This window comes from Bufo bufo, chromosome 5 (assembly GCF_905171765.1).
Source record: "Bufo bufo chromosome 5, aBufBuf1.1, whole genome shotgun sequence".
Taxonomy (NCBI): domain Eukaryota; kingdom Metazoa; phylum Chordata; class Amphibia; order Anura; family Bufonidae; genus Bufo; species Bufo bufo.
The window spans coordinates 560,458,095-560,530,183 of NC_053393.1; positions in this window are offsets into that span (position 1 = coordinate 560,458,095).

Consider the following 72,089-nt stretch of genomic DNA (forward strand, 5'->3'; position numbering starts at 1 on the left):
CGCTCTTACAGTAAAGAGTCCATAGTCTCACTGCTCTTACAATAGAGAGTCCATAGTCTCACTGCTCTTACAGTAAAGAGTCCATAGTCTCACTGCTCTTACAGTAAAGAGTCCATAGTCTCACTGCTCTTACAGTAAAGAGTTCCATAGTCTCACTGCTCTTACAGTAGAGAGTCCATAGTCTCACCGCTCTTACAGTAAAGAGTCCATAGTCTCACTGCTCTTACAGTAAAGAGTTCCATAGTCTCACTGCTCTTACAGTAGAGAGTCCATAGTCTCACTGCTCTTACAGTAAAGAGACCATAGTCTCACTGCTCTTACAGTAAAGAGTCCATAGTCTCACTGCTCTTACAGTAGAGAGTCCATAGTCTCACCGCTCTTACAGTAAAGAGTCCATAGTCTCACTGCTCTTACAGTAAAGAGTTCCATAGTCTCACTGCTCTTACAGTAGAGAGTCCATAGTCTCACTGCTCTTACAGTAAAGAGTCCATAGTCTCACTGCTCTTACAGTAAAGAGTCCATAGTCTCACTGCTCTTACCGTAAATAGTCCATAGTCTCACTGCTCTTACAGTAAAGAGTTCCATAGTCTCACTGCTCTTACAGTAGAGAGTCCATAGTCTCACTGCTCTTACAGTAAAGAGTCCATAGTCTCACTGCTCTTACAGAAAAGAGTCCATAGTCTCACTGCTCTTACAGTAAAGAGTCCATAGTCTCACTGCTCTTACCGTAAATAGTCCATAGTCTCACTGCTCTTACAGTAAAGAGTCCATAGTCTCACTGCTCTTACAGTAAAGAGTCCATAGTCTCACTGCTCTTACAGTAAAGAGTCCATAGTCTCACTGCTCTTACAGTAAAGAGTTCCATAGTCTCACTGCTCTTACAGTAGAGAGTCCATAGTCTCACTGCTCTTACAGTAAAGAGTCCATAGTCTCACTGCTCTTACAGTAAAGAGTCCATAGTCTCACTGCTCTTACAGTAAAGAGTCCATAGTCTCACTGCTCTTACAGTAGAGAGTCCATAGTCTCACTGCTCTTGCAGTAAAGAGTCCATAGTCTCACTGCTCTTACAGTAAAGAGTCCATAGTCTCACTGCTCTTACAGTAAAGAGTCCATAGTCTCACTGCTCTTACTGTAAAGAGTCCATAGTCTCACTGCTCTTTCAGTAAAGAGTCCATAGTCTCACTGCTCTTACAGTAAAGAGTCCATAGTCTCACTGCTCTTACAGTAAAGAGCTCCATAGTCTAACTGCTATTACAGTAAAGAGCTCCATAGTCTCACTGCTCCTACAGTAAAGAGTTCCATAGTCTCACTGCTCTTACAGTAAAGAGACCATAGTCTCACTGCTCCTAAAGTAAAGAGTCCATATTCTCACTGCTCTTACAGTAAAGAGTCCATAGTCTCACTGCTCTTACAGTAAAGAGTCCATAGTCTCACTGCTCTTACCGTAAATAGTCCATAGTCTCACTGCTCTTACAGTAAAGAGTTCCATAGTCTCACTGCTCTTACAGTAGAGAGTCCATAGTCTCACTGCTCTTACAGTAAAGAGTCCATAGTCTCACTGCTCTTACAGAAAAGAGTCCATAGTCTCACTGCTCTTACAGTAAAGAGTCCATAGTCTCACTGCTCTTACCGTAAATAGTCCATAGTCTCACTGCTCTTACAGTAAAGAGTCCATAGTCTCACTGCTCTTACAGTAAAGAGTCCATAGTCTCACTGCTCTTACAGTAAAGAGTCCATAGTCTCACTGCTCTTACAGTAAAGAGTTCCATAGTCTCACTGCTCTTACAGTAGAGAGTCCATAGTCTCACTGCTCTTACAGTAAAGAGTCCATAGTCTCACTGCTCTTACAGTAAAGAGTCCATAGTCTCACTGCTCTTACAGTAAAGAGTCCATAGTCTCACTGCTCTTACAGTAGAGAGTCCATAGTCTCACTGCTCTTGCAGTAAAGAGTCCATAGTCTCACTGCTCTTACAGTAAAGAGTCCATAGTCTCACTGCTCTTACAGTAAAGAGTCCATAGTCTCACTGCTCTTACTGTAAAGAGTCCATAGTCTCACTGCTCTTTCAGTAAAGAGTCCATAGTCTCACTGCTCTTACAGTAAAGAGTCCATAGTCTCACTGCTCTTACAGTAAAGAGCTCCATAGTCTAACTGCTATTACAGTAAAGAGCTCCATAGTCTCACTGCTCCTACAGTAAAGAGTTCCATAGTCTCACTGCTCTTACAGTAAAGAGACCATAGTCTCACTGCTCCTAAAGTAAAGAGTCCATATTCTCACTGCTCTTACAGTAAAGAGTCCATAGTCTCACTGCTCTTACAGTATATAGTCCATAGTCTCACTGCTCTTACAGTAAAGAGTCCATAGTCTCACTGCTCCTACAGTAAAGAGTTCCATAGTCTCACTGCTCTTACAGTAAAGAGTCCATAGTCTCATTGCTCTTACAGTAAAGAGTCCATAGTCTCACTGCTCTTACAGTATAGAGTCCATAGTCTCACCACTCTTACAGTAAAGAGTCCATAGTCTCACTGCTCTTACAGTAAAGAGTCCATAGTCTCACTGCTCTTACAGTAAAGAGTCCATAGTCTCACTGCTCTTACAGTAAAGAGTCCATAGTCTCACTGATCTTACAGTAAAGAGTCCATAGTCTCACTGCTCTTACAGTATAGAGTCCATAGTCTCACTGCTCTTACAGTAAAGAGTCTATAGTCTCACTGCTCTTACAGTAAAGAGTCCATAGTCTCACTGCTCTTACAGTAAAGAGTCCATAGTCTCACTGCTCTTACAGTATAGAGTCCATAGTCTCACTGCTCTTACAGTAAAGAGTCCATAGTCTCACTGCTCTTACAGTAAAGAGTCCATAGTCTCACTGCTCTTACAGTAAAGAGTCCATAGTCTCACTGCTCTTACAGTATAGAGTCCATATTCTCAGTCCTCTTACAGTAAAGAGTCCATAGTCTCACTGCTCTTACAGTAAAGAGTCCATAGTCACACTGCTCTTACAGTAAAGAGTCCATAGTCTCACTGCTCTTACAGTAAAGAGTCCATAGTCTCACTGCTCTTACAGTAAAGAGTCCATAGTCTCACTGCTCTTACAGTACAGAGTCCATAGTCTCACTGCTCTTACAGTAAAGAGTCCATAGTCTCACTGTTCTTACAGTAGAGTCCATAGTCTCACTGCTCTTACAGTATAGAGTCCATAGTCTCACTGCTCTTGCAGTAAAGAGTCCATAGTCTCACTGCTCTTACAGTACAGAATCCATAGTCTCACTGCTCTTACAGTAAAGAGTCCATATTCTCACTGCTCTTACAGTATAGAGTCCATAGTCTCACTGCTCTTACAGTATAGAGTCCATAGTCTCACTGCTCTTACAGTAAAGAGTCCATAGTCTCACTGCTCTTACAGTATAGAGTCCATATTCTCAGTCCTCTTACAGTAAAGAGTCCATAGTCTCACTGCTCTTACAGTAAAGAGTCCATAGTCTCACTGCTCTTACAGTAAAGAGTCCATAGTCTCACTGCTCTTACAGTAAAGAGTCCATAGTCTCACTGCTATTACAGTAAAGAGTCCATAGTCTCACTGCTCTTACAGTAAAGAGTCCATAGTCTCACTGATCTTACAGTAAAGAGTCCATAGTCTCACTGCTCTTACAGTAAAGAGTCCATAGTCTCACTGCTCTTACAGTAAAGAGTCCATAGTCTCACTGCTCTTACAGTATAGAGTCCATAGTCTCACTGCTCTTACAGTATAGAGTCCATAGTCTCACTGCACTTACAGTAAAGAGTCCATAGTCTCACTGCTCTTACAGTAAAGAGACCATAGTCTCACTGCTCCTACAGTAAAGAGTCCATAGTCTCACTGCTCTTACAGTAAAGAGTCCATAGTCTCACTGCTCTTACAGTATAGAGTCCATAGTCTCACTGCTCTTACAGTAAAGAGTCCATAGTCTCACCGCTCTTACAGTATAGAGTCCATAGTCTCAGTGCTCTTACAGTAAAGAGTCCATAGTCTCACTGCTCTTACAGTAAAGAGTCCATAGTCTCACTGCTCTTACAGTAAAGAGTCCATAGTCTCACTGCTCTTACAGTATAGAGTCCATAGTCTCACCGCTCTTACAGTATAGAGTCCATAGTCTCACTGCTCCTACAGTAAAGAGTCCATAGTCTCACTGCTCTTACAGTAAAGAGTCCATAGTCTCACTGCTCTTACAGTATAGAGTCCATAGTCTCACTGCTCTTACAGTAAAGAGTCCATAGTCTCACTGCTCTTACAGTAAAGAGTCCATAGTCTCACTGCTCTTACCGTAAAGAGTCCATAGTCTCACTGCTCTTACAGTAAAGAGTCCATAGTCTCACCGCTCTTACAGTAAAGAGTCCCATAGTCTCACTGCTCTTACAGTATAGAGTCCATATTCTCAGTCCTCTTACAGTAAAGAGTCCATAGTCTCACTGCTCTTACAGTAAAGAGTCCATAGTCTCACTGCTCTTACAGTATAGAGTCCATAGTCTCACTGCTCTTACAGTATAGAGTCCATAGTCTCACTGCTCTTACAGTAAAGAGTCCATAGTCTCACTGCTCTTACAGTAAAGAGTCCAGAGTCTCACTGCCCTTACCGTAAAGAGTCCATAGTCTCACTGCTCTTACAGTGAAGAGCCCATAGTCTCACTGCTCTTACAGTAAAGAGTCCATAGTCTCACTGCTCTTACAGTAAAGAGTCCATAGTCTCACTGCTCTTACAGTATAGAGTCCATAGTCTCACTGCTCTTACAGTAAAGAGTCCATAGTCTCACTGCTCTTACAGTATAAAGTCCATAGTCTCACCGCTCTTACAGTAAAGAGTCCCATAGTCTCACTGCTCTTACAGTAAAGAGTCCATAGTCTCACTGCTCTTACAGTAAAGAGTCCATAGTCTCACTGATCTTACAGTATAGAGTCCGTAGTCTCACTGCTCTTACAGTAAAGAGTCCATAGTCTCACTGCTCTTACAGTAAAAAGACCATAGTCTCACTGCTCTTACAGTAAAGAGTCCATAGTCTCACTGCTCTTACAGTAAAGAGTCCATAGTCTCACTGCTCTTACAGTAAAGAGTCCATAGTCTCACTGATCTTACAGTAAAGAGTCCATAGTCTCACTGCTCTTACAGTAAAGAGTCCATAGTCTCACTGCTCTTACAGTAAAGAGTCCATAGTCTCACTGCTCTTACAGTAAAGAGTCCATAGTCTCACTGCTCTTACAGTATAGAGTCCATAGTCTCACTGCTCTTACAGTATAGAGTCCATAGTCTCACTGCACTTACAGTAAAGAGTCCATAGTCTCACTGCTCTTACAGTAAAGAGACCATAGTCTCACTGCTCCTACAGTAAAGAGTCCATAGTCTCACTGCTCTTACAGTAAAGAGTCCATAGTCTCACTGCTCTTACAGTATAGAGTCCATAGTCTCACTGCTCTTACAGTAAAGAGTCCATAGTCTCACTGCTCTTACAGTATAGAGTCCATAGTCTCACCGCTCTTACAGTAAAGAGTCCATAGTCTCAGTGCTCTTACAGTAAAGAGTCCATAGTCTCACTGCTCTTACAGTAAAGAGTCCATAGTCTCACTGCTCTTACAGTAAAGAGTCCATAGTCTCACTGCTCTTACAGTATAGAGTCCATAGTCTCACCGCTCTTACAGTATAGAGTCCATAGTCTCACTGCTCCTACAGTAAAGAGTCCATAGTCTCACTGCTCTTACAGTAAAGAGTCCATAGTCTCACTGCTCTTACAGTATAGAGTCCATAGTCTCACTGCTCTTACCGTAAAGAGTCCATAGTCTCACTGCTCTTACAGTAAAGAGTCCATAGTCTCACCGCTCTTACAGTAAAGAGTCCCATAGTCTCACTGCTCTTACAGTATAGAGTCCATATTCTCAGTCCTCTTACAGTAAAGAGTCCATAGTCTCACTGCTCTTACAGTAAAGAGTCCATAGTCTCACTGCTCTTACAGTATAGAGTCCATAGTCTCACTGCTCTTACAGTATAGAGTCCATAGTCTCACTGCTCTTACAGTAAAGAGTCCATAGTCTCACTGCTCTTACAGTAAAGAGTCCAGAGTCTCACTGCCCTTACCGTAAAGAGTCCATAGTCTCACTGCTCTTACAGTAAAGAGCCCATAGTCTCACTGCTCTTACAGTAAAGAGTCCATAGTCTCACTGCTCTTACAGTAAAGAGTCCATAGTCTCACTGCTCTTACAGTATAGAGTCCATAGTCTCACTGCTCTTACAGTAAAGAGTCCATAGTCTCACTGCTCTTACAGTATAGAGTCCATAGTCTCACCGCTCTTACAGTAAAGAGTCCCATAGTCTCACTGCTCTTACAGTAAAGAGTCCATAGTCTCACTGCTCTTACAGTAAAGAGTCCATAGTCTCACTGATCTTACAGTAAAGAGTCCATAGTCTCACTGCTCTTACAGTACAGAGTCCATAGTCTCACTGCTCTTACAGTATAGAGTCCATAGTCTCACTGCTCTTACCGTAAAGAGTCCATAGTCTCACTGCTCTTACAGTAAAGAGTCCATAGTCTCACTGCTCTTACAGTAAAGAGTCCATAGTCTCACTGCTCTTACAGTATAGAGTCCGTAGTCTCACTGCTCTTACAGTAAAGAGTCCATAGTCTCACTGCTCTTACAGTAAAGAGCCCATAGTCTCACTGCTCTTACAGTAAAGAGTCCATAGTCTCACTGCTCTTACAGTAAAGAGTCCATAGTCTCACTGCTCTTACAGTAAAGAGTCCATAGTCTCACTGCTCTTACAGTAAAGAGTCCATAGTCTCACTGCTCTTACAGTAAAGAGTCCATAGTCTCACTGCTCTTACAGTAAAGACTCCATAGTCTCACTGCTCTTACAGTAAAGAGTCCATAGTCTCACTGCTCTTACAGTATAGAGTCCATAGTCTCACTGCTCTTACAGTATAGAGCCCATAGTCTCACTGCTCTTACAGTAAAGAGTCCATAGTCTCACTGCTCTTACAGTATAGAGTCCATAGTCTCACTGCTCTTACAGTAAAGAGTCCATAGTCTCACTGCTCTTACAGTATAGAGTCCATAGTCTCACTGCTCTTACAGTATAGAGTCCATAGTCTCACTGCTCTTACAGTATAGAGTCCATAGTCTCACTGCTCTTACAGTAAAGAGTCCATAGTCTCACCGCTCTTACAGTAAAAAGACCATAGTCTCACTGCTCTTACAGTAAAGAGTCCATAGTATTCCGGATTCCGCTTTGAATGCTTCACTTCGCTCAACACTAATGGTAACAGCATACAGAATATACTAGCAGAGGGAGAAGATAACAGCAGGGACATAAGATAACAGCAGAGACAGAAGATAACAGCAGGGACAAAAAATAACAGCAGAAGATACCAGCAGAGGGAGAAGATAACAGCAGGGACAGAAGATAACAGCAGAGACAGAAGATAACAGCAGAGACAGAAGATAACAGCAGAGGCAGATTATAACAGCAGAGACAGAAGATAACAGCAGAGACAGAAGATAACAGCAGAGACAGAAGATAACTACTGAGACAGAAGGTAACAGCAGAGACAGAAGATAACAGCAGAGGCAGATGATAACAGCAGAGACAGAAGATAACAGCAGAGGCAGATGATAACAGCAGAGACAGAGGATAACAGCAGAGACAGAGGATAACAGCAAGGGACAGAAGGTAACAGCAGAGACAGAAGATAACAGCAGAGGCAGATGATAACAGCGGAGACAGAAGATAACAGCGGAGACAGAAGATAACAGCAGAGACAGAAGATAACAGCGGAGACAGAAGATAACAGCAGAGACAGAATATAGCAGCAGAGACAGAAGATAACAGCGGAGACAGAAGATAACAGAAGAGACAGAAGATAACAGAAGAGACAGAAGATAACAGCGGAGACAGAAGATAATAGCATAAGTAGAAGATAACAGTAGAGGCAGGTGACAGTCTCGTTATTTATGGGGTTGGTGGTCGGCAGAGGATCGGTGACAGTCTCGTTATTTATGGGGTTGGTGGTCGGCAGAGGATCGGTGACAGTCTCGTTATTTATGGGGTTGGTGGTCGGCAGAGGATCGGTGACAGTCTCGTTATTTATGGGGTTGGTGGTCGGCAGAGGATCGGTGACAGTCTCGTTATTTATGGGGTTGGTGGTCGGCAGAGGATCGGTGACAGTGGACTATTATAATCTTTCAGTTGTCAGTAAATCCTCTGCTAAGAGATATATCAGCCGCTGACACCCGTATGAGCGGAGCCCCCATATTTATACTATGGAGCCGAGGCCTCTGGACAGGATTTGGGGTCGTCTGCTCCATCACTCTGCCCTGAACCCCCAACACTCCAACCCCCAAGAGTCTGCCCTTCATCTGTGGGGAATCCCCCTATAAATACATTACAGCAGGCGCCCACATATTTCAGTTTTTCTTTGGGGGGGGGGGGGGGGGGGGGGGGGTGATACATTGTTTCTCTTTTCTTTGCCTGTTACCATCTAGAACAGGGACCATTAACCTCTGATACTCCAGCTGTTCTGAAACTACAACTCCCAGAATCCTCCTTTCACCTCTATGGGAGTTATAAGAACAGCCAAGTACGTGTGCATGCTGGGAGTTGTAGTTTCACAGCAGCTGGAGGGCCAAAGGTTGCTGATCCCTGATCTACAACATGGACTCTCCTCCCAGTGATTGCTTCAAGATGTTCTGGCTGAAAAGCAGCACCTCTGCTCCCTGGAGGCTCCGGGGCGCGGTGAGGAGGATGATGAGGACAATGGTTTTGTCTTGTTGGGGGGTGTTGATGCGGATGGTGCTGTGTACCTCTTGTTGTCACCCAGTTCTCCCACAGCCCTGAGGGGACGACCATTACTCCCACCATCTATCTCCACATTTCCAGGATATTTTACGGCTCATCCGTCAGAAGAACGCGGATTTCTGTTATTTATATTGTATTTGCCCCATCCTCACATGACAACCAGGGATCGGCTGTCGTCACATCTGGTCGCTCATGTCCTCTGCTGGACACATGTGGTAGTGCAGGCTCCCCTCTCACTTACTAGGGCTCTGTTCACATGTGCGTCTGAGCCTCCCACGTACACCTACGATATTTCACTGAAGACCTCGGCCCTACCAGACGGACACCGTTATCAGTCAGCGGGATCCATTCTGCGCTGGGCGGGGTCCATGATTGTCCGCTGGTTCTCACCGCCTTATAAATGAAGCCCCCTGTGCCTTCTTCTCCAGGACCCGGTCTCGTCTCCCTCCACGGACTCCAGCGGGCGCTTTCCTCTGGCGGGCCCTCCTGGCAGTCATCTGGCGCGCACAATTTATAGGCTTCTGACTTAATGCAATTCCATGAAAGTGAACATAAATCTCAGTCCCACCCAGGTATCAAAGCGGGGGCCGGGGCCAGGTGAGAGATGGCAGCGATTAAGGGAGGTCATAAAAGAGAAGCCATCCCCGGGATGTGTGAAGCATCAGTCACACCGCTCCATGTGTCCGGCCCTGGAATGCCGCGCTGTAATGCGCCCCCCGTAAGATAAGGCTTATTGGCCCCCCGCTCACCAGTATATTGCATTTCCAGGGAAGTGATTCATGCGAACGCCAGCCTCGGCTCCGGGGAAGGGGAGTATTGACTTTGGCCCAAAACGCTTAAAAAGAAATGAACTTCTCTGCCTCGTGGTGGGAGCCGAGCAGCCAGCCCCCAGTGCATCAGATTATATCTGTCTGCGGGAAAGCTGGGTGCCCGTCAGGATGGCCGCCGTTACAGACCATCCTGACGATGAACCAGGGCGCAGGGATGAATTTATTTCCGTGAGGAAGACCACCGACATCTACAGTTACCACTGCTCCTTCAAGGGGCTGTCCAAAAATATAAAACCAGCTCTGCCTCATTCACTTCAATGAAGCTGGGCTGCAATACCTGACACAACCTATGGACAGGAGTGGCGCTGTTCCTTCGAGTGCTTTGTGCTGATCCTGAATCATGCGTTCTACTCCAGTCACATACAAAGCTGCACCCATAATTCTTTCGATTTCCAGCTGGCGTACACCTCCTATCTCCCTGCTGGCTATGCCGTGGTGCATTGCGGGAGGTCCGGTGCTCGTTCTAGGCACTGGAGGCAATGTGATGTAGTACCAGGGAGGACGGAAGGTGAGCAGGCGGGAATATAAAGCATCAGCTTTGGGCGGAGTCGCCCTTTACCCTCCAGCACCATGGAGTTATATATATATATACATGTAGAAGGGGCCAGCAATACAATGTGGGTGCAGAGAGCGCTGCCCCCCCCCCCACCTGCGGGCTCCCCATCCCCCTCCACTGTGAGTGGTCAGTCGTAGATCCAGTAATCTGGCAGTAAATTCATTTTTATTTTCTGTCCTTCGAGGAATAAAATTTCATTCAACATCTTTTGGTTAAATTGAGAAACGTTGGATTGTGCGAGGTGCGGAAATGATGAGTCAGGGTCGGAGCGGCTTCTGCTGGGGGCTCGTCCGGGACCACATTGCTTTTCTCTGCGCTGAGGTCCGGGCTCCAGTCCATTACTCACCATTTTATGGAGGTGAATTAATCCGTGCGCTGGACAAGCCCCCCTGTGCCTCGGAGATGGGGGGAGGGGGCTGTTTGTTGACCTTACGCTCGGCAGGAATGTCATGTGAAAGGTTTCCACCTGGTTACCGCAACTCTGTGCACAAACAGTTACGATGTTGACTTCTCCCATCAGGACGCTTCCGAAACCTACACGAAGGAAAGAGGCCACGAGCGGCGGAGGCCACCCTTGTGATTTCTAAATAAACTGCCCCCCCCCGCACCACCTGTGTCCAGGTGAGCAAGTGCAAGCAATGGCGACAGGATCCATCAACAGCAGAGATCACCGAGGTCCGGGCAGTCAGAACGTTATCCAATTTGTCACAGAAAATCGAAATTCTATAAATTGGAAAAAAAAAGGTTTCAAGCAGAATAATATGTTTCTATAGGTTATAAACCAGAGTGGCACCATGCAACCTCAGCACATGCGTGGGGGTCCGGCCGCTGGATAGGTCCTTATGGTGGGACAACCCCTTTGAGGACCTGTTCTATTTTGGAGTCCCGTTGGCCTGCTTTTTGCAGGATGACTTGTATGTTACTTGGGCACCATTTTGGAAAGCATAGAAACGATTACCCTTTTTATGCACAGCGGTATCTCCCAGGGAAAGAGAACCATCTCGCCAGCGCCACCTTGTGGACGTGGCTCCCTGTGGGTTCAAATCGGACTTCTTAACAAGCCTTGGGACATAACAAGGGAAACAAGCCCAGCCAGATATCTATCCATAGACAGCTGTTTCAGGTGCCCCGTGCGGGGTGCGATGCCTTGGACGCCGTGCTGGCTCTGCTGTATGGAGACTTACCGGAAGAGCTATCTCCCAAGAAAACAGCACCGTCTCACCACCTGGACTCTCTATGGAGAGCTACTCCCTTACCTAAGATGCATCTAAGGCATCGCACCCAGCAGAATCCTACTCCGTACTGACGAGGGGAAAGCCCCTCGAAACTGCTGTCCGCTATTTTTGCAATGTCCCAAGGTTTGTTGAAAAGTTGGATTTTGATTCATAATGAACCACTTCCACAAGGTGGTGCTAGTGAGATGGTTTTCTTTCCTTGGGAGATACATCTTGGGGCTCATGCACACGAATGTATTTTCTTTCCATGTCCGTTCCGTTTTTTTTGCGGACTGTATGTGGAACTATTCATTTCAATGGGTCCGCAAAAAAAAACGGAAGTTGCTCTGTGTGCATTCCGTTTCCGTATGTCCGTATTTCTGTTTTGCCAAAAAATTAAACGTGTCCCATTATAGTCCGCATTAGGGGCCAGCTGTTCTGTTCTGCAAAATACGGAATGCACACAGACGTCATCCGTATTTTTTGCAGATCGATTTTTTTGCACACGGTAAAATACATACGGTCATGGGCATGAGCCCGTAGCATATTGTTTTCCCATGGAGTATTGCCAATGAGTCTCCATCCAGGGCTGGTCTCTTTAAGGAGAGCCGATATCCAGACTAAGCATTACCTTTTTAGCAGTTTATTTTGTGTTGGAGGAGAACAAAAAACAGCATTTTACAGCCTGATAGACCTATAGCTATTGCGGGTCTGGTGAAGCCCCATTGTCACATCATGGTCACATTTAGGGGGTGCAGGCTTATGGAGGGACCCCATTTATGGATACAGTAGAAATAGAATGGTTTGTTTTTAACAATGGATGATAAAGTTTTTCATCTTTTTTTGCTCCTAAAAGCTCTGGTTTGGGACATTTTCTGTCTCCAGAATTCTGGCTCATTGTGCATCCAAAAACCACGTCCAAACCTTGCACCGGATTTTAGACACTTTTTGCAAATAAAAAAGAGGTTTGGGCTTAGCATGTCTGAGCCCGAGCACCGCACCGAGCTGAACTCAAAGATCTGAAACATTTTCTACAGACACAGAAGACCCGTTACTCCCAAATACTGTTCACAGATCTGTCTAAATCTGTGTCAGTGAGCACTTCTCCTCTGCCGAGATAATCCACCCCACCTCACAGGTGTGGCATATCGAGGTGCTGATTAGACAGCTTGAATATTGCACAGCTGTGCCTTAGACTGCCCACAATAAAAGGCCACTCTGAAATGTGCAGTTTGATCACACAGCACAATGCCACAGATGTCGCAACGTTTGGGGAGCGTGCAGTTGGCATGCTGACTGCAGGACTGTCTACCAGAGCTGTTACCCGTGCAATGAATGTTCATTTCTCTACCATAAGCCGTCTCCAAAGGCGTTTCAGAGAATTTGGCAGCACATCCAACCGGCCGCACAACCACAGACCACGTGTAACCAGCCCAGGACCTCCACATCCAGCATGTTCACCTCCATGATCGTCTGAGACCAGCCACCCGGACGGCTGCAGCAACAATCGGTTTGTATAACCAAAGAAATTCTGCACAAACTGTCAGAAACCGTCTCGGGGAAGCTCATCTGCATGCTTGGCGTTCTCATCGGGGTCTGGACCTGACTGCAGTTCGTCGTCGTAACCGACTTGAGTGGACAAATGCTCACATTCGATGGCGTCTGGCACATTGGAGAGGCGTCCTGTTCACGGATGAGTCCCGGTTTTCACTGTTCAGGGCAGATGGCAGACAGCGTCGTGTGGGTAAGTGGTTTGCTGACGTCAACGTTGTGGATGGAGTGGCCCATGGCGGCGGTGGGGTATGTTATGGACAACGAACAGAGGTGCATTTTATTGATGGCATTTTGAATGCACAGAGACACCGTGACCAGATCCTGAGGCCCATTGTTGTGCCGTTTATCCACGACCATCGCCTCATGTTGCAGCCTGATAATGCACGGCCCCATATTGCAAGGATCTGTACACAATTCCTGGAAGCTGAAAACATCCCAGTTCTTGCATGGTCAGCATCCTCACCGGACATGTCACCCATTGAGCATGTTTGGGACGCTCTGGATCGGCGTATACAAAAGCGTGTTACAGTTCCTGCCAATATTCTGCAACTTCGCACAGAAGAGGAGCGGACCACCATTCCACAGGCCACAATCAGCAACCTGATACAACTCTATGCCACGGAGATGTGTTGCACTGCGTGAGGCAAATGGTGGCCACACCAGATACTGACTGGTTTTCTGACCCTTCCCCCAGTAAGGCAAAACTGTGCACATTTCAGAGTGGACTTTTATTGTGGGCAGTCTAATATTCCTGCTGTCTAATCAGCACCTTGATATGCCACACCTGTGAGGTGGGATGGATTATCTCGGCAGAGGAGAAGTGCTCACTACACAGATCTAGACAGATTTGTGAACAATATTTGGCAGTAATGGGTCTTCTGTGTCTGTAGAAAATGTTTCAGATCTTTCAGTTCAGCTCATGCAGAATGGGAGCAAAACCAAAAGTGTTGGGTTTATATTTTTGTTCAGTTAACTAAATAAAAAACATAACTAAAATAGCAAAAACAATGTCAATTACCACTGATTTAGTTTTAAATATTACTACTACTAAGGCCTCATGCACACAGCCACGGGCCGCAAACAGTGGGTCCGCAATCCGGAGCTGTGGTGCCGCACGGAAGCACAGACCCCCACGGACACACTACAGAGTGCTTCCGTGGTTTTTCTGTCCGTGCCACCAAACACGTTATATTTTTTTGCGGTGCAGACGGATCATGGATTTATTCAAGTTGAATGGGTCTGGATCCGTTGCGGCAGCCACGCGGATGGTGCCCGTGCAAATTGCGATCCCCAATGCACGGAAAGGCCGAACAACGGCCGCGTGCAAGAGACCTAATACTAAAATTACTACTAACAAAAACACTACTACCACTACAGCTACAGCAATTCAAATATTACTACTACTAATTCCTTTACATCTGGTACTACTGCTACTACTGCTAATATTATCACTATTACTCCTAATTTCTATAACAATCCCACTAATGCTTGTAGTACTACTAGTTCTTTTAGTCCACTGCAACTAATACTTCTAAAATGATGGTGCTTCTGGTACTATTACTGCTATTACTTCTAGTTCTGGTACTGATTTAGTTTTGGTACTTATTGCACTTCTGGTACTATTACTACTACTTATGATAATTCTGCTATTACCATTAATGAAATCAATAATTCCACTATTACTTCTATTAATACTACTTATGGCACATCTGGTTATATTATTACTACTGCTGGTATTATCATTACTGCTATTATTTGAACTATTACTTCTACTAACAATAATACGTCTGATACAGTTACAACTATTATTCCTAATAAAAATAACAATTGAAATAATACTACTGCTAATTCTATTACTTCTGGCAGTAGTACTCCTATTGCTGCTGCTATTTGCGGTATTGTGCGGCCTGTGCAGCAGATGTCTTCTGGGTGACACGTCTTCCATATGTGACTGGTTGCTGACAGCAGACCCCACACCATCGACATCTGTGCACTATGGCGGACGACGTGTTCTCCGGGCCGCGCTCTGCAGCAGAACCTCCAGGCCGCTCGAGCTCATGTCATCATGTAGCAGCGTGGAGACCCTCAGGGGGGAATAAATCTCCATGAGGACGAGCTCCTGGTGCGCAGAGACGTTCTTCAGCCTCTTCCGCTGTAGTTTTGAATCATTTGGGCGCATTCTGCACATTTATGGCCGTCATGGCTCAGTGTTCACTCATGTACATGCAGCAGGGATGTGGCGGCGCTTGGCCGGTGGAGGGCCACAGGGACCACTGCAGTTTGAGCTTCCAATATCCCAGAAACAATATGAACAGGATGGATTCGAACTGTGAAGTTTATACGTTTGAATGTCTGCGTAAGGAGATGTGTATTGACGAAAAACCATTACTCCGTCCATGGACCCATCCTGACCATCAGTCACCAGATCTACAGTGCAGGAAAATGGAGACCTCTAGGTGACCTCTACAAGACGGTCCTGGAAAATTCTGCTTGGCTCCCTATAGGACTCCCAGGCCTTTCAGTTCTGGCATGGATTCCCCCAGCAGAAGGAGGACATTCCTAATAAAAACCTCAATATACAGTTAATAATATCAATTACTACAGCAGGGCCACTCTCAGGAGAAAGGGTGGAACCAGCGCTTCATAAAATGTGGAGTATGAGGGCAAGTCCAGGAAGTGGGGTGGGCCACAAAGTAATCATCTCTGCTGATGACCACGGACAAGTCAGAAACTGTTATTATAACATACAAACACCACCAATAAAGCCTGAAGAAAGAGGAAACCATGGCAGGTGGAATCAGCGAGAGGATTGTCAGCTTCATTCATAATGTCTACTGTGAGGGGAAAAAAGAGGAGGAAAAGCAGAAGCAGAATAGAAAAGCAAAAAGGAAAACATCACGTAATTTTCCAAGATTCTGCGCAAAATACTCCCATAAAATATCTTTACAGTGATTACTACATACAGATATATACAGCCACCACTAGAGGGAGCTCAGGAGATTACTGTATACAGATATATACAGCCACCACTAGAGGGAGCTCAGGAGAATACTACATACAGATATATACAGCCACCACTAGAGGGAGCTCAGAAGATTACTACATACAGATATATACAGCCACCACTAGGGGGAGCTCAGGAGATTACTACAGATATATACAGCTACTACTAGAAGGAGCTCAGGAGATTACTACATACAGATATATACAGCCACCACTAGAGGGAGCTCAGGAGATTACTACATACAGATATATACAGCCACCACTAGAGGGAGCTCAGGAGATTACTACATACAGATATATACAGCCACCACTAGAGGGAGCTGAGGAGAGTACTACATACAGATATATACAGCCAACACTAGAGGGAGCTCAGAAGATTACTACATACAGATATATACAGTCACCACTAGAGGGAGCTAAGGAGATTACTACATACAGATATATACAGCCACCACTAGAGGGAGCTCAGGAGATTACTACATACAGATATATACAGCCACCACTAGAGGGAGCTAAGGAGATTACTACATACAGATATATACAGCCACCACTAGAGGGAGCTCAGGAGATTACTACATATAGATATATACAGCCACCACTAGAGGGAGCTCAGGAGATTACTATATACAGGTATATAGAGCCACCACTAGCGGGAGCTCAGGAGATTACTACATACAGATATATACAGTCATCACTAGAGGGAGCTCACGAGATTACTGCATACAGATATATACAGCCACCACTAGAGGGAGCTCAGGAGATTACTACATACAGATATATACAGCCACCACTAGAGGGAGCTCAGGAGATTACTACATACAGATATATACAGCCAACACTAGAGGGAGCTCAGGAGATTACTACATACAGATATATACAGCCACCACTAGAGGGAGCTCAGGAGATTACTACATACAGATATATACAGCCACCACTAGAGGGAGCTCAGGAGATTACTACATACAGATATATACAGCCACCACTAGAGGGAGCTCAGGAGATTACTACATACAGATATATACAACAACCACTAGAGGGAGCTCAGGAGATTACTACATACAGATATATACAGCCACCACTAGAGGGAGCTCAGGAGATTACTACATATAGATATATACAGCCACCACTAGAGGGAGCTCAGGAGATTACTATATACAGGTATATACAGCCACCACTAGCGGGAGCTCAGGAGATTACTACATACAGATATATACAGTCATCACTAGAGGGAGCTCAGGAGATTAATACATACAGATATATACAGCCACCACTAGAGGGAGCTCAGGAGAGTACTACATACAGATATATACAGCCACCACTAGAGGGAGGTCAAGAGATTACTACATACAGATATATACAGTCAACACCAGAGGGAGCTCAGGAGATTACTACATACAGATATATACAGCTATCACTAGAGGGAGCTCAGGAGATTACTACATACAGATATATACAGCCACCACTAGAGGGAGCTCAGGAGATTACTTCATACAGATATATACAGCCACCACTAGAGGGAGCTCAGGAGATCACTACATACAAATATATACAGTCACCACTAGAGGGAGATCAGGAGATTACTACATACAGATATATACAGCCACCACTAGCGGGAGCTCAGGAGATTACTACATACAGATATATACAGCCACAACTAGACAGAGCTCAGGAGTTTACTGCATACAGATATATACAGCCACCACTAGAGGGAGCTCAGCAGATTACTACATACAGATATATACAGCCACCACTAGAGGGAGCTCAGAAGATCACTACATACAGATGTATACAGCCACCACTAGAGAGAGCTCAGGAGATTACTACATACAGATATATACAGCCACCACTAGAGGGAGCTCAGGAGATTACTACATACAGATATATACAGCCATCACTAGAGGGAGCTCAGGAGATTACTACATACAGATATATACAGCCACCACTAGAGGGAGCTCAGGAGATTACTACATACAGATATATACAGCCAACACTAGAGGGAGCTCAGGAGATTACTACATACAGATATATACAGCCACCACTAGGGGGAGCTCAGGACATTACTACATACAGATATATGCAGCCATCACTAGAGGGAGCTCAGGAGATTACTACATACAGATATATACAGCCACCACTAGAGGGAGCTCAGGAGATTACTACATACAGATATATACAGCCAACACTAGAGGGAGCTCAGGAGATAACTACATACAGATATATACAGCCACCACTAGAGGGAGCTCAGGAGATTACTACATACCGATATATATAGTCACCACTAGAGGGAGCTCAGGAGATTACTACATACAGATATATACAGCCACCACTAGAGGAAGCTCAGGAGATTACTGCATACAGATATATACAGCCACCACTAGGGGGAGCTCAGGAGATTACTACATACAGATATATACAGCCACCACTAGAGGAAGCTCAGGGAATTACTACATACAGATAAATACAGTCACCACTAGAGGGAGCTCATGAGATAACTACATACAGATATATATAGCCACCACTAGAGGGAGCTCAGGGGATTACTACATACAGATATATACAGCCACCACTAGAGGGAGCTCAGGAGATTACTATATACAGATATATACAGCCACCGCTAGAGAGAGCTCAGGAGATTAGTACATACAGATATATACAGCCACCACTAGAGGGAGCATAGGAGATTACTACATACAATTATATACAGCCACCACTAGAGGGAGCACAGGAGATTACTACATACAAATATATACAGCCACCACTAGAGGGAGTTCAGGAGAATACTACATACAGATAAATACAGCCACCACTAGAGGGAGCTCAGGAGATTACTACATACAGATATATACAGCCACCACTAGAGGGAGCTCAGGAGATTACTGCATACAGATATATACAGCCACCACTAGAGGGAGCTCAGGAGATTACTACATACAGAAAAAAAAATGCCACCAATAGAGGGAGCTAAGGAGAATACTACATACAAATATATACAGCAACCACAAGAGGGACTTCGGGATATTACTACATACAGATATATATATATAGCTACCACAAGAGGGAGCTAAGGAGATTGCTACATAAAGATATATGCAACCACCATTAGAGAGGGCTCAAGATATTACTACATACAGATATAAACAGCCACCACTAGAGGGAGCTTAGGAGAGTACTACATATAGATATATACAGCCACCACTAGAGGGAGCTCAGGAGATTACTGCATACAGATATATACAGCCACCACTAGAAGGAGCTCAGGAGATTACTGCATACAGATATATACAGCCTCCACTAGAGGGAGCTCAGGAGATTACTGCATACAGATATATACAGCCACCACTAGAGGGAGCTCAGGAGATTACTACATACAGATATATACAGCCACCACTAGAGGGAGCTCAGGAGATTACTACATACAGATATATTCAGCCACCACTAGAGAGAGTTCATGAAATTACTACATAGAGATATATACAGCCACCACTAGAGGAAGCTCAAAAGATTACTACATACAGATATATACAGAACCATTAAAGGGAGCTAAGGAGATTACAGCAAACAGATATATACAGCCACCACTAGAGGGAGCTCAGGAGATTACGACATACAGATATATACAGCCACCACTAGAGGGAGCTCAGGAGAGTACTACATACAGATATATACAGCCACCACTAGAGGGAGCTCAGGAGAGTACTGCATACAGATATATACAACCACCATTATACGGAGCTGAGGAGATTACTGCATACAGATATATTCAGCCACCACTAGAGGGAGTTCAGGAAATTACTACATACAGATATATACAGCCACCACTAGAGGGATCTCAGGAGATTACTACATACATATATATACAGCCACCACTAGAGGGAGCTCAAGAGGTTGCTGCACAGATATATACAGCCACCAGTAGATTACTACGTACAGATGTATTCAGCCACCACTAGAGGGAGCTCAGGAGATTACTACATACAGATATATTCAGCCACCACTAGAGGGAGCTCAGGAGATTACTATATACAGATATACAGTATACAGCCACCACTAGAGGGAGCTCAGGAGATTACTGCATACAGATATATACAGCCACCACTAGAGGGAGCTCAGGAAATTACTACATACAGACATATACAGCCACCACTAGAGGGAGTTCAGGAGATTACTACATACAGATATATACAGCCACCACTAGAGGGAGCTCAGGAGATTACTACATACAGATATATACAGCCACCACTAGAGGGAGATCAGGAGATTACTGCATACAGATATATACAGCCACCACTAGAGGGAGCTCAGGAGATTACTACATACAGATATATACAGTCACCACTAGAGGGTGCTCAGGAGATTACTACATACAGATATATACAGTCACCACTAGTGGGAGCTCAGGAGATTACTACATACAGATATATACAGCCACCACTAGAGGGAGCTCAGGAGATTACTACATACAGATATATACAGTCACCACTAGAGGGAGCTCAGGAGATTACTACATACAGTTATATACAGACACCACTAGAGGGAGCTCAGGAGATTACTACATACAGATATATATACAGCCACCACTAGAGGGAGCTCAGGAGATTACTACATACAGATATATACAGCCACCACTAGGGGGAGCTCAGGAGATTACTACATACAGATATATACAGCCACCACTAGAGGGAGCTCAGGAGATCACTGCATACAGATAAATACAGCTACTACTAGAAGGAGCTCAGGAGCTTACTACATACAGATATATACAGCCACCACTAGAGGGAGCTCAGGAGATTACTGCATACAGATATATACAGCCACCACTAGAGGGAGCTCAGGAGATTACTACATACAGATATATACAGCCACCACTAGAGGGAGCTCAGGAGATTACTACATACAGATATATACAGCTACCACTAGAGGGAGCTCAGGAGATTACTACATACAGATATATACAGCCACCACTAGAGGGAGCTCAGGAGATCACTGCATACAGATAAATACAGCTACTACTAGAAGGAGCTCAGGAGCTTACTACATACAGATATATGCAGTCACCACTAGGAGGAGCATTATGCTGCTGAGGTCTCTTCATCTATCCTGGAGTTTCTGGACCTGTAGTACAATTATTGGACGTGCTTCACATTTTGTTCTTAGTCAGTAGTTTTTCTTGGTCACTTGCCTCAATGCAAAATCTGTAGCAGGCTCTTCACCTATTATGTGCTTTTTATGACTTTGGTATTTTATTATGTGACTCTTTAGACTCTAGGGCCCGCATGTGTCTGCTGCCTCCGTATCCTCTATCCCCTGTTCTTCTGTCTGTGACAGGACTCTAACATATGCCAATAAACTATAGGGGGGAAATTCCTCCGCCAATTACCCTTACACTATGGAAGCTGAACCCAATCACCGGAGAAAGGAACCTGAGATGTAGGAGGACAAGTTCAGCCTCACTCAGGTGTCCGGGCAATATTCCTCCAAAAATATGAGCCCCCTGGCGTCATTAGCTCAATCATTGGATCTCTGCTCGTAGCCGTGTCCTGCTGACCTCATCGCCATGACGCTCCGTGTTATTAACATGCAGTCTGGTAACACAACTCTTGTGAGAAAGCCACAGAAACGGAGGAAGGAAACGTCCAACCACCTCCACATGTTTATGGAATGCGAATTCAGCTATAAAATGGTTTACCACCACCACCGTAGTGTCTATAAATACTGCTCACCGCTGACATCCTGGACGGGTGGAAGGACCTGCTCCTTCTAGGATAGATGATGCCTAGAACTGTCCACCTCCACGCTTTATATGCATGGATATTCGCAGAACTCCCCTCCATGCCACAGATTGGCATAAAAGAGCACTCCTCGTGGGGAAGCCTTCAATACCTAAATGTATCTTCTGACATGTCTTAGTGATAAAACTGACGGACCTTTGACCTCTGAAACTCTCCAATCCTTATACCCTAGAGGTCAGGATCTTCATGTAGCTTCCTAATCCCTTCAGCACTATTACTGCACCCTAGTCTTGGATCACGGGGTGGGGTATGTGATGTCTATGATGGATCGTGACTTTGTAGGTCTCATCACCATGAACTGGCATCATTCTCCATCTCATCAGATGTCTCTGAACTTTCTCTTTCCTGGCCTAGAACTTGACTTGTCCAGTTATAATCTCCATGCTTAGTGTCTTGGTTCTCTGACCACTTCCTTGGCAACAACCCCTTTTTCTGACATCACTTCCTGCTCTACAGTTATTGGCCAAAATTGCATCTCACAGACTTCCTGAACCCTGCCTGAACTCCACCCTTATGTCATCACTTCCTGCTCTGCAGCTATTGGCTTAAGCTGTCAAAGACTTCCTGTCTGCCTGAACTCCAAGCCATTGTCCGACACCACATAAAGCTGCACCTCACAGACTTCCTTTCCACTCCACCCCATTGTCTGACACCACGTCCTGCTCTGTAGCTATTGCTTGAAGCTGCACCTCACAAACTTCCTGTCTGCCCGCCCCCTGCTTGTACTCTGCACATATAGTGCCTTGCAAAAGTATCCCCCCCCTTGACTTTTTTCGTATTTTGGTGCCTCTCAACCTGGAATTAATATGGATTTGCATCATGTAATTTACAGAACCTGCCGACAACTTTGAAGATTTTTTTTTTTTATTGTGAAGCAAACAACAAATAGGACAAAATAACAGAAAAAGTCCATGTGCAGAACTATTCACCCCCTACAGTCAGTACTCTGTAGAGGCCCCTTTTGCGGCAATCACAGCTCCAAGTCTCTTTGGGTAAATCTCTATGAGCAGTCGCCACATCTGACCGCTGGGATTGTTGCCCATTCCTCCTTGCAGAACGGCTCCGGCTCCTTCAGGTCGGATGTTTCTGCTTGTGAACAGCGATCTTTACGTCTGACCACAGATCTTCTATCGGATTGAGATCTGGGCTGTGACTCGGCCGTTCCAACACATTTACAGGTTTCCCCTTAAACCCCTCAAGTGTTGCTTTAGGGCTCTTTCACACTTGCGTTGTTCTTTTCTTCCGGCATAGAGTTCCGTCGTCGGGGCTCTATGCCGGAAGAATCCTGATCAGGATTATCCTAATGCATTCTGAATGGAGTGAAATCCGTTCAGGATGCATCAGGACGTCTTCAGTTCCGGACCGGAACTTTTTTGGCCGGAGAAGATACCGCAGCATGCTGCGCTTTTTGCTCCGGCCAAAAATCCTGAACACTTGCCGCAAGGCCGGATCCGGAATTAATGCCCATTGAAAGGCATTCATCCGGATCCGGCCTTAAGCTAAACGTCGTTTCGGCGCATTGCCGGAGCCGACATTTAGCTTTTTCAGAGTGGTTACCATGGCTGCCGGGACACTAAAGTCCTGACAGCCAAGGTAAGTGTAGTGGGGAGCGGGGGAGCAGTGTACTTACCGTCCGTGCGGCTCCCGGGGCGCTCCAGAGTGACGTCAGGGCGCCCCAAGCGCATGGATGACGTGATCGCATGGATCACGTCATCCATGCGCATGGGGCGCTCTGACGTCACTCTGGAGCGCCCAGGGAGCCGCACGGACGGTAAGTATGCTGCTCACCCGCTCCCCGCTCCTACTATGGCAACCAGGACTTTAATAGCGTCCTGGGTGCCATAGTAACACTGAACGCATTTGGAAGACGGTTCCGTCTTCAAATGCTTTCAGTACACTTGCGTTTTTCCGGATCCGGAGTGTAATTCCGGCAAGTGGAGTACACGCCGGATCTGGACAACGCAAGTGTGAAAGAGGCCTTAGCCGTGTGTTTGGGGTCATTGTCCTGCTGGAAGGTGAGCCTCCGTCCTAGCCTCAGATCACGCATAGAGTGGGGCAGGTTCTGCTGAAGAATATCCCTGAATTTAGCACCATCCATCTCTCCCTACCCTCTGACCAGTTTCCCAGTCCCATCCCCCCAGCATGATGCTGCCACCACCATGTCCCACTGTGGGGACGGTGTTCTTTGGGTGATGGGATGTGTTGGGTTTTCTCCACACATAGCGTTTTCTTTGCTGGCCGAAAAGTTCAATGTTAGTCTCCTCAGACCAGAGCCCCTTCCTCCATACATTTTGGGGTCTCCCACAGGCCTTTGCGCAAACTCACAAAGTGCCTTATTGTTTTTAGCTGAAAGTAATGGCTTTCTTCTGGCCGCTCTGCCATAAAGCCCAATTCTATGGAGCGTACGGCTTATTGTCGTCCTATGTACAGATCCTCCAGTCTCTGCTGTTGAACTCTGCAGCTCCTCCAGGGTCCCCTTAGGTCTCTGTGCTGCCTCTCTGATTAATGCCCTCCTTTTTTTTTATAACCTAACCCTGACTTGTACTTCTCCACAACATTGTCCCTTACTTGTTTGGAGAGTTCCTCGGTCTTCATGGCAGCGTTTGGTCAGTGATGCCTCTTGCTTAGGTGTTTCAGCCTCTGGGGCCTTTCAAAAAAGGTGTGTATATGTAATGACAGATGATGTGACACTTAGATTGCACACAGGTGACATCATCTCACTAATTATGTGACTTCTGGATGTAATTGGTTGCACCAGAGCTTTTTATGGGCTTCCTAACAAAGGGGGTGAATACATACGCACAGGACAATTTTCTGTTTTCTATTTCTAAACAATAGTTTTATTTATATATTTTTCTCATTTCACTTCACCGACTTAGACCATTGTGTTCTGATCTATCACATACAATTCAGATTAACAAAACATTGAACTTAAGGCTGTAATGTAACAAAATATGAAAAAAGTCAAGGGGGTGAATACTTTTGCAAGGCACTATACTACTGGTTTATTGACAGCTTGTTAGATATTTTCAAATAAAGTTGAAAAAGTTGCACATGAACTTTTCTCTTCATCCTCCACAAAACCCACTTATGGTCAGAATAAGACCCAATGTCTGGAGATGTCTTTGGTAAATGGAGAGAAGACGCTGTTTAGTCAGCCTTCAGCCCCATCTTGCAGGTCGTCTCCTCGTTAGCTCCAGAGTTTCTGTCTGTAACCTCTGCTTGCTCCTGCCTCCTGCTGCTCAGCACTAAGCATGTAGAGGCTGTCCTGCCTCCTGCTGCGCACAGCTCGGGAATTATTCATCGTGGGCTCCAAATATCGTCACAATCTAAATATCTCAGAGACGTTCCTCCTCACATCAGAGATGGGAAATATTTTATAGGAAATGACTGAACCGTGTCGCCCATCAGGAGTCATTTCGGGTAAGTCTGGGGCCTCCTCTGACTGCAGATTGATGTGTGTTTGCGGCGGAGCACAGCCATTGTGTAAGCCCTGCGAGAGCACTTACCCGGCAAGTAAAAAGTAGGGAGGAATGCTGGAAAGGACCAAGGAGCGCAACGCAACAGACAGCACCACGTAATATCCCAATGTCCAGGGAGAAATAACTAAGACGGATGACAGCCGCGCTCCGTGATGAACGCCTCTGCAGGAAGTTTATCCATTGTATTGGCGAGATGGCGAGAACTCGCGGATTATGAGCAGATGTCATGGACAGAGCGCAGCGTTATTATTCCTGGACCTCAGGTCCATTCGCTGCCAAATAAACGGTCGCACAATATAAAATGGACGCAGGTAAAGCGTTTTTGTGGCTGGACGGACTCCGGGGATGGTGACTGCGGTGTAAATCAGTGTGATGTTTATCAGTTACTATGGAGCCCGGATACAATGTATCAATGTTACACCGACTCGCCTACAGTGACCTGTGATTTGGTTACATTGTTGGCTGCCGCTCCCCTCATCTTGCAGAGTCCAGCTCTATCAGCGCTACCCGGATATTAGGACTGCAACGAGCAGAAGGGGGTTCTCCAAAGAGGAGTGCTCTGACTAGCAAGGTGCAGGTCGCTTCACCCCATCATTGTAGGAGAAGTCGCTGCCCCTCCCTGATTGCTTCCATGTAAGAGAGAACATGGCAGCCGGAAATCCCCCATTCCACCCAGCACAATGCCTTGTAGGGAGCTCAGCAGAATGCAATGAGAATCTATATCCAAGTGCACTGAAGGCGGGTCCAAGCCCCTGTGTGCTCTCTTGCTCCTCCTACTTTATCTGCCAACCAGTCCCTCTCCTTGCTGATTGACAGCGCCAGGTCTCTGCATTGTTATCTCACCAGGTCCTGTCAATCAAGAAGGAAAGGGAGGGGCTGAAAAAGGAAGCAACAGCAGAAGGGGAGTGTCCTTGGGTGCACTTACCTGCTCATTTGCATATGGATTAAAAGTACCTTTTATCCAGAAGGAATCAGTGGATCAATAAGAGAACAGTCACATGGGACACATTGCAAATCACAAATCCAGAACATCTATCTATTATCTATCTATTATCTATTATCTATCTATCTATTATCTATCTATTATCTATTATCTATCTATTATCTATCTATTATCTGTCTATTATCTATCTATTATCTATTATCTATTATCTATCTATTATCTATCTATCTATTATCTATCTATTATCTATTATCTGTCTATTATCTATCTATTATCTGTCTATTATCTATCTATTATCTATTATCTATCTATTATCTGTCTATTATCTATCTATCTATCATCTATTATCTATCTATCTATCTATCTATCTATCTATCTATCTATCTATCTATCTATTTATTATCTATTATCTATCTATTATCTATCTATCTATCTATTATCTATCTATCTATCTATCTATCTATTATCTATCTATCTATCTATCTATTATCTATCTATCTATCTATCTATAATCTATCTATTATCTATCTATCTATTATCTATTATCTATCTATTATCTATTATCTATCTATCATCTATTATCTATCTATCTATCTATCTATTATCTATTATCTATCTATTATCTATTATCTATCTATCATCTATTATCTATCTATTATCTATCTATTATCTATTATCTATCTATTATCTATCTATCTATCTATCTATCTATCTATCTATTATCTATTATCTATTATCTATTATCTATCTATTATCTATCTATCTATTATCTATCTATAATCTATCTATTATCTATCTATCTATTATCTATTATCTATCTATTATCTATTATCTATCTATTATCTATCTATTATCTATCTATCTATCTATTATCTATCTATCTATTATCTATCTATTATCTATCTATTATCTATCTATCTATTATCTATCTATCTATTATCTATTATCTATCTATTATCTATTATCTATCTATTATCTATCTATTATCTATCTATCTATCTATTATCTATCTATTATCTATCTATTATCTATCTATTATCTATCTATCTATTATCTATTATCTATCTATCTATCTATTATCTATCTATCTATCTATTATCTATCTATTATCTATCTATCTATTATCTATCTATCTATTATCTATTATCTATCTATTATCTATTATCTATCTATTATCTATTATCTATCTATTATCTATCTATTATCTATCTATCTATCTATCTATCTATCTATTATCTATCTATCTATTATCTATCTATTATCTATCTATTATCTATCTATCTATCTATCTATCTATCTATCTATCTATCTATCTATTATCTATCTATCTATCTATTATCTATCTATTATCTATCTATCTATTATCTATCTATCTATTATCTATTATCTATCTATTATCTATTATCTATCTATTATCTATTATCTATCTATTATCTATCTATTATCTATCTATCTATCTATTATCTATCTATTATCTATTATCTATCTATTATCTATCTATTATCTATCTATCTATTATCTATTATCTATCTATATTCTATCTATTATCTATCTATCTAATATCTATTATCTATCTATTATCTATCTATTATCTATCTATTATCTATCTATTATCTATTATCTATCTATTATCTATCTATTATCTATCTATTATCTATCTATCTATCTATTATCTATTATCTATCTATTATCTATTATCTATTATCTATTATCTATCTATCTATTATCTATTATCTATCTATTATCTATCTATCTATCTATCTATTTTCGATCTTTCTTTCCATCCATCTTCTGTGTACAGAGTTCTAGCTCGCTGGATGTTTGCTGCTTTGGGGTTCCCGCCTCCCTCTGTGCTCGGATTGTTCTGGATAATCCTCTGAAGTTTAGGAGACATCTGAACGCTCTCATTCTGCATAGGACCTGACAGGTTGATGCTACTGTTCTGTGTCAGACGTGACTGTGACGAAGGTGACGGATCTTTCTGCAGGCATGAGGTCACCTCACCAGTCATCTTCTTCTTATAATGCAATGGTTTCCATAATCCACAGCACATGGAAGGCTTGTAGGGATGGATTCCTGGACTCCGGTGATCTGGAGCAGGTGCTCATGTTCTCAGACTCAGGGGGATTCCTTCTTCCACATTATATAAGGAGGATGCATTTCTGATATGGACGTCACCTCCATGTAACACACTCCTGAGTGTCGCCTTATCCACCATGAAGTAGTCAGATTGGTTGCAGCTTCCATCTACAATATTAATAAGAAAAGAACAGTAAATTAGATCTCCTTGTAAACCCCGCCCCCGCTCAGCAAATGCTGGCACAGGCTCCACCCTTTATTAAGTAAGGAACCTTCCCAGCTTAACACGTGTATCGGGAAACACTAATGGAGCTGTCCGATAAAATGGCCCCACCCAGTGGCCTCAGCGGTCATGTGCTATATCCCTGCACTGTATTGACCGGACAACCCCTTTAGCACCTTCATTAGTTTTTGCTTCTGGATTTGTCAAGCTATGGAGGTTCCTGACGTACTAGAGATAGCAAATTGTGTGCGTGAATAGTGTTTACTAAGCGGGGGCGGGGTTATGAGGACATCTGACGTTTGCAGTTGGAAGTTGAGACATTTGTATCATTTATATTTGTAACATTTGTGTAGTATTCTTTGTCAACACCCAGACACCCCTTTCCGTTCCTTGGTTGGGAGCATTTCTTACATCATTGGTCTCTCTTGGGTAGATAGTTCTTCTACAAGACATTGAGCTTCTTACCAGGAATGCAGGGACAAGGAGGCAGTCGGCCATATTGAGTGGGGCATTGTTTACTTTCCTGAAAGCAGGGGGTGTTAGAACATTCCCCTTCTGGGGACGCATTAGGTCGGCTATCAGTAATGCCATCGGCAGTGGTGAGGCCGGGACAAGCTGACGGAACTCAGAAACACAACAATGCTCTAGGATTTCCTCTTAATATTTGCCCATAGCAAAGTAATAAACAGCGCAAACCCTAGACGGTGTCGCTGCAATGTGCAAGACAAGCAAATGCTTTCCATTATTCCACCCTGGCAGGACAAGTCTCGCCACAAAGAGCCCTCGAGCCAAGGCAGGCTGGTACCAGCAACAATAGTGGCGTCCCACCCAATCTGAAGGTCTGTCCATGGCCAGAAGTCACTTCCAAACATGATCTTGGACAACACTTGACCTCGGCAGAAATAGAAGGTCGTGAAACTTGTACTTGTCCAAATGTACCTGATGTTTTAGTACAGGGATGCTCCACATCTACACCATCTGCTGCGGCACATCTGATGCCGCTTATCTCAGTGAGAACAATGGTAAAAATCCAACTCGTTTAGACCTTGCCAGCCTAACATGTTTCATCAACCCATAGACATTGATGGGATCCACGGACAATGATCCAGCAGAACATCTATGACAGGTAGAACTTATCTTTCACTAATTACATCTTGTCCAGTCACATCCAGAGCTGCATTCATAATTCTGCCACTGACATGATGTGGTACAGGAAAATTGGCCACTGCAGTCAGTTTGTGAAAAAGAAGGACTGGGAGCAGGAGATGAATGTTGATGACTCAGGTACTAGGTATATGAAAGAGTATTAGTGACTCTAGAGCAGTGTGTTGTGACACTACAACTCCCAGCATGCACCCTCGCTCGGCCCTTTTCAAACCTCCCACTGAAGTGAATGGAGCATGACAGGCATTATAGTTTTAGAACAGCTGGAGCACCAGAGGTTGCCGACGCTGGAGCGGACAATCAGGGACTGCAGAACTGAATCTGCTTATTTCATGGCCAGTCCAGTGCTGGGTGATGAGACTTCATCCTGGAGTCAGGTCAGAAGCTTCTCCAGCCTTCATGTTCACCAGAGTTAAAGGGGTTGTCCCACATATAATATTTTACAGTTTTCAAACCATCACCTGGATCTGAATACATTTGTAATTGCATGTAATAAAAAATTTGGCATAGCCACAGAGTTGTTAAATAAAATGTATCTGTATAGCGCCACCTGCTGTTTGTTTTTTCTTATTTCTTTGTCCTGCTCACTGAGAAGGCCGCACATGCTCAGTTTCATCCTTCAGCTACCTCTTGAGCTGTGATAGGGAGAGCTGAGACACACCCCTGAGCTGTGATAGGGAGAGCTGAGACACACCCCTGAGCTGTAATAGGGAGAGCTGAGACACACCCTTGAGCTGTGATAGGGAGAGCTGAGACACACCCCTGAGCTGTGATAGGGAGAGCTGAGACTCACCCCTGAGCTGTGATAGGGAGAGCTGAGACACACCCCTGAGCTGTGATAGGGAGAGCTGAGACTCACCCCTGAGCTGTGATAGGGAGAGCTGAGACACGCCCCCTGAGCTGTGATAGGGAGAGCTGAGACACACCCCTGAGCTGTGATAGGGAGAGCTGAGACACACCCCTGAGCTGTGATAGGGAGAGCTGAGACACACCCTTGAGCTGTGATTGGGAGAGCTGAGACACACCCCTGAGCTATGATAGGGAGAGCTGAGACACACCCCCAGAGCTGCAGCAGTACGGACACGCCCCCTGCGCTGTCAGCTTTATATAAATCTAGCAGAGCAATGAATGGGGAGATTTCTGGATCCATGTGAGGAGCAGGGCTGGTTCTAGCTTTGTTAGAAAGATACTGTCATGCACTATATGATGTCTGATTTTCATTTTTTACATTAGCCATGGGCTAACCCCTTTAAGTTCATTTATCGCCCTGGTGCCGATGCATCTTTTGCTGCAGGATTTCTTCATCTTGAATGCAAGTTGATATGATCTTAATCAAGACATGGAATTTCACCCACAGCTCCTCATTTGGTGTCCCCAAAAATGTGACCACAAATAGCTGCACCTGACATATTTACAGAGGTCTACATAGTCATATGGGCTTTGAGAAGTGATAGCACTGTGGGTGGACAGGACGCCCCCATTACAAGCTCCTCCTCCACCACAGCGCCAGTCTAGTGAGTGTAGTTAAAGAAGTATTCCAGAACCAAAAAGTCTCCTCATAGCATAGCAGGAAAAGATTGCAAATGCCACTTAGCGAGCCGTTGACTGAGGCAGGACCTGTCCTCCATGTGGTATCCTGTCCTCCATGTGGTGTCCTGTCCTCCATGTGGTATATTGTCCTCCATGTGGTGCCCTGTCCTCCATGTGGTGCCCTGTCCTCCATGTGGTGTCCTATCCTCCATGTGGTGCCCTGTCCTCCATGTGGTGCCCTGTCCTCCATGTGGTGCCCTGTACTCCATGTGGTGTCCTATCCTCCATGTGGTGTCCTATCCTCCATGCGGTGTCCTGTCCTCCATGTGGTATATTGTCCTCCATGTGGTGTCCTGTCCTCCATGTGGTGTCCTGTCCTCCATGTGGTATCCTGTCCTCCATGTGGTGCCCTGTCCTCCATGTGGTGCCCTGTCCTCCATGTGGTGTCCTGTCCTCCATGTGGTGTCCTGTCCTCCATGTGGTGCCTTGTCCTTCATGTGGTGTCTTGTCCTCCATGTGGTGTCCTGTCCTCCATGTGGTGTCTTGTCCTCCATGTGGTATATTGTCCTCCATGTGGTGTCTTGTCCTCCATGTGGTGTCTTGTCCTCCATGTGGTGCCCTGTCCTCCATGTGGTGTCCTGTCCTCCATGTGGTGCCCTGTCCTCCATGTGGTGCCCTGTCCTCCATGTGGTGCCTTGTCCTTCATGTGGTGTCTTGTCCTCCACGTGGTGTCTTGTCCTCCATGTGGTGTCCTGTCCTCCATGTGGTGTCCTGTCCTTCATGTGGTGCCCTGTCCTCCATGTGGTGCCCTGTCCTCCATGTGGTGTCTTGTCCTCCATGTGGTGCCCTGTCCTCCATGTGGTGTCCTGTCCTCCATGTGGTGCCCTGTCCTCCATGTGGTGCCCTGTCCTCCATGTGGTGCCTTGTCCTTCATGTGGTGTCTTGTCCTCCACGTGGTGTCCTGTCCTCCATGTGGTGTCCTGTCCTCCATGTGGTGTCCTATCCTTCATGTGGTGCCCTGTCCTTCATGTGGTGCCCTGTCCTCCATGTGGTGTCCTATTCTTCATGTGGTGTCCTGTCCTCCATTTGGTGCCCTGTCCTTCATGTGGTGTCCTGTCCTCCATGTGGTGTCCTATTCTTCATGTGGTGTCCTGTCCTCCATGTGGTGCCTTGTCCTTCATGTGGTGTCTTGTCCTTCATGTGGTGTCCTGTCATCCATGTGGTGCCCTGTCCTTCATGTGGTGTCCTGTCCTCCATGTGGTGCCCTGTCCTTCATGTGGTGTCCTATTCTTCATGTGGTATCCTGTCCTCCATGTGGTGTCCTGTCCTCCATGTGGTGCCCTGTCCTTCATGTGGTGCCCCATCTTGCATTTTGTGTCCTGTATTTCATGTGACGCCCTGTCTTGTATGTGGTGTCCTGTCCTGCATCTGATGCCCTGTCCTGCATGTGACCACTTATTCTGCATGTGTTTCCCTGTTCTGCATGTGATGTCCGATCCTGCATGTGGTGTCTTGCATGGGGTGCCTTGTCCTTCATGTGATGCCGCACCTTCCGTGTGACGCCCGATTCAGCATGTGGTGCCCTGTCCTTCATGTGATGCCCCACCCTACATGTGACGCCCTATCCTGTATTTGGCACCCTATTCTGCATGTGACACTCCATCCTGCATGTGATCTCCAGTCCTGAATGTGGTCTCCAGTCCTGAATGTGGTGTCATATCCTGCATGTAGTGTCCTGTCCTTCATGTGATGCAGCACCCTGCATGTGCTTTGACCCCCTGATGAGCCAGTGTAGAGGATAGGAGTGGCAGTGGCCCTGATGAAGTGTGGTGTCACGGAGTACTCCCTCAGGCTGTTGCTCCCTGGTGATCGGTGCAGTGGTATTATAGTATGGAAGAATAAGGCCAGAGTTAAAGGGGTATTCCTGTTAGAAGTTATTCATTATCCATGCATGCAAATTCATCAATTTCAGAGGGCCTGCACTGTGTTCTCGTGATCGGTGGTGGTCCCAGCAGTAGGACCCCCACCAATTTGATAGTTATCCCACCTTCTGTGGATACGGGATAACATCTAACAACTGGAAAACCCCTTTAAACATAACAAAGTAGAACTTCATGTGACGTTCGCCATGTGGCCTCCTGTTTTGCATGTGATGTCCCATTCATCAGGAAGTCTTCTGTCCTTCATTTGGCGCTCTGCCCTTCATGTGACGCCCTGTCCTGCATTTGGCGCTCTGCCCTTCATGTGACGCTCTGTCCTGCATTTGGTGCTCTGCCCTTCATGTGATTCCCTATCCTGCATTTGGTGCTCTGCCCTACATGTGATGCCCTGTCCGGCATTTGGCGCTCTGTCGTTCATGTGCCACCCAGTCCTGCATTTGGCGTTCTGCCCTTCATGTGATGCCCTGTCCTGCATTTGGCGCTCTGTCGTTCATGTGCCACCCAGTCCTGCATTTGGCGTTCTGCCCTTCATGTGACGCGCTGTCCTGCATTTGGTGCTTTGCCCTTCATGTGACGCCCTGTCCTGCATTTGGTGCTCTGCCCTTCTTGTGACGCCCTGTCCTGCATTTGGCGCTCTGCCCTTCATGTGACGCCCTGTCCTGCATTTGGTGCTCTGCCCTTCTTGTGACGCCCTGTCCTGCATTTGGCGCTCTGCCCTTCATGTGACGCCCTGTCCTGCATTTGGTGCTCTGCCCTTCATGTGACGCCCTGTCCTGCATTTGGTGCTCTGCCCTTCATGTGACGCACTGTCCTGCATTTGGAGCTCTGCCCTTCATGTGATGCCCAGTCCTGCATTTGGCACTCTGCCCTTCATGTGACGCCCTGTCCTGCATTTGGTGCTCTGCCCTTCATGTGACGCCCTGTCCTGCATTTGACGTTCTGCCCTTCATGTGACGCCCTGTCCTGCATTTGGTGCTCTGCCCTTCATGTGACGTCCTGTCCTGCATTTGGCGCTCTCCCCTTCATGTGACGCCCTGTCCTGCATTTGGTGCTCTGCCCTTCATGTGACGCCCTGTCCTGCATTTGGTGCTCTGCCCTTCATGTGACGCCCTGACCTGCATTTGGTGCTCTGCCCTACATGTGATGCCCTGTCCTGCATTTGGTGCTCTGCCCTTCATGTGACGCCCTGACCTGCATTTGGTGCTCTGCCCTACATGTGATGCCCTGTCCTGCATTTGGCGTTCTGCCCTTTATGTGACGCGCTGTCCTGCATTTGGTGCTCTGCCCTACATGTGATGCCCTGTCCTGCATTTGGCGTTCTGCCCTTTATGTGACGCGCTGTCCTGCATTTGGCGCTCTGCCCTTCATGTGACGCCCTGTCCTGCATTTGGTGCTCTGCCCTTCATGTGACGCCCTGTCCTGCATTTGGTGCTCTGCCCTTCATGTGACGTCCTGTCCTGCATTTGGCGCTCTGCCCTTCATGTGACGCCCTGTCCTGCATTTGGTGCTCTGCCCTTCATGTGACGCCCTGTCCTGCATTTGGTGCTCTGCCCTTCATGTGATGCCCAGTCCTGCATTTGGCGCTCTGCCCTTCATGTGACACCCTGTCCTGCATTTGGCGTTCTGCCCTACATGTGACGCCCTGTCTTGCATTTGGTGCTCTGCCCTTCATGTGACGCCCTGTCCTGCATTTGGTGCTCTGCTATTCATGTGACGCCCTGTCCTGCATTTGGTGCTCTGCCCTTCATGTGACGCCCTGTCCTGCATTTGGTGCTCTGCCCTTCATGTGACGCCCTGTCCTGCATTTGGTGCTCTGCCCTTCATGTGACGCCCTGTCCTGCAATTGGTGTTCTGACCTTCATGTGACGCCCTGTCCTGCATTTGGCATTTTGCCCTTCATGTGATGCCCTGTCCTGCATTTGGTGCTCTGCCCTTCATGTGACGCCCTGTCTTGCATTTTGCGCTCTGCCCTACATGTGACGCCCTGTCCTGCATTTGGTGCTCTGCCCTTCATGTGACGCCCTGTCCTGCAATTGGTGTTCTGACCTTCATGTGACGCCCTGTCCTGCATTTGGCATTTTGCCCTTCATGTGACGCCCTGTCCTGCATTTGGTGCTCTGCTATTCATGTGACGCCCTGTCCTGCATTTGGTGCTCTGCCCTTCATGTGACGCCCTGTCCTGCAATTGGTGTTCTGACCTTCATGTGACGCCCTGTCCTGCATTTGGCATTTTGCCCTTCATGTGACGCCCTGTCCTGCATTTGGTGCTCTGCCCTTCATGTGACGCCCTGTCTTGCATTTTGCGCTCTGCCCTACATGTGACGCCCTGTCCTGCCTTTGGCTCTCTGTTCTTCTTGTGACGCGCTGTCCTGCATTTGGTGCTCTGCCCTTCATGTGACGCCCTTTCCTGCATTTGGTGCTCTGCCATTTATGTGGTGCCCTGTCTTGAATTTGGCGCTCTGCCCTTCATGTTATGCCCTGTCTTGCATTTTTTTGCGCTCTGCCCTTCATGTGACGCCCTGTCCTGCATTTGGTGCTCTGCCCTTCATGTGGCGCCCTGTCCTGCATTTGGTGTTCTGACCTTCATGTGACGCCCTGTCCTGCATTTGGCGTTCTGCCCTTCATGTGACACCCTGTCCTGCATTTGGTGCTCTCCCCCTCAGGTGACGCCCTGTCCTGCCTTTGGCTCTCTGTTCTTCTTGTGACGCGCTGTCCTGCATTTGGTGCTCTGCCCTTCATGTGACACCCTGTCCTGCATTTGGTGCTCTGCCCTTCATGTGATGCCCTGTCTTGAATTTGGCGCTCTGCCTTACATGTGATGCCCTGTCTTGCATTTTTTTGCGCTCTGCCCTTCATGTGACGCCCTGTCCTGCAATTGGTGTTCTGACCTTCATGTGACGCCCTGTCCTGCATTTGGCATTTTGCCCTTCATGTGACGCCCTGTCCTGCATTTGGTGCTCTCCCCTTCATGTGACGCCCTGTCCTGCATTTGGTGCTCTGCCCTTCATGTGACGCCCTGTCTTGCATTTTGCGCTCTGCCCTTCATGTGACGCCCTGTCCTGCATTTGGCTCTCTGTTCTTCTTGTGACGCGCTGTCCTGCATTTGGTGCTCTGCCCTTCATGTGACGCCCTTTCCTGCATTTGGTGCTCTGCCATTTATGTGGTGCCCTGTCTTGAATTTGGCGCTCTGCCCTTCATGTTATGCCCTGTCTTGCATTTTTTTGCGCTCTGCCCTTCATGTGACGCCCTGTCCTGCATTTGGCGCTCTGCCCTTCATGTGACGCCCTGTCATGCATTTGGTGCTCTGCCCTTCATGTGATGCCCTGTCCTGCATTTGGCGCACTGCCCTTCATGTGACGCCCTGTCCTGCATTTGGAGCTCTGCCCTTCATGTGACGCCCTGTCCTGCATTTGGCGCACTGCCCTTCATGTGACGCCCTGTCCTGCATTTGGCGCTCTGCCCTTCATGTGATGCCCAGTCCTGCATTTGGCGCTCTGCCCTTCATGTGACGCCCTGTCCTGCATTTGGTGCTCTGCCCTTCATGTGACACCCTGTCCTGCATTTGGTGTTCTGACCTTCATGTGACGCCCTGTCCTGCATTTGGCGTTCTGCCCTTCATGTGACACCCTGTCCTGCATTTGGTGCTCTCCCCCTCAGGTGACGCCCTGTCCTGCATTTGGCACTCTGCCCTTCATGTGATGCCCTGTCCTGCCTTTGGCTCTCTGTTCTTCTTGTGACGCGCTGTCCTGCATTTGGTGCTCTGCCCTTCATGTGACACCCTGTCCTGCATTTGGTGCTCTGCCCTTCATGTGATGCCCTGTCTTGAATTTGGCGCTCTGCCTTACATGTGATGCCCTGTCTTGCATTTTTTTGCGCTCTGCCCTTCAGGTGACGCCCTGTCTTGCATTTTTTTGCGCTCTGCCCTTCATGTGACACCCTGTCCTGCATTTGGTGCTCTGCACATCATGTTACACCCTGTCCTGCAGTGAGAATTATCACTGAACCTCAATGGCACCCCATAAACAGGATATCGTGGGATTGCTGTCAATGCAGTTATCGATCATCTGCTTATCTCTCCATCTGCCTGCTGGACATTATATCTTGTACATGGGATAGGATTTGGCGCTCGGTTCCGCAGAATGACTAGTTTGGCAGCAGAGATCCGAGAGCCCTACACAGCCAAGATCCACAGCCTGGCATCTGGCGTGTGTGAGTACGTTGGCGTGTAGGCTCATTACAGATCTGCTCATTTACATCTCCTAGAATTTTGCAGCACATGATCCGTCACTGGCGGGCGAGGGCGAGGGGCTGCAGCACAGGACGGACGCCGGCCATAGAGTGCTGGGCTTAGTCAGAGGGAACATTTGTGTTTTGTGTGTTTTTTTCATTTTTACAGGATGAAATTACATCACGTATTAACAGGTTCAAAAAGAGATGAAAAACAAGACGTGTTCCTCAGCACAGAGCCCAGCACCAGACGCTCATATCGTGAGGGACCTTCTCAGGGACTTCACTGGGTTCATATTTTAAGAAAGAAGAGGCAAGGAAAACATCAGTCCCATATAGAAAGTCCTGGAGCAATCAGCACTTCTGCAACCCTATAGACACCCCTGTATGTACATGTGTAACGTATATCAACGTTTGTGCGCATATATACACTCACCTAAATAATTATTAGTGCCCCCATACTAATACGGTGTTGGACCCCCTTTTGCCTTCAGAACTGCCTTAATTCTACGTGGCATTGATTCCACAAGGTGCTGATAGCATTCTTTAGAAATGTTGGCCCATATTGATAGGATAGCATCTTGCAGTTGATGGAGATTTGAGGGATGCACATCCAGGGCACGAAGCTCCCGTTCCACCACATCCCAAAGATGCTCTATTGGGTTGAGATCTGGTGACTGTGGGGCCATTTTAGTACAGTGAACTCATTGTCATGTTCCAGAAACCAATGTGAGATGATTGGAGCTTTGTGACATGGTGCATTATCCTGCTGGAAGTAGCCATCAGAGGATGGGTACATGGTTGTCATGAAGGGATGGACATGGTCAGAAACAATGCTCAGGTAGCCCGTGGCATTTAAACAATGCCCATTTGGCACTAAGGGGCCTAAAGTGTGCCCAGAAAACATCCCCCACACCATTACACCACCACCACCAGCCTGCACAGTGGTAACAAGGCATGATGGATACATGTTCTCATTCTGTTTACGCCAAATTCGGACTCTACTATTTGAATGTCTCAACAGAAATCGAGACTCATCAGACCAGGCAACATTTTTCCAGTCTTCAACAGTCCAATTTTGGTGAGCTCGTGCAAATTGTAGCCTCTTTTTCCTATTTGTAGTGGAGAAGAGTGGTACCCGGTGGGGTCTTCTGCTGTTGTAGCCCATCCGCCTCAAGGTTGTGCGTGTTGTGGCTTCACAAATGCTTTGCTGCAGACCTCGGTTGTAACGAGTGGTTATTTCAGCCAACGTTGCTCTTCTATCAGCTTGAATCAGTCGGCCCATTCTCCTCTGACCTCTAGCATCCACAAGGCATTTTCGCCCACAGGACGGCCGCATACTGGATGTTTTTCCCTTTTCACACCATACTTTGTAAACCCTAGAAATGGTTGTGCGTGAAAATCCCAGTAACTGAGCAGATTGTGAAATACTCAGACCGGCCCGTCTGGCACCAACAACCATGCCACGCTCAAAATTGCTTAAATCACCTTTCTTTCCCATTCTGACATTCAGTTTGGAGTTCAGGAGATTGTCTTGACCAGGACCATACCCCTAAATGCATCGAAGCAACTGCCATGTGATTGGTTGACTAGATAATTGCATTAATGAGAAATAGAACAGGTGTTCCTAATAATTTTTAAGGTGAGTGTATATTTATATGAAAATATATTTGTATATGTATGTTTATATACAGTTGTAATAATAAGTAAATGAACCCCTTGAAGGATAAGAGATTGGATGCATGGCTTCACCTGTGCTTTACCCATTAGATAAAGGCACACAAAGCCTGGTTACTGACAGATCTGCTCTTCTCAAGAAATATCTGTAAAGAATAAATCAAGGCAACTGGACTTACTGTAGATTTCTTGAAAACGTTTTACTCGTTCTTCCAACGAGCTTTCTCAATTCTGAGTGACTGTACAAGAATTCTCTGGGAATAAATATGTAAGTGAATCAACATCTGGTAATTATACCCAGCATGGGGTCAGAGGTCATTATACCCAGCATGGGGTCAGAGGTCATTATACCCAGCATGGGGTCAGAGGTCATTATACCCAGCATGGGGTCAAAGGTGTTGATACCATTATCCTAATTGGAGTCAGTAGGTGATAAAGACTTCCCAGAAAAAGGTGTCAAGACAGCATTGTATGTGGCAGACAATAGATGTCTACCCCCCCCCCCCCCCCCCCGCCTCTATTCAAGCTTGGCTTCTCCATTTTTACATAGATGGCCTCCTTCACACCTCGTTTGTACCAATCGGCCTCCTTATCCAAAACACGTACTTGACTGTCTTCAAAGCTGTGACCTGTTTCTTTTAGATGTAAGTACACGGCTGAATCTGGACCAGAGGTTTTGGCTCTTCTATGCTGAGCCATACGCTGATGTAGTTGTTGTTTTGTTTCGCCGATATACAGTTCTGAGCATTCCTCTTTGCACTGGACTGCGTACACAATGTTGTCCATCTTGTGTTTAGGCGTTGGGTCTTTGGGGTGAACCAGTTGTTGCCTCAGTGTGTTGCTGGGTTTAAAGCAGACAGGGATGTGATGTTTATTAAAAATCCTTTTGAGTTTCTCAGACACCCCAGCTACATATGGGATAACCATATTCTTGCGTCTGTCATGCTTCTCGCCCTCACTGGTAGTCCTGGTGCTGTTTCTTCTCCTTCCTTCTGTTTTGACAAAGGCCCAATCTGGATACCCACAAGTTTTAAGTGCCCCTCTGAGGTGTTTGAATTCCTTCGCCTTGGCCTCTGTGCTGGTGGGGATTTTCTCTGCCCGGTGGTGTAGAGTCTGGATGACTCCCAGTTTGTGGTCTAGAGGATGGTGGGAATCAAATAGCAGGTACTGGTCTGTGTTCTTGTTCTTCTCAAGAAAGATTAGTGTGAACAGTGCCTCGATGCAAACAACGTTCAGAAAAACTCAGATGCATGAAGCTGGAAAAGGAGAAAAGAGCTAAAGATCTGGGTATACTGTACATCAGTCCATGGTTACACAAATGTTTTACAAATGGAGAGAATTCAGGACTGTTGTTAGAGGCTGTTCTGCTCAGGTCAATCCAACAGCACAATAGGCAATAGGCTAAAAGAGGTGAGAAAGAACCCTAGGATAGGAGCAGAAGACTCTGCAAACTGCAGAAACTTCATGAGAAATAATGGTGATCATGGAAGGACAACAAGAAGGGATCCACTGCTATCCAAAAAAACATGGCACCCCTTTAATTTCACCCAACATCACCTGAATGTTCCACAATGCTTCTAGAAAGCAGTTCTATAGACAGAAAAGACAAAAGTGGACTTTTATATACAGTACGTGTGCACAAAGTTATGTACGAAGGAAAAGAACACTGCACACCAACACCAACACCTCATCCCAACTGTAAAGCATGGTGGAGGGAACATCATAGTTTAGGGCTTGTGGAGGGGACATTATTGTTTAGGGCTGGTGGAGAGAACATCATGGTTTGGGGCTGATTGAGGAGGCATCATGTTTGGGGCTGGTGGATGGGACATCATGGTTTAGAGCTGATGGAAGGAACATCATGGTTTGGGGCTGATTGAGGAGGGATCATGTTTGGGGCTAGTGGAGGGGACATCATGGTTTAGGGCTGATGGAAGGAACATCATGGTTTGGGGCTGATTGAGGAGGGATCATGTTTGGGGCTAGTGGAGGGGACATCATGGTTTAGGGCTGATGGAAGGAACATCATGGTTTGGGGCTGATTGAGGAGGCATCATGTTTGGGGCTGGTGGAGGGGACATCATGGTTTAGGGCTGATGGAAGGAACATGATGGTTTAGGGCTGATTGAGGAGGCATCATGTTTGGGGCTAGTGGAGAGGACATCATGGTTTAGGGCTGGTGGAGTGGACATCATGGTTTGAGGCTGCTAGAGGCATCATGGTTTAGGGCTGGTGGAGGGAACATCATGTTTTAGGATGGGTGAAGGGGTCATCATGCATTGGGCATCATAGTTTTAGGTTGGTGAAGGGGGCATCATGGTTTAGGGCTGCTTTGCTGTCTCAGGGTCTGGCTCCCTTATGATCATTCTGCGCACAGAAGTACAGTATTAAGGCTACTTTCACACTAGCGTTCGGGGCTCCGCTTGTGAGGTCCGTTTGAAGGCTCTCACAAGCGGCCCCGAACGGATCCGTCCAGCCCTAATGCATTCTGAATGGATGCGGATCCGCTCAGAATGCATCAGTCTGGCTCCGTTTGTCCTCCGCTCCGCTCAGCAGGCGGACACCTGAACGCAGCTTGCAGCGTTCAGGTGTCCGCCTGGCCGTGCGGAGGCAAACGGATCCGTCCAGACTTACAATGTAAGGCTACTTTCACACTAGCGTTCGGAGCGGATCCGTCTGATGTTTCATCAGACGGATCCGCTCCGATAATGCAGGCGTTCGCATCCGTTCAGAACGGATGCGTCTGCATTAAAACTTAGAAAATTTTCTAAGTGTGAAAGTTGTCTGAGCGGATCCGTTCAGACTTTACATTGAAAGTCAATGGGGAACGGATCCGCTTGAAGATTGAGCCACATTGTGTCATCTTCAAGCGGATCCGTCCCCATTGACTTACATTGTAAGTGTGGACGGATCCGCTCGCCTCCGCACGGCCAGGCGGACACCCGAACGCTGCAAGCAGCGTTCAGGTGTCCGCTCACTGAGCGGAGCGGAGGCTGAACGCTGGCAGGCGGATGCATTCTCAGTGGATCCGCCTCCACTGAGAATGCATTGGGGCCAGACGGATGCGTTCGGGGCCGCTCGTGAGCCCCTTCAAACTGTGCGCACGAGCGGACACCCGAACGCTAGTGTGAAAGTAGCCTAAGTCAATGAGGACGGATCCGTTTGAAGATGACACAGTATGGCTCAATTTTCAAACGGATCCGTCTCCCATTGACTTTCAATGTAAAGTCAAAACGGATCCGTTTGCATTATCATGAACAAAAAAAAAAATATATATTTTTTTTTTTTGTTTTTTTTGTTCATGGTAATGCAAACGGATCCGTTCTGAACGGATCTAAGCGTTTGCATTATAGGTGCGGATCCGTCTGGGCAGATACCAGACGGATCCGACCTAAACGCAGGTGTGAAAGTAGCCTAAATAAAGGAATATGGTTCCAGTCAATGGCGTCTAAGGCTACTTTCACACTAGCGTTCGGAGCGGATCCGTCTGATGTTTCATCAGACGGATCCGCTCCGATAATGCAGACGTTCGCATCCGTTCAGAACGGATCCGTCTGCATTATTACTTAGAAAATTTTCTAAGTCAGAAAGTAGCCTGAGCGGATCCGTCCAGACTTTACATTGAAAGTCAATGGGGAACGGATCCGCTTGAAGATTGAGCCATATGGTGTCATCTTCAAGCGGATCCGTCCCCATTGACTTCCATTATAAGTCTGGACGGATCCGCTCGCCTCTGCACGGCCAGGCGGACACCCAAACGCTGCAAGCAGCGTTCAGGTGTCCGCTCACTGAGCGGAGCGGAGGCTGAGCGCTGGCAGGCGGATGCATTCTCAGTGGATCCGCCTCCACTGAGAATGCATTAGGGCCAGACGGATGCGTTCGGGGCCGCTCGTGAGCCCCTTCAAACGGAGCGCACGAGCGGACACCCGAACGCTAGTGTGAAAGTAGCCTAAGTAATATTCCTTTGGTGTACTACAGTCCCAAATTTTCTTCTATCTGTTTCATCTCTAGTGAGCTTGATTTCCATCGATCGTCTGACACTCTTGATACAGGCAAAGTAAAACCTGTGCCTATGCACAATTGAGGAACATGAGCACATACCGTAAGCTAAGATTCCCTGGTGTCAGCCAATTCCATGATTATTACAAATGTATTGCCCTGTAAAACTCTCTCTGCTTGTATTTTTGTTATAGCTAACATTTTACAGGAGGGCAGATGTCTGTACAGGGGGTAAAATGCACCCGCCATACCAAAAACGGATAGTGTGGACATGCTACGCTTGTGGTTATGTTGTAAATGTGTTTTCCTTTGCAGTACATGGGCATTTTTCATTGCAACATTCATATGGTGACTTGCACTTTCTTTCTCTTCTAGGATGGAATTATGGGAGGAAAGGGGTTAATGTAGATTATAATATTTGCTAAATGTTCACCTAGTTACTAACTTTGTTTGGGCAGTTAATGTGCAGCTGCCTTGCATCTGAATCTGGGTTTGGTTGTCGCCTAGCTGCTGATTAGGACGGAGTTGCTGATCGTTGAGCCTTTTCATACCCAGGTCTCCCTCCATTCTGATGACAGGTAGCATTTTCTAGGTACATTCTCTTTCAGATATTTAGTTCTGCACTCTTGTATCTTGTTCTAGTCTACTGTATGTCCCATGTATTCTGGAATCATTAGTTCCTTGGTCTTTCTTGCTGTCTTTAGGATTTATTTGTTGATGTGCTGCTGTATTGTAAAGGCTGATTTGTAGGGTAGAATTTAGAAGGGATCAGTTCACTATGGATCATTTTTGGTCACTGTCATCCATCTGCTATCTATCTGTATGCCATAGATCTGCCATCTTCTCCTTCCATGACCCTCAGCATTTGTTTTTTGTCATCCACCATGACTTTGTGATAGTGTTTTGTTTTCTGCCAACGTTAATTCATATATGTTGTTTTGTGACTGACCGGTTGGTGCCAATTCAGCTTAACTTCAAGGAGAAGCTGTGTAGATGCTAACTCCTAAAGGGGTTGTCTCTGGTCAAAACTGCTGTGCTATGTGACCAGTGATGGTGTGACTCTGGTGGGAGGTACACCAAGCTGAACTGTGACACCCAGGTTGCAGCCTAGATGGAGGGTTGACCTTAACCCTATTGACATGCTGTGACATGACCTGAAGAGTCCTGACTTTAACCATATGGAAATACTGTGATGTGACTTGAACAGTTTTACCCTTAACCCTATATAGATGTTGTGGTATGACTTGAAGAGTCCTGACCTCAACTTATGGAGATGCTGCGACATTACATGAAGAGTCTTGACCTTAACCCTATGGAGATGCAGTGACTTGATCTGAATAGTCCTGATTTTAGCCCCATGGAGATGCAGTGACATGACCTCAAGAGTCTTGACCTTAACCCTATGGAGATGCAGTGACACGACCTGAAGAGTCCTGACTGTGACGAAAGCACCTTCGTCACTGGGAGTTGGAGGGGCCTGTTTGCCAGCCTCTTGCCTCAGGACTATGGTCCATATACTAACTTTGAAGGAGAAGACAGACCGGCCGCACAGCCTAAATCTGTGGAACTGTTTTGGGCAGGAAAGCCATGCTTGCGATCGGTCAAATGTGACTTCCATGGAATTCGGGAACCCCTGCTTGGATCTGGGTGATTTTTGGATATGTTGTTCACCCAGATCAGAGCCATCCATGGATGTATAAATTATGGGGATATGTGGGGTTTTGAGGTGGTTTCTGTGTTTTGGGGAAAAATGTGTGTTTTCTGCCTGTGAGTGATTAAGTTAGCCCATTATGTTTGGTAATTGTATCACAGGCAGAGCCCATTGTGTTTTTGTAATTGTATTTTGTTGATTGCGTCAAAGACCATGCCTATTCTGTTATTGAGTGCGTCACAGGCAATGCCATTGTGTTTGTTGAATGTATAGTTTTGTGTTTAAACTGTAAAACTGTAAAGGATTGGCTGCTATGTTATGTCCTCAGTTCCCAATCAGGTCCACGGGGGTGTACCCTTGTTGGAAAATGTGTATATAAGTCAATGCTTGTGTGTTCAATAAAGAGTTCCTGTTTTGGCCTTCAACATAGAGCCTAGTCTCATGTGTGTGGGGATTGCTATACGCTGTATATTCCCCTGGCTATAACCCATAGCTCTTGTAAGAGCTGTTCCTGTTCCTTGTTCCTGTGGTGGTTACGGTGTCGAGCGGAGTGCTTGGAGTTCTCGGGAAGCACTAGGAGCATCCATCAATGGAGGCACCCAGTTGGGGTGCCAGGAGATCCGTTACACTGACCTTAACCCTATGGAGATGCATTGACTTGATCTAAAGAGTCCTGACCTTAACTCTATGGAAATGCTGTGGTATGAGTATTAGCATAGAGTATATGGACCCTTTAAAATATAACTTTTATTAATTATAGTTAATATAAAATTAATCACCCTATGATACCTGGGTGACCTCAATGAATATACAGTATAAGGACAAAGATATCGCCCAGCTACCACCGTGAATGGTGAATTCAATGCCGTATATTTAGTACAAGAACTACATAGGCACTTATGACATAGGCTATGGTATGGACCAAGGGAAGGCTAGGGGCACTTAGATGGGTGCTAGGGAATATCTCTCCCTGTACCAGCCCAAAATTATCCTTTGCCCAGGGAAAATCCCTGATGGTGGGATTTCCCTGTCCCCGTACCTATTTATTTTTCTTTTTTTAAAATCTAATATGTGATACACATGTATTGATTATATATATCCATCTTTAACCAACCCCCTGATGAGCCCTGGTGGGGGAAACACGTTGGGGTTATAAATATTGTGATATCATTGTTTTTTCTTCCCAACATATAGGGTTGTACAGGGCCAGACAGGGCAGGTACGGGGACGGGGAAATCCCACCATCAGGGATTATCCCTGGGCAAAGGATAATTTAGGGCTGGTACAGGGAGAGATATTCCCTAGCACCCATCTAAGTGCCCCTAGCCTTCCCTCGGTCCATATACTCTATTCTAATACTTATTTTCACACTGCAGACACCTATACTATTGTTATATATCTATTTCTGTTAGATGAATTAACAAATGCTGTGGTATGACCTGAGAATTCCTGACTTTAACCCCATGGAGATGCTGTAACATGACCTGAGGGGTCCTGGTCTTATCTCTATGGAGATGCTGTGACATGACCTGAAGAGGGTTGTGCATGCAAAGCATCCCAGAAATATTGATGGCTGAAACCCATTTGCAGGGAGGACTGCTGCAAAATTCCTCCTCAACATTGTCCAAATCTTAGCTGCAGCTACAGGGAATGTCTGGTGGAAGTGATTGCTGCTAAAGGGGGATCTACAGGTTATTGAATTTAAGGGTTCACTTACTTTTTCTTGCAACTTTACGTATGTGTATATGTTTAAATGTATATATGAGATATTTTATTATTTATATATGTATATTGCATATTTTATGTATATATCTGTATGTATGTGTGTACAGTAGATGTATGTGTATACATGTGTGTATGTACATATATATGTACAGTGGATATAAAAAGTCTACACGCCCCTGTTAAAATGTCAGGTTTCTGTGATGCAACAAAATGAGACAAAGATAAATCATTTCAGAACTTTTTCCACCTTTAATGTGACCTATAAACTGTACAACTCAACTGAAAAACAAACTGAAATCTTTTAGGTGGAGGGAAGAAAAAATATAAAAATAAAATAATATGGTTGCATAAGTGTGCACACCCTTAAACTAATACTTTGTTGAAGCACCTTTTGATTTTATTACAGCACTCAGTCTTTTTGGTAGGAGTCTATCAGCATGGCACATTTTGACTCTTCTTTGCAAAAACCCTCCAAATCTGTCAGATTGCGAGGGCATCTCCTGGGCACAGCCCTCTTCAGATCACCCCACAGATTGTCAATCGGATTCAGGTCTGGGCTCTGGCTGGGCCATTCCAAAACTTTTATCTTCTTCTGGTGAAGCCATTCCTTGGTTAATTTGGATGTATGCTGTTACGACACTCACCGCTAGGTAGATGAAGCCGCCGTTTAGTGAATAAGCCCCTTTCTCCAGAAATGTTTTTCTCCAGTTTTTAATCCAGCCGATCGTCAAACTCCCGAATGGAGCATACGAAGTGGCAACTCCCGATCAGCAATTCAGTCGAACTCCTTCCACAGCTAGCAATATACGAAAGCGCTGTCCCAATACTAAATCCCTCCACAAACGAGACCAAGCTCCGTCTTGAAAGTCAAACAGGAATCAATTTTATTGAGGGCTACCCGCCCGTATTTATGCAGGTCTCCATCTGGTGGACACGCCCCTAGGGGACCAGAATGGAGACTGACATAGGACAGACATGCAGCACTACAGAGACAATACATCCCCCACAATGCATCATGGTCTCCTCCTCTCTGCCCTGGAGACACCCGAGGCGTAATCCAATTATCTCTCAAGACAGAGGGAAATCACCAATACACATGTGGGGACAACAGAACAGACATCACCATTTAAACATACAATGTCACAACCCTTTTCAATACACAGACATTTAACATCCCAAAATGGCACGCATTAGACCAGGAGTTCAAGTTAGTTTAAGTCCTTTGTGAACAATGAGGCCATTTAGGTTAACTAGCAGCACACTCCTCTCCTGGGTGGCCGTCCGTTCAGTAGTTCCAATCAGTATTTGGGGAAACACACGAACAGGGGCATACGGGCAGGAAATCCAGCGAAATTAAGGCAAACAGACGAACCAGCAATATAGGTCTATACAGATGGATCTGTCACACGGCTCCCCCCTTGTGGGACACTCCGGCAGACCCGGCTTGACCCTTTAGCGGGTCAACTTGGGGATGACCGGACTAGGAGGTAGCAAGAACGTCGGTTTGCCGGGACAATCCATCTGCATTCCCATTCTGCTTACCGGGTCGGTAGCTGATGGTGAAGTTATACGGTTGTAAAGCTAAACTCCACCGCAGCAGTCTACCATTGTCTCCTGAGACCCGGTTAAGCCAGACAAGGGGATTGTGGTCCGTCACAAGGGAAAATTCCTGTCCATACAAATAAGGGCTTAACTTTTTCAATGCCCAGACCAGGGCCAAGCATTCCTTCTCCACTGCCGCATAACTCACTTCTCGGGGGTAACAGCTTTCTACTGAGATATGCGACAGGGTGCTCTCCTCCATCTTCCCCGACCTGGCTCAGCACAGCCCCCAGTCCATACATGGAAGCATCTGTATGGACGAGAAAACGTTTGTTAGGGACTGGGGCAGCCAGGACAGGGGCATTTACAAGAGCCTGTTTGAGTGCTTGAAACGCAGCTTCACACGCCGGAGACCACAGGACCTGCTTAGGGAGATTTTTCTTAGTCAGGTCAGTCAGGGGCTTAGCAATAGTGCTGTAGTCTGGGACAAAGCGTCTGTAATACCCTGCTGTCCCTAGGAAGGCTAACACCTGGGTCTTAGTGACAGGTGTGGGCCAGTTAGCTACTGCCTCTATCTTAGCCGGCTCCGGTCTCTGGCTCCCACACCCCACTCTGTGACCCAGGTATTGCACTTCAGCCATGCCTAGATGGCACTTCTCTGGCTTCAATGTCAGGCCAGCAGCCCGAATTTTGTCCAAAACTACCCCTACATGTACTAGGTGTTCCTCCCAGGACCCACTGTAGATCGCAATGTCATTCAGGTATGCACACGCAAATTCCTGGAATCCATCGAGAAGTCTATCCACCATACGCTGAAAGGTAGCCGGGGCATTCTTCATCCCAAATGGCATGACCTTAAATTGGTACAAGCCAAATGGAGTGACAAAGGCCGACTTGGGGATAGCATCCTCGGCCAGGGGAATCTGCCAATAGCCTTTACACAGGTCTATGGTGGTCAGATAGCGTCCCCTGGCAATACGATCTAATAATTTGTCTACCCGGGGCATCGGGTAGGCGTCAGTTGTGGTCCGCTCGTTGAGCCGCCTGTAGTCTACACAGAACCGCGTGGTCCCATCTTTCTTAGGCACCAGGACTACAGGTGAAGCCCAAGGACTATCGGAGTGTTCGATGACCCCAAGCTGGGTCATCTCCTGTATCTCCTTCCGCATTCCTTCTCGGACTGCTTCAGGGATACGGTAAGGGGGCTGTCGCAGGGGGTTCTGTCCAGGGGTCTCTACCTTATGTACAGTTAGGGTAGTGTAGCCAGGCTCTTGGGAGAACGTCGCCTGCTTCTCCCACAGAAGCTGTCTTGCCTGTCCCTTCTCTGTGGGGCTTAATCTATCCCCTAGCTGTACAAGACTAGTAAGGTCCGTCTGGGAGTCCCTCTCTAACAAATCGGGTAAGGGTAAACTCTCTGTATCGTCTGCAGCAGGGGCACATACTGCAGCGACATCCTCCGGTCTCTCCTGATACTCCTTTAGCATGTTCACATGAAAGGATCGCTGGATCCTCTCATCTGAACAGCTGGCTATGAGGTAGGTAGTATCACACACCTGAGCTACCACCTTATACGGGCCCTGCCAAGATGCTTGCATCTTGTTCGCCTTCACAGGTTTGAGCACTAGCACTTTCTGCCCAACCTGGAAGACTCGCTGCCGGGCACCCCGATCGTACCATCTCTTCTGTCTCCCCTGGGCCACCTGGAGATTCTCTCTTACCATCAGTGACAGTTTCTCCATGCGGTCCCGGAGTTCCAGGACATACGGTACTATGGGGGTCCCTTCCTGCTCTGTCTCCCCCTCACAGTGGCCTCTAATGAGATCTAGGGGTCCGCGGACCCTCCTCCCATAGAGCAACTCAAAGGGGGAGAACCTAGTAGATTCCTGGGGCACCTCTCTGTAAGAAAACAACAGATGAGGCAGGAATCGCTCCCAGTCTCTGCAAGTGTCAGAAAAGGTCCTCAACATCTGTTTGAGGGTGCCGTTAAATCGCTCGCAGAGGCCGTTAGTCTGTGGATGGTACGGGGAACCAAGTATCGGTTTAATGCCGCACACCCTCCACAGTTGCTGGGTGAGCACAGCGGTAAATTGGGTTCCCTGGTCAGAGAGAATCTCCTTAGGGAACCCGACCCTAGTAAAAATTCTAACCAGGGCATAAGCAACTGTCTCTGCCTCTATATTAGACAGCGCTACTGCCTCTGGATAGCGAGTGGCATAGTCCACCACGGTGAGAATATACTTCTTACCGGATGGACTAGCCCTGGCCAGTGGACCCACAATGTCAACGGCTATGCGGGCAAAGGGCTCCCCAATGATAGGCATAGACATAAGCCTAGCTCTTGGGTGGTCCCCCCGCTTTCCTACCCGTTGACAAGTGTCACACGTACTACAATATATCCGCACAGCCTGATTAAAATTTGGCCAAAAGAAGTTCTGCATGATCCTATAGGCTGTGCGGCGGGACCCTAGATGTCCGGCTAATGGAACATCATGCCCTATCCGCAGAATCTCCTGCCGGTATTTTGCGGACACCACCAGCTGTCGATTCGGCGGATGGGCAACTCTTTTCTGGGACGGTTTAGGGACCCTTTATAACCTGTCCCCCACCCATTCATACCGCTCCCCATCTACTCCTACCTCTCCAGTATCTGCTCTGTCTCTATACTTCTGGAGAGTCGGATCTGCCTGAGTTTCCCTCCCAAACTCCTCTGGGGAATCCCAGCTAGCAAAGGTCTGTCCTAGGGTATCAGTCGGGGAATCGGGTCTTACCTGGGTCTCAGCAGCAGGTGGGCTGGTTCCAGCAGCACGGGTCTGGGCCCGGGTAGTCACTGGGTTGACATCAGCAGGTCCCATTGGAGCATAAGCAGAAACCAAAGGGGCCAGGTCATTCCCGAGCAAGACATCAGCAGGCAAGTCTTTCATAACCCCCACATTCACATGTCCAGAGCCCACTCCCCAATCCAAATGAACCCGGGCAACAGGTAGACGGAACACGGCGCCTCCTGCTACCCTCACTGCCACAGTATTTCCAGTGTGTTGGTGTTCCGAAACAAGGTTCTTTTGGAGCAGGGTCATAGTGGCTCCGGTGTCTCTCAGACCAGTGACCACTTTGCCATTTAGTCTAACGGTCTGCCTGTGCTGCTGCCGGTTATCCTGCTGGGCTGCTTGTACTGGATCCGCCTCATGTAGTATACCCCAAAATTCCTCCTGCTCAAGACAGTGAGCGGAAGACTGGGGTGGCTGCTGATGTCCGCCGGCTGGTTTTCTCCACGACTGCGCTTGGTTGGTATTGTTCAATGGGCACTCCGGTCTCTTGTGCCCCAACTGTTTGCACCCATAGCACCGGATAGGCTGAGAGTAATCCCGGGCGTTGAACCGAGCTGGCTGAACATAATTGTTCGCTGGTGGTATTGTGGGGGTGCGTTGCGCTGGGGGGTGATACACAGTAGTGGTTGGAGGTGCTGCCGGTTTGTACTCCACTCGGGTAGGGACCTTGGCTGCTGTCTGGTCTAGCCTTCGTGCATCTGTGTATTCATCGGCCAGACGAGCAGCTTCAGGTAAGGTAGCGGGTTTGCGGTCCCTAACCCACTCTCTGACTCCTGCAGGTAACCGATCAAAGCAGTGCTCCAACAAAAATACTTGCAGCACCTCTTCCCCAGTTACCACTTGACACCCTGCCATCCAGTGGGCTGCGGTGCGGTGTACCCTGCATGCCCACTCCACATAAGAATCGCCAGCCTGCTTGTTAGTGTCCCGGAATCGCCGCCGGTACGCCTCAGGGGTGACAGCGTATCTGGCCAAAAGGGCATCTTTTACTGCCCGGTAACTTGTAAGTTCCTCCTCTGGGATGGCCCGAAAAGCCTCACTGGCCCGGCCGGATAATTTCCCAGAGAGGATAGTGACCCATTCCTCTGTGGGTACCTGGTGTAAGGCACACTGCCTTTCAAAATCGGCCAGGAACCCGTCAATCTCTCCCTCCGTTTCCACAAAATGTCTAAATGCAGCAAAAGGTACCTTTCTCCTTCCATTATTATTATGGGGTACCTCTGCTGCTGCAGCTCCTCTTCCCTGGAGCGCCTGTTGTGCTGCTACTGCTGCTTGCACCTGGACCACAATATCTGCTGCAGGGTTGGGGCCAAAGTGTGCCAGCCTTATCTGGACTGCCCGGTTAAATTGTACCTCCTCGGGTGTTAAATCCAGTATGCCAGGCACATTAGCTCTCTCCGTTCCCTGTGCTGCATCCATCTCCAATAATATAGAAATAATCTCTCTCTTCTTGAGATTACTCGCTGATCGTCCTCTGCGTTCCAATATATCTTTAAGGGTAGCACGCCTTAATTCCTCATACTGCATTTCCACCCTGGGATTTGTAGCTGGCCTTCTGGGCGGTGGGATTCATCCCGTTGCTTGCCACCAATTGTTACTACACTCACCGCCAGGTAGATGAAGCCGCCGTTTAGTGAATAAGCCCCTTTCTCCAGAAATGCAGTTTTTAATCCAGCCGATCGTCAAACTCCCGAATGGAGCATACGAAGTGGCAACTCCCGATCAGCAATTCAGTCGAACTCCTTCCACAGCTAGCAATATACGAAAGCGCTGTCCCAATAATAAATCCCTCCACAAACGAGACCAAGCTCCGTCTTGAAAGTCAAACAGGAATCAATTTTATTGAGGGCTACCCACCCGTTTTTATGAAGGTCTCCATCTGGTGGACACGCCCCTAGGGGACCAGAATGGAGACTGACACAGGACAGACATGCAGCACTACAGAGACAATACATCCCCCACAATGCATCATGGTCTCCTCCTCTCTGCCCTGGAGACACCCGAGGAGTAATCCCATTATCTCTCAAGACAGAGGGTAACCACAATACACATGTAGGGACAACAGAACAGACATCACCATTTAAACACACAATGTCACAACCCTTTTCAATACACAGACATTTAACATCCCAAAATGGCACGAATTAGACCAGGAGTTCAAGTTAGTTTAAGTCCTTTGTGAACAATGAGGCCATTTGGGTTAACTAGCAGCACACTCTTCTCCTGGGTGGCCGTCCGTTCAGTAGTTCCCAACGGTATTTGGGGAAACACACGAACAGGGGCATACGGGCAGGAAATCCAGTGAAATGAAGGCAAACAGACGAACCAGCAATATAGGTCTATACAGATGGATCTGTCACATATGCTTTGGGTCGTTGTCATGCTGAAAGATGAAGTTCCTCTTCATGTTCAGCTTTCTAGCAGAAGCCTGAAGGTTTTGGGCCAACATTGACTGGTATTTGGACCTGTTCAGAATTCCCTCTAGCTTAACTAAGGCTCCAGTTCCAGCTGAAGAAGAGCAGCCCCTTGGCATGATGCTGCCACCACCATGCATCACTGTGGGGATGGGGTTCTTCTGGTGATGGGCAGGGTTGTTTTTGCGCCAAACATATCTTTTGAAATTATGGCCAAAAAGTTCAACCTTGGTTTCATCAGACCAGAACACCTTTTCCCACATGTTTCTGGGAGACTTCAGATGTGTTTTTGCAGAATGTCGCCCGGCTTGGATGTTTTTCTTGGTAAGAAAAGGCTTTCGTCTTGCCCCTCTGCCCCATAGCCCAGACATATGAAGAATACGGGAGATTGTTGTCACATGGACCACACAGCCAGGACTTGCCAGATATTCCTGCAGCTCCTGTAATGTTGCTGTAGGCCTCTTGGTCCCTCCCAGACCAGTTTTCTTCTCGTCTTTTCATCAGTTTTGGAGGGACGTCCAGTTCTTGGTGATGTCACTGTTATGCCATATCTTCTCCACTTGATGATGACGGTCTTCACTGTGTTCCATGGTAGATCTAATGCCTTGGACATTCTTTTGTCCCCTTCTCCTGACTGATACCTTCTAACAATGAGATCCCTCTGATGCTTTGGAAGCTCTCTGTGGACCGTGGCTTCTGCTGTGGGATGTGACCAAGAACATTTCAGGAAAGACCAACTAGAGCAGCTGAGCTTTATTTGGGGTCAATCAGAGGCCCTTTACATGATGGCCGGTGTATGCCGACTCCGATCTAACAGGATTGTGAATGTGATTGCTTAATTCTCATCACAGCTACATCCCCAGTTATAAGAGGGTGTGCACACTTATGCAACCACATTATTTTTTATTTTTTGGTTTTCTTCCCTCCACCTAAAAGATTTCAGTTTGTTTTTCAGTTGAGTTGTACAGTTTATAGGTCACATTAATGGTGGAAAAAGCTCTGAAATGATTTATCTTTGTCTCATTTTTTTACATCACAGAAACCTGACATTTATACAGGGGCGTGTAGACTTTGTATATCCACTGTATGTGTGTACAGTATATGTATGTGTGTACAGTATATGTATGTGTATACATGTGTGTGTATGAATTTATAGGGGTTCGGGGATGACATGGTGCTCCTTGGTTTGGGCTGTGCAGGATAATGTGTCATATGAATAATCTATGTTTTGGATGTGCTGAGGCTTTGCTCGTCGTTCTGCTGTGGTGGGAGCAGTTTTTACATCCTGTGCTGCGCTGTTTTCCATAGAAGCCATCCGCGGAACATTTCTCAGAAATACTTCTTCAAGTAAACAGCCATCGCCTATAACGCATCGATCCGCAGCGCAGTGCAGCAGGGAGGTTTCCTCTGTACTTTGCTGGCAATTGTATTAAAAACAAGAACAGATGTAGCAGAGCTGAGTCACCTGGCATGGTGGGCCATGATATCATCATATGGTCTCTATAGTTCTGTAGGAGTTGGCAGCTTGCTGCAACACAGAGAAAGAACAGTAACAACAACCTCAGCTCTGCTACTTCGGGTATAGTCTGCCTATAGGATCTTAGCTATTCTGGTGAGCTTCACATTATGGAACAATATTCAAAGTCAGATCCTCATTGAGGTCTTCATTGTGACGGGAGAGAAAATCACTGGTCAGGAATCTGTGCAGCCACAAAGCAGTCCGGCCCCAGGGGCCACGAATGCCATGACTTCAAGCAGTGGAGAAATCAGTATCCTTGAAGCCCAACAGCTAAACCTACAAAGGACTACGGCCTCCATCAAAGCCAGGCAGATAGGAAAACCTGAAGACTAGTCTCTGTTGTGTCCTTTCTTTGGTTTTCCAGTTATCTTCACACTATTTCTCACAGTGTCCAAAAACTGATACTGTTTTTAGCCGTTTTAGGATCCCGCCAATACATTGTCTCCATGTGCCTCATGAACGTGGCAGCCCACCGCGTGTCGCGTGTCGCAGTTACCTCTATCATTTCATATTATTTTATGGGCTTTAAATAATTCCTGCTGACCACAGCGCTCCATGGACCTGGTTTTATCTCCTCGACCTGCTTCAAAAACTGATTAAATGAGGAAAATCTATATATATAAAGAAAGACGTTTATATGTGTGTATGTATTTATATATGTATGTGTGTATATATGTGTGTGTATATATGTATGTGTGTATATATGTGTGTGTATATATGTATGTGTGTATATATGTATGTGTGTATATATGTGTGTGTATATATGTATGTGTGTATATATGTGTGTATGTATATATGTGTGTGTGTATGTATGTGTGTGTATGTATATATGTATGTATGTTTATATGTATGTATGTGTGTGTGTATGTGTGTATGTATATATGTATGTGTGTATGTATGTATGTGTGTGTGTATGTACAGTACAGACCAAAAGTTTGGACACACCTTCTCATTCAAAGAGTTTTCTTTATTTTCATGACTATGAAAATTGTAGATTCACACTGAAGGCATCAAAACTATGAATTAACACATGTGGAATTATATACATAACAAACAAGTGTGAAACAACTGAAAATATGTCATATTCTAGGTTCTTCAAAGTAGCCACCTTTTGCTTTGATTACTGCTTTGCACACTCTTGGCATTCTCTTGATGAGCTTCAAGAGGTAGTCCCCTGAAATGGTCTTCACTTCACAGGTGTGCCCTGTCAGGTTTAATAAGTGGGATTTCTTGCCTTATAAATGGGGTTGGGACCATCAGTTGCGTTGAGGAGAAGTCAGGTGGATACACAGCTGATAGTCCTACTGAATAGACTGTTAGAATTTGTATTATGGCAAGAAAAAAGCAGCTAAGTAAAGAAAATCGAGTGGCCATCATTACTTTAAGAAATGAAGGTCAGTCAGTCAGCCGAAAAATTGGAAAAACTTTGAAAGTAAGGGCTATTTGACCATGAAGGAGAGTGATGGGGTGCTGCGCCAGATGACCTGGCCTCCACAGTCACCGGACCTGAACCCAATGGAGATGGTTTGGGGTGAGCTGGACCGCAGAGTGAAGGCAAAAGGGCCAACAAGTGCTAAGCATCTCTGGGAACTCCTTCAAGACTGTTGGAAGACCATTTCAGGGGACTACCTCTTGAAGCTCATCAAGAGAATGCCAAGAGTGTGCAAAGCAGTAATCAAAGCAAAAGGTGGCTACTTTGAAGAACCTGGAATATGACATATTTTCAGTTGTTTCACACTTGTTTGTTATGTATATAATTCCACATGTGTTAATTCATAGTTTTGATGCCTTCATAGTCATGAAAATAAAGAAAACTCTTTGAATGAGAAGGTGTGTCCAAACTTTTGGTCTGTACTGTATGTGTGTGTGTGTGTATGTATATATGTATGTATGTTCCGCGATCACTCAAAAACACAACCACCGAATTCAACGAAACTTGGCATACACATTCGTTGCTACCTGGAAAGAAATCTTGTGGGGGTCAAAAATGACCTGCATTAGCCCAATACAAGCCTGCAAGGCTTTCTCTTCATATCCCAACTGCCATGCACACGGTCACATGTCCCTTATCAGCCAATAGAAGCTCACAGGCCCTTAGTCTCCACACAGTTTTACTCCAGGTTTCCTTAACAACCGAGCCATTTTTCTTCACTGCTATAGGTCAGCTTATAGGCTAGGACTGCACGACACATACTGCACAACTACACTGCTACATGTGTCGCGCGACATTGATGTGACACAACAGTTGCAGAAAAATCCTTCGTGTCACGGTCAAAGCATGTCGCATGTCACAGTGCAACACCATAGCCTATTATTATAAAAATTGTTGAGACAAAATGTTGCGCAACACATGTTATGGTGTAGCCCTAGAATTAAAGGGGCAGGCTGCTATGGAGGTCACTGTTAAAGAGGTGTCCACTGTGGATGTTACTGTTAAGGGGGCAGGCCGCTGTGGAGGTCACTGTTAAAGGGGTGGACACTGTGGAGGTCACTGTTAAGGGGGCAGGCTGCTATGGAGGTCACTGTTAAAGGGGTGGACACTGTGGAGGTCACTGTTAAGGGGGCAGGGGCCACTATTAAAGGGGCAACTGCTGTTGAGGTCACTGTGAAGGCAGCAGGGTACTGTGAGGCCACTGTTAAGGCAGCGGGGTACTGTGGAGGTCACTGTTAAGGGGTCGGGCCCCTGAGGAGGTCACTGTCAAGGGAGTGGGGTGCTATGAAACTCACTGTTAAAGGGGCGGGCTGCTGTGAAGGCCAAAGTTAAGGGGATGGGCTGCTGTGGAGGTCCCATTTTAAAGTGGTGGGGCACTGTGGGGGGGTCAGTGTTAAGGGGTGGGGGACTGTGGAGTTCACTGTTAAAGCGGCGGGTGCTGTAGAGGTCACAGTTATGGGGGATACTGTGGATATCTTTTAACGACAAACAGAAACATGAAATGAAATAGATGAAATATACCCGAGCGAAGCCGCGTCCTTCTACTAGTAAGAGATAAAACAATTTAAAAAAAGGAGCAGAGGAGGAAAACAAGGAATACAAGGGATGTGGAGAGAGAGAGGAAGGTGAAGAGGAAGAGGAGTGGACGTTAGAGAAGAGAAGAAATGAGGAGGCAACATGAGGAGAAGAGAGTGAAAGGGATGAACTGAAGAAGAGTTGAAGAGTAGAGAGGGGAATGAAGGAGAGGAGAATAAGGGAGTCAGGAGGAGCGAAGACAACATAAGAGGGAGTCAGGAGGAGAGGAGAAAACCTAAGAAGAAGAATGTAACATGGAAGACGGAAGAAAGAGAGGAGAAGTAGAGAGAAAAGGAAATAAGAGGTCAAGAAACAAAAACAGAGAAGGAAGGGAAAGAGAAGAGGAGAAAAAAGAAGAGTGCAAAGGAGAAGAGATGAGGAAAGAGTAAAGAGGGTGATGGGAAGAAAAGAGAAGGAGCAGAAGGAAAAGGAGGGAAGAAGGAGTAAAGAGATGAGAAGCAGAGAGTAAAGGGGAAGAAGAGGAACACAAAGAGAGAAGGAGAAATAAAGTACAGGAGACCAGAAGAAGAGGAAATGAAATGAGGACTTTAAATGGGTTGTCTGGGTTCAGACCTAAACCTGGACACAACTCGATCTGCACTCATTCACCATGAATGCATCGCGCAGGGCAAGGGATGTCTGTTTACTTTTGGACACTGCTAGGCAGAGGCTTCTGCCTAGCAGTGATCCCAGTGACGTCACCGGCTATGATGGGTGGTCTTTAGCACAGCTCTAGCCTGTAAAAACAGGCTAGGGCTGCACTAAAGAGCACCTATTAATGGCGGTGACGTCACTGGGCTCACTGCTAGGCGTAAGCCTCCGCCTAGCTGACCCATGGAGAACTCGGTACATCACCAGATCTCAAGAAGATTGCCTTGACCCGCACGATTCAGTGCAGGGCAAGGGGGAACATCGAAGTGTAAAAAGCTCTGATGCCCCACTCATTCATGGTGAATGAGTGCAGATTAGGTTGTGTCCGGGTTCAGACCCCCTTAAGAGTCGAATATGGGGGAAAGAGACAAATAGAAGAGATAGAAGAAGAGAGCAAGAGGAAAGTAAAAGAGATATACAGTAGGAGGCAGGAGAAGAAGACGTAGGTGAGCAGAAGAGACGAGGAGAAGAAAAAGAGGATAGAGGAGGGCCCGTCCAGCACCGCAGCGTTGTCATCCCTCAAGAACCCGGCTGTCTTGCCTGTTATGACAAAATTGTCCACATTTACTTATGAGTTCACACAGACTTTTTTCACCACGATTTGGCACAATTTTGACGCCTCTCGTTTTACAATCACCCACATTGTTGTGTTTTTCTTTTTTTACTGCAGTCATAAACCGTCTTCTCACTAAAAATATCTTCAGCCATTTGCACAGAACTAGTGATTTTTTTAACTGATAAATTCCACTTTTTCTTTTTGCTTCCAAGTTTCCATATTGAAAAAAAAAGATTGTTTTATTTTTGACCAGGAGTGTGATTGATGGAGGTGTGGGATGTGATGTTCTTGGCCACGAGAGCAGGGCAGGCTGTGGAACAAAAATGTGTCTATATATTTCAGCCATACCATTCCCCTAGTGCTCATTACCTTCTCTTCTATGTTGTCTGCAGGCTCCTGGCACCTATATAACACCATATATTGTATAGGGGAGATCTGTAGATCCTCCCTGAGGTCTGCTAGAACCCTAAGTACACGGATTCTGGAATCTCCCAACAAGTGCTGGTTTACGAGGTAGTCGTCAGGAGGTTTGGACTTTGCAGGACTCTGGTTGTTTTGACATGTGTTGAACATTTATATCCTCTTGCAGTCTAGAGTACGTGTGTGCTGCCGAGCAGGTGGGAATCTGGCAGCCACGGCAGAAATAATTTTTCTTACAATGAAAAATATTTAACAATGATTTCGATGTTTGCAAAAAATCATGTAAACTCAGGAATGCTCGGTGTACACCATATCTGCTCTGGAGGTTTATAGCAATGATGCAGGCCGGATTTCTATAAATAACTGTCCTGCTTGGCATGTTTACCTCAGACTTCTTCTCTGATTTCCAGCAAAGCTTCAAAATAATGTGATAGGTGTGAAAAGGAAAGAAGAAACAAGGAGGTACAGAGGTGGTCTAGAAATATGGAAGGAGGGATGGACTGATGGATCAGAGGTGGGAGTGGCTGGAGGATGGAGGTGGTCCACAAATATGGAGGAATGGATGGATCAGAGGTGGGAGTGGCTGGAGGACAGAGATGGTCTACAAATATGGAGGGAGAGATTGATCAAAGGTCAAAGTGGAGGGAGTAGGGTGGAAATTAAGGTGGAAGGATGATCTGAAGGATCCTAGGTGGGAGTAGAAGTGACAGAGGTGTCTAGAAATCTGGATAGAGGGATGGACTGATGGATCAAAGGAGGGAATGGAGAGAGTAGACAAGATCTAGAAATATGGAAGGAGATATGGACTGATGGATCAGAAATAGGAGTGGAGGTGACAGAGGTGGTCTACAAATATAGAGAGAAGGATGCACTGATGGTTCTGGGAGTGTAGGGAGTAGAAGTGATCTAGAAATATGGAGGGAGGGATGGACTGATGGATCAAAAGAGTTAATGGAGGGAGTAGACATGATCTAGAAATATGGAAGGAGATATATAGACTGATGGATCAGAAGTAGGAATGGAGGTGACAGAGGTGGTCCACAAATATGGAGGGAGGGATGGACTGATGGATCAGAGGTGGGAGTGGCTGGAGGACAGAGATGTGCTACAAATATGGAGGGAGAGATTGATCAAAGGTCAAAGTGGAGGGAGTAGGGTGGAAATGAAGGTGGAAGGATGTTCTGAAGGACCCTAGGTGGGAGTAGAAGTGACAGAGGTGTCTAGAAATCTGGATAGAGTGATGGACTGATGGATCAAAGGAGGGAATGGAGAGAGTAGACAAGATCTAGAAATATGGAAGGAGATATGGACTGATGGATCAGAAATAGGAGTGGAGGTGACAGAGGTGGTCTACAAATATAGAGAGAAGGATGCACTGATGGTTCTGGGAGTGTAGGGAGTAGAAGTGATCTAGAAATATGGAGGGAGGGATGGACTGATGGATCAAAAGAGTTAATGGAGGGAGTAGACATGATCTAGAAATATGGAAGGAGATATATAGACTGATGGATCAGAAGTAGGAATGGAGATGACAGAGGTGGTCCACAAATATGGAGGGAGGGATGGACTGATGGATTAGAGGTGGGAGTGTAGGGAGTAGAAGTGATCTAGAAATATGGAGGGAGGGATGGACTGATATAATAATAGCAAAGACAGGTGCACTCTGCGGACTTACTAAACCCTCAAACTGATGATAAAATTGAGAGATTAGCCAACATATCCTACTGTGGAGGACATGTCTGAGCCCGAGCACTTCCTGCCTGTTTAACACCACACTATTTTTTTCAGTTTGTTTGTATATAGAGACACCTGGAGGTGTATAAATTCCAATATGAATGAGCCTGTTTTCCATCCACAGGCTACATTTAGGTGCACCTGCAAGGCCTGGTGAGTTGTCTGTGAGTCGGATCTCACGCTCCTGTTATTCGCCCACTGGCCCCTGGTAGTGCCCATACGGCTCTGGTAGGCGAGTGTTAGGACCCGGGCTACTTGAGAAACCTTGGCGCGGTGGTCGGGTTTAGCCATGTCCTCCATAGTAGGATATGTTGGCTAGTCTCTCAATTTTATCATCAGTTTGAGGGTTTAGTAAGACCGCAGAGTGCACCTGTCTGCTATTATTATATTGTTATATTGGTTATCACATCCACATAATTACTATCTTGTGTAGGATGTCTATTGTGGTACTTGTGGTCCGCTGCGGGCATCCTCCACTGTATGCATTTTTGCTGGGGATCGCCATTAGCAACGGGCCACAAGTGCAGGACCTGCTCCCCTGTATATAGATACACAACTTCATTTGGGGTTGAGCACTTCCCGCCCGTTTAACACCACACCACTTTTTCAGTTTGCTTGTATATAGAGATGGACTGATGGATCAAAGATGAGAGTGGACGTGACAGAGGTGGTCTAGAAATATGGAGGGAGGGACTGATGGATCAGAGGTGGGTTATATGGAACTGAGCTAGGGCTTATCAAGTCAAGGATAGTATAGAGATCACAGAGGGTTAAGTGGATAGAGATGAAGGGGTTAGTTTAGAGGGAGCTTAGGAGTTGGGTATGGCATGAGATGAGTGGCTATCATGTTAGGTAAAGCGGATGAGTTTATTAGCTTAGCAGAGCTGTGTTTGTCATTTGGCATAACCTGTACTCAGAGTTCACAAGAAAGTGCAGAGAGTTAGCTCAGCTACATCTGTGCCTTCCATATTAAACTCTGTCACGGCCATAAAACGGCTCAATTAGTCCTCCCCTAATGGCATTACAGAATCTGATCCTGGACCCCTGATGAGAGCTGCATAAACTGTGACCCATTAACACTTAGACATCAGATTAGATAATGAGAAGAGTCCAGACAGCCCATGAGCTGCTGGACACGAGGTGTGGTCTGACTTATACAATAACATTACTAAATCTCAGGATGGGGAGTTGCTGAGCCAGGTTTGGAATCGTTGCCAAAACTCACCCGGCTTGTCAGTTTCTTGGAGTTCACAAGTCTTAGTTAAATCCACCCACGGGAACATGGCACTCACTAAATACATCAATGAAAGCTGCGAGGCCTGTCGTTATTACGCTGCAAAGTCTCGTAAAAGCAGCAATCTGTAAACACCGTTATAAAAAAGTATTTCCAAATTTCCATCAAAGTGTGACGAGAGCAAGCAACGCAGGAGATGATAATGGGCCTGGAGCGCGTTGTCCGGTGTCTCTGTGCAGCGGAGTATTCCCAGCTCTGTGGGGGTCCAGGCGGAGTGAGGTGGCGGTGGGAGGCCACACAGGCGCTCCATGGTGATGATGTTATATTATTATTAGTAGTAGTAGTGGCTTACCTCATAGAAGACCAAAAATGTCCATCACGCAAACATCTCACATTCATTACGCCGGGTAAGCCTTTTCGTACTTGGCTGATGTCCTCCAAATGCAAATGACTGCACTTGAGTAAGGTCAGGAAGACGTTGACCATGAACTCTGCTCGAGCTTCAGAAGACAATAAGAGAACACCGACTTTATTACTAACCTGCAACCCCAGAACAAGCTGAGAACGAGCGCTCCGTACAGTATTAGAATTTATTGGCTCCGATGAGCCAAAGTTATCACTTCGCAAAGTCTCGCAAGTCTTCGGGTAATAACGTCTTCAATTTCCTGAACGTGGGTTCGGTTCCAAGATACCACGACATTCTAATACTGTACGGAGCACTACGAAGATTTATGTGAATTGACTTTGGATGTTTCATCCGAAGTCGATTCGCTCATCCCTAGTTGCCACCTTTACCAACAAAAAATACCAGCCAAGTTAAGCCACACCCAAAAGGGGTGTGTGGTTGTGGGGGCGTGGCTTGACAAGGGGTGTTAAGTAGCTGTTATATTGTGGCTTCCAATAATATTAATACCCCCAGTAATATTAATGCCTCCATTAGTGCCCCCAGTAATATTAATGCCCCCATTAGTTCCCCCCAGTAATAGTAATGGCCTCATTAGAGCACCCCAGAATTAATGCCCCTATTAGTGCCTGCCAGTAAGAGTAATGGCCCCATTAGTGCCCCCCAGGAAGAAAAATGCCCCCATTAGTGCTCTCCTGTAAGAATAATGCCCCTATTAGTGCCCCCAGGAAGAATAAAGCTCCCATTAGTGCCCCCCAGGAAGAATAATGCCCCCAAAAGTGCTATCCTGTAAGAATAATGCCCCCATTAGTGCCCACCAGTAAGCGTAATGGCCACATTAGTGCCCCCCCCCAGTAATAGTAATGGCCTCATTAGAGCACCCCAGAATTAATGCCCGCATTAGTGCCCCCCAGGAAGATTAATGCCCCCATTAGTGCTCTCCTGTAAGAATAATGCCCCCATTAGTGCCCCCCCAGGTAGAATAATGCCCTGATTAGTGCTCTCCTGTAAGAATAATGCCCTCATTAGTGTCCCCAAGAAGAATAATGCTCCCATTAGTGCCCACCAGTAAGAGTAATGGCCCCATTAGTTCCCCCAGGAATAATAATGCTCCCATTAGTGCCCCCCAGGAAGAATAATGCCCCAATTAGTGCCCCCAGGAAGAATAATGCCCCCATTAGTGCTCTCCTGTAAGAAGAATGCCCCCATTAGTGCCCCCAGGAAGAATAATGCCCCCATTAGTGCCCCCAGGAAAAATAACTCTACAATTAGTGCCCCCAAGGAAGAATAATGCCCCCATTAGTGCTCTCCTGTAAGAATAATGCCCCCATTAGTGCCCCCCAGGAAGAATAATGCCCCGATTAGTGCTCTCCTGTAAGAATAATGCCCTCATTAGTGTCCCCAAGAAGAATAATGCTCCCATTAGTGCCCACCAGTAAGAGTAATGGCCCCATTAGTTCCCCCAGGAATAATAATGCTCCCATTAGTGCCCCCCAGGAAGAATAATGCCCCAATTAGTGCCCCCAGGAAGAATAATGCCCCCATTAGAGCTCTCCTGTAAGAATAATGCCCCCATTAGTGCCCCCAGGAAAAATAACGCTACAATTAGTGCCCCCAAGGAAGAATAATGCCCCCAAAAGTGCTCTCCTGTAAGAATAATGCCCCCATTAGTGCCCCCGAGGAAGAATAATGCTCCCATTAGTGCCCCCCAGGAAGAATAATGCCACCATTAGTGCCCGCAGTAAGAATAATGCCCCCATCAGTGAGCCCCAGAAATAATGCCCCCATTAGAGCCCTCCATGAAGAAGAATGCCCCCATTAGAGCCCTCCATGAAGAAGAATGCCCCCATTAGTCCTCCCCAGGAAGAATAATGCCCCCATTAGTCCTCCCCAGGAAGAATAATGCCCCCATTAGTGCCCCCTAAGAAGCATAATGCCCCCATTAGTTCCCCCTTCTCTGCTTCTGCCCAAAAAAAAAAAGCACTCCCTTCCTCCATTTGCTCGCACTGCAGTGAACGCTCTCTGCTGCCTGAAGCTCAGGGACTGCCCTCCAGCGTGATGACGTCGCGCAGGTCCTGTCCTCCAGTCAGCAGCGCGAGCAAATAGAGGAGGGGGATGCTTTTTTTTACATTAACACAGGGGGGGAGGGGGTAAAGGCTGCACTAATGAGCGTTCACAGTGGAAGCCTCATCAGTAACAGTCCTTGTAGGAAAATAACTGCAATTAACATTGCCGGCAGAAACGAATTGCTGGCATCGGCAGGGCCACTAAAATACCGGCCTTGCCGGTGAGATACCGACCTGGTAGCAAGCCTACCCACGGGTCATGATTCTGAGGCACCACTTGTTCTATACGGACATGTGCATGTGCAGCGTCCCACTCAGGACACGTGGGAACTGCAAAATTACTGTAGAACAACATTGTCCTACTGCATGTCATCTTGTACTACAACACCTGTTGTATCCCTGTTCATAGGCTGGTCTGGTGTAATTTATACATCCCACCACTAGATGGGGATAGCACTTAGGTCATATATAAATACTTAGGTCAGGCCTAGTAGGGGGGTTGGTTGTAGTAGTGTAGAAGGAGAGAAGTAAAGTAGGAGACCAGTGAAGAGATGAGAGAACAGAGTCAGTGGTTACTCTGAGGCTACACACCACACATTAGTGGGTGAAGCTAAATGCAGAAATGAGGTAGAGCCAAGGTATGAGGCGCAGGAGAGCGTTTTCCTCCTGTGACCTTCTTAGATCCTAGAACCTACAACCAGAGGATATCGTTTTCGTCCCTGGAAGAAGTTAACCAAGCTAAAGAGAGACATCGGTGATAACAGGAATTACTAAAGGCTTAATGGACACCTTTGCGCATGGTAGAGGACAATCTAGCTACAGGCAGCCTCACCATACCAAGAATACAGATTAGCTAACTGTTTAAGGGCTTGGAAGATACAGAGACAAAAGGACTAAGCATACCAGTAAGTATTACAGGCAATCTCACCAAATTACTCTGGTTCAAAAGGGACCTTGAAGCTAAGCTAAGCCCAGCCAAACCTATTAACCGTGGATCAACAGGATTCCTTTTAACTGCAAAAGACTGTATTCTGTCTGATGTATGTGCTGCAACTGGAACCAACATCAGTAAAGAGTTGTATCCTACCACTGTCTACTTCATTCTTACCATTGGTTGTACCACCATTAACGGTACTGGCGTCACGACAAATACCATCAAGGGACTCAGCCGCAACAAGCACCCTAAGCACCCCTAACATCAAGGGCACCTCAACCTCCATCTTGGCTGATGCTTCCCTACCACAGAGCGTGCCCCGGAGGATTTCGTGCTGTCCACCTCAACACTGTGCTGCCAGCCCAGGGAGGCTTTCTGCTAACCATGAGTAAACTGATGAACTGTGTGTTATTTGGCCCCTCATCGGTCCACCCTGCACCTCGCGTGTTGCCCCTGCGGTTCTGGCTGGCTTCACATGTCCCCTATAATCACATTGTCACCTTTGCTGATCATTGTAGACACAGAAGAGGTCATCAATAATAGTTATTAATGAGGTAAAAGTGCTTGTTTTCTACAGTGGTCTGGCCATCTTAACACAACAGGGATGTAGATATACAGCTGCATGAGCCGCTACCAGCTGGTATCTGCAGTACTTCTGAGTGCAAGGGGTGGGGTGGATACTGATGGATCAGGTTCAGAAGAATGATGGGGGGATGTGATAGGCTAACCTAAAAAGATGTGTTTTTAGGGAGCGTCTAAAACTGTGGATGTTGTGAATTAACCTAATTGCTTGGGGCAAGTCATTCTAGAGAACTGGTGCAGCACGGGATAAATCTTAGAGACGAGAGTGAGATGTTCCAATTATGGTGGATGTTAGTCAGAAGTGATTGGCTGACTAGAGAGTCTGAGTAGGGTAGTAGATAGACACAAGGAGGAAATGTAGGGGGTGCAGCACTGTGGAGAGCATGGGTAGGATGGTAGACAGAGATGAGGAGGAGATGTAGGAAGTGAGGCACTGTCGAGGGCTTTGAAGAGGAGAATGAGCAGTTTCAATTAAATCCTAGACTTTATGGGAAACCAGTGCAATGACTAGCACAGGGCGGAGGCATCGGAGTAGTGACTGGCACAGGGCGGAGGCATCGGAGTAGTGACTGGAGCAGTGACTGGTACACGGTGGAGGCATTGGAATAGTGGTTAGACAGATAAATGAGCCTGGCTTCTGCATTAATGATACATTTGAGAGGGAACGTCTGGTGAAGGTGAAACCGAGAGTAATGGTTATTTGTTGTACTAGAGGTCACTCTTTTATCAGTTGGACTTGAGGTCACCTCCTTTATCAATTGGAGTAGAGGTAACTTGTTTATCATTAGAGTAGAATAGAGGTCACTCATTTATCAGTTGGATTAGGGCAAAGGTCACTCTGTTATTAGTTGGACTAGAGGTCACTCCTTTATTAGTTGGAGTAAAATATAGGTCGATCCTTTATCAGTTGAAGTAGAGGTCACTCGTTTATCATTGGAGTAGAGTAGAGGTCACTCAATTATCAGTTGGAGTAGAGTAGAGGTCACTCGTTTACCAGCTGGAGTAGAGTAGAGGTCACCTGTTTATCAGTTGGAGTAGAGTAGAGGTCACTCGTTTATCATTGGAGTAGAATAGAGGTCACTCCTTTTTAGTTGGACTAAAGGTCACTCCTTTATTAGTTGGAGTAAAATATAGGTCGGTCCTTTATCACTTGGAGTAGAGCTCACTCATTTTTTGCTGGAGTAGAGTAGAGGTCACTTATGTAACGGATCTCCTAGCACCCCGACCGGGTACCTCCGTTGATAAATTCTCCCAGTGCCTCCCGAGGACTCCAAGCACTCCGCTCGACACCGATACCACCACAGGAACCAGCAAAAGGAACAGCTCTTACAAGAGCTAGGAGTAATAGCAATGGGAGTATACAAGTATAGCAATCCCCACACACATGAGACGAGGCTCTATGTTGAGTGTAAAACAGGAACACTTTATTGAGGGCTACCCGCCCGTATTTATGCAGGTCCCCATCTGGTGTACACGCCCCTAGGGGACCAGAAGGAAGACTGTGACACAGGACAGATACGTAGCACTCAGGATACACAGACACAACACATCCCCACAATGCATCATGGTTTCCTCCTCTCTGCCCTGGAGACACCCGAGGAGTAATTCAATTATCTCTCAGGACAAAGGGAAATCGCCAATACACATGTGGATACAACAGGACAGAAATCACCACCCAAACACACAATGTCACACCCCCACAGCAAACACAGACATTTAACATATTTCCAGATAGCTCAAGTCTGAGTGCATATCATTAGGTGAATGGCACTCAGAATATACAAATACAATAAAATTTGCTATCTGGGTACCCTCACATAACAAAATACAATTGCAAAGACAGATTTAAGCTGTGCGGCCGGTCTGTCTGCTCCTTTAAAGTCAGTATGGGCCATAATCCCGAGGCAAGAGGCTGGTAGCCAGGCCCCTCCGAAACCCAGTGGCGAGGTTGGTTTCGCCACAACTTATTTATCAGTTGGAGTAGAGTAGAGGTCAGTCATTTAGGAGTTGGAGTAGAGTAGAGGTCACTTGTTTATCAGTTGAAGTAGAGTAGAGGTCACTTTTTTTCAGTTGGAGCGGAGTAGAGGTCACTCGTTTATCAGTTAGAGTAGAGTAGAGGTCACTCGTTTATCAGTTGAAGTAGAGTAGAGGTCACTTTTTATCAGTTGGAGTAGAGTAGAGGTCACATTTATCAGTTGAATTAGAGTAGAGGTCACTCATTTAGGAGTTGGAGTAGAGTAGAGGTCACTTGTTTATCAGTTGAAGTAGAGTAGAGGTCACTTTTTATCAGTTGGAGCAGAGTAGAGGTCATTTGTTTATCAGTTAGAGTAGAGGTCACTTGTTTATAAGTTGAGTGGAGTAGAGTTCACTCATTTATCAGTTAGAGTAGAGTAGAGGTCACTTGTTTATCAGTTGGAGTAGAGTAGAGGTCACTTGTTTTTCAGTTTGAGTAGAGGTCACACGTTTAACAGTTAGAGTAGAGGTCACTTGTTTATAAGTTGGAGTAGAGTTCACTCATTTATCAGTTAGAGTAGAGTAGAGTTCACTCATTTATCAGTTGAAGTAGAGTAGAGGTCACCTTTATCAATTGGAGTAGAGTAGAGGTCACTTGTTTATCAGTTGGAGTAAAGTAGATTTCACTTGTTTATCAGTTGGAGTAGAGTAGAGGTCACTTGTTTATCAGTTGGAGTAGAGTAGAGGTCACTTGTTTATCAGTTGGAGTAGAGTAGAGGTCACTCGTTTATCAGTTGAAGTAGAGGTCACTTTTTTATCAGTTGGAGTAGAGTAGAGGTCACTTGTTTATCAGTTGGAGTAGAGTAGAGGTCACTTGTTTATCAGTTGGAGTAGAGTAGAGGTCACTCATTTATCAGTTGAAGTAGAGGTCACTTTTTTATCAGTTGGAGTAGAGTAGAGGTCACTTGTTTATCAGTTGGAATAGAGTAGAGGTCACTTGTTTATCAGTTGGAGTAGAGTAGAGGTCGCTTTTTTATCAGTTGGAGTAGAGTAGATGTCACTTGTTTATCAGTTGGAGTAGAGTAGAGGTCACTTGTTTATCAGTTGGAGTAGAGTAGAGGTCACTTGTTTATCAGTTGGAGTAGAGTAGAGGTCACTTGTTTATCAGTTGGAGTAGAGTAGAGGTCACTTGTTTATCAGTTGGAGTAGAGTAGAGGTCACTTGTTTATCAGTTGGAGTAGAGTAGAGGTCACTTGTTTATCAGTTGGAGTAGAGTAGAGGTCACTTGTTTATCAGTTGGAGTAGAGTAGAGGTCACATGTTTATCAGTTGGAGTAGAGTAGAGGTCACTTGTTTATCAGTTGGAGTAGAGTAGAGGTCGCTTTTTTATCAGTTGGAATAGAGTAGAGGTCACTTGTTTATCAGTTGGAGTAGAGTAGATGTCACTTGTTTATCATTTGGAGTAGAGTAGAGGTCACTTGTTTATCAGCTGGAGTAGAGTAGAGGTGCACTGCCAGCAATGATTGTAATACTGGTGAGAGGGGGTTAGGGCGCACTGCCCATGAATGATTTTAATAGTGGGGGGGCGGGGGGGGTTCGCACTGCTGCCCGGCGGCACCCGACCTCTGACAGGGTGCTGTGATCCGCACAATTAACCCCTGAGGTGCGGCACCTGAGGGGTTAATTGTGTGGATCACAGTGCCCTGTCAGAGGTCAGGTGCCGCCGGGCAGCAGGGGGCCAGTATGTATGCGCCTGTTGGTATACTCTAACTTCAAGCGTCCCCATCACCATGGGAACGCCTTTGTGTTAGAATATACCATCGGATTTAAGTTTTTACGATCTAACTCAGATCCGATGGTATATTCTAACCACCAGGCGTTCCCATGGTGACGGGGACACTTGTGGGGAGGAGTATGCCAAAGGGGTTTAACTGTACTATTTGGAGAGAAAAAAAAAAGACGAATATTCAAAAAAATTTCAAAACAAATATATTCGCTATAGTGCTATATATTCGTTTTTTAGAATATTTGTCTTTTTTCAACATCTAAAGTCATGATTCCTCCCTACTTCTTGCTTGTGGGCCAATGACTCATTGACCACAAGCATTTTAAGCAGGGAGGAATCATTTGTTCAGATGTAAAAAATAACGAATATTCGATATAACGAATATATAGCAGTATATTCGTAATATTCGCGAATTATCGAAGTTGCAATATTCAAAATTAATATTCGCTATTCGAATATTTGCGCTCAACACTATTATTTACCATGAACAATTTTACAATCCCAACTCTCAACAATGACTCGAAAAAACCAAACATGGCAGATCAACTTTTTGCCAGATATTGTCCATCAGTCAGCATCGTTCATGCTGGTTCATGTCACAAAAAGTCTTCAATATTTGGCCGAAAATTTTAAAAATCGCCCTTTTCATTTGTCTAAAACAGCTTAATGTAATTGTATTCTTGTCACAAATTCATCCAGCCAAACCACCATAAATTGTTGTACTGGGAGGGTTGCTATGCTGACCAGCTAGGTTCCGGCTGGTTGACTAGGGAATGTTACTGGAAGCCGAGCCAATAAAGGTTCTGACTCTGTGTCTAATCCTAAAACTAGGCAGGAGATTTAAGACTGCCGATTCCTGATTGACTTGCCTGTGATTTCTTATGTATCTGGGCTCTATACTGTGCTATATCCTATTGACTATTCTGGTGAACTGACTACTGGATTGTTTCTGGATTTACCCTGTGTCTGCTGTTCCTGCTTATATTGAGTCTTCTGGTAATTGACTTTGGCCTGTTTTTGGATTAAACCCTCATTTACTGCATTGACTATGTCTGTCTGGCCTGGTTTTCACCCTGCTTGCTGATTTCTCTTTCTACCTCCATGATCATTCTGGAAGGTCTACTACTAGTGTCGCAGCACCAGTTTTCTGTTATCAGCTCCTCAGATGTAACCTGGGTCTCTACCAGAAAAATCCACCCGGCCTTGTGGTGGACTCTGGTTAAGAACCAAGAGGTAACCTGAGCTTCCTATCACCCGAAGTAGTTTTGGAAAACTAGTTACAGTGCTTCCTAACAATTTTAAGGGAAATTATCCAAGATGAAAATAATCAAGATGGTCTTTACCAAGAATTTATCTCAAACATCCAACAGGTCATCATGAACATCTATTATTATTAATAAGAATTGTAGTAAAGATTTTTAAATAACATTCAGTCAAAATTGAGCCTTCTACGTGAACCTTTTAGCTGAGCCTTTTTATCGGAGTCATGTGTTGGAGCCTTCCATCTGAGCCTTTTATCTGACCCTTTTTATCTAAGCTTTTTTATTAGAAAGTTCTATCTGAGCTTTTTATCTAAGCTTTTTTTTTTTTTTGAAAATGCTTTATATTTTCTCTTTGAAGCAGTTGTCCACTATGGTGGAATTTTCCATCAAACTGTCATACACATTCCTCACATCAATAATGTTTCTTCGTGGAGGTTCCAACACGAAAATATAATAAGTAAATCTAGAGTAAATTCCCTTCAGTCATGGCAAGTCCTTAAAAGCCTGGTAAGGAACATTGACCCATTCCAAGTGCTTGAGCGTACTTAGTTGCCCAGGGCTTTTTATTATTAGAAATTATGAACTTTCTGGAACAGAACTGTTAAAACGATACTCTCCGACCCACAGATTGTACACAGCAGATCAGAATTCATAGCATTTCAATGCCGTAACTTTTTCCAGGGGATAATGCCTTTTATTCTATTAGGGTCTGGGTTTCTTATGTCATGTTTGGTGTTGTGGTGGTTGGCCTGTCTGGCGGTAGAGAACTCATATCAGATAAAATGGTTCCATATTCTATCA